We start from the raw sequence: 72089 nt of genomic DNA, 5'->3' as shown, positions 1-72089 counted from the left end.
TTTTAATAAGCAAATGGATAGGGTAGCTCATTCTGTAGATACCAGTCAGCCTCGTTCCGCAGTCCCACTGTCATTGCCCAATGGGCTCATGAACACAATGGCCATGGTGGCAGGAAGGGAGATTATGCATGGGTTCAGCAACATAGATTTCTATTTACCAAGGGTGATCTGGCTATGGCCACTGCTGAGTACCCAATCCATCAACAGCAGAGACCAACACTGAGCCTCCAGTGTGGCACCATTCCCCGGGGTGATCATCCAGCTCCCTGGTGGCAGGTTGATTACAACAGATGGCATCTGTCATGAAAGTGGCAGCAATTTGTTCTTACTGAAATAAACACTCACTCTGGATATGGATTTTCCTTTCCTGCATGCAGTGCTTCTGCCAAAGCTAGCGTCCATAGTAATAGCATGATAGTGGATAACTTCCAAGGGGAAGTTGGACTACTGATCCATGTGGAGGAAAGGAAGAGTATATCTGGAATACAGGAGATCCTTAGGATGTCTCTTAGTATTACCAAACCCTGGAATTAAGGTCAGTGGAAACTATAACAACTCAATCCAGGTAGGATTACTAATGGCCACAGCTCTTTAGGAGTGAGTGTTTGAGTACTCCACCAAGTAAAGAACTACAGTCAGCTGAGGTACTTGCTGAAGGCATAGGGAATACAGAATGGGTAATGGAGTAAATACCAAGTACAACCACATGACCAGTTATAGAAGCCTGTAATTGTTATGAGTATTTTTCCTTATTTTGTTATGGATGTGTTTGTGTGTGTGTGTGTGTGTGTGTGTGTGTGTAGCATCTTTGTTTTCTTTGCTCTCTTATCCCCTTATCAAGTAATATAAGATGCATTGACTTCATATCATAGTATTTAAGTATCATTATCTTTACATCTTAGTATTTAAGTTACAGGATATCAAGGAGGAGGGTAAACATCACTCAAAGACTTTTATCTCCTCTTCTGGGGAAATGGCTAATGCATTTTAAGTTGTATGCAAGGCATTTTTATCACATTAAGCAGAATTATAACCTTGTTATTATCTTTATTAGGAGATTAAGTATGGTTTAAGTGGATGCATAAGGATGCCAAGTTGACAAAGGGTGGACTTGTGATGGTCAGTTTTATGTGCCAATTTGACTGAGCCATAGGGTGCCTAGATATTTGGCTAAACATTATTCTGGATGTTTCTGTGAGAGTTTTTGGATGAGATTAATATTGAGATCTTTAGACTGAGTAAAGCAGATTGCGCTCCCTAATGTGAGTGGGCTTCCAGTCAGCTGAAGGCTTGAATAGAATAAAAAGGCTAACCATCCCCTGAGAAAGAGAGAATTCCTCCTGGCTGACTGCCATCACACTGGGACAGTAGCTTTTTTCCTGCCTTTGGACTTTAACTGAAATCCCAGCTATTCCTGAGTCTTGAGGCTGTTTCCCTTCAGAAAGGAACCACAACATCAGCTCTCCTGGTTCTCAGGACTTTGACTTGGACTGGAACTAAACCATTAGCTCTATTGTTTTCAGCTTGACCGCTCACCCTGCAGATCTTGGGATTTGCCAGCTTCCATAATAGCATGAGCCAATTCCTTATTATAAATATATGTACATCCTTTTGGTTCCATTTCTCTGGAGAACCCTGAATAATACAGCCACAATGTGTTATCACTTTTAGACGTTATTGTATTTGATTTGTTAATGTTTTGTTAAGGATTTTTGCACTGTGTTTATGAGGGCTGTTGCTCTATAATTTTCTTGTAATGTTTTTGTAAGGTTTACCTGTCGGGATTGTGTTGGCCTCATCAAATGAGTTTGAAAATATTTTCTTCTCTTCCATTACCTGAAATGATTTGTTTCAGATTGTTATTATTTTTCACCAAATATTTGATAGAATTCACTAGTGAAATTATTTAAGCCTGGAGTTTTCTTTGGAAGATTTTTTTTTTTTTTTTGCGGTACGTGGGCCTCTCACTGTTGTGGCCTCTCCCGTTGCGGAGAACAGGTTCCGGACGCGCAGGCTCAGCGGCCATGGCTCACGGGCCCAGCCGCTCCGCGGCATGTGGGATATTCCCGGGCCGGGGCACGAACCCGTGTCCCCTGCATCGGCAGGCGGACTCTCAACCACTGCCCCACCAGGGAAGCCCTGGAGGATTTTTTTTTAATAGCAAAATTATTTTCTTTCACAGGTATAAGTATACTCAGATTTATATTCTTGTTTCCTTTTTCTAGAGAGTTGTGCTTTGCAAAGAATTTCTCCATCATATAAGTTGTCAAATTTATTGGCATAAAATTGTTCATAATATTCCCTCATTACTTTTGTAATATCTTAATATATGCCCTGATAATTCCTCTTTTATTCTTGCTCAGATAATTCAGGTTTTATTCTTGGTTTATGCAATCAGTTTTGCCAGGTGTTTATCAATTTCAATTAATAAATTCAAAGAATCAGTTTTGTTTTTTGTTAATTTTCTGTTTCTATATTATCTATCTTTATTGATATCTGTTCTCTATTTTTTCCTGCTACTTATTTTAAATTCAATTTACTTGCTTTCTTAAAGTGGAAACTGATAGTTTATCTTAAACCTTTAAATATCTCCAGTGTAAGTATTTGAAGCAAAACAGCAACAACAAAAAAATCATTTTAAATATTTTTCTTAGCTGAATCAAACATATTTTGTTATATTTAGTTTATTGAAATTTAGCTCAGAATATTTTATATCTTCTCCTACAATTCCTTCTTTACCTCATGGGTTAAAGTGTACTGTTTAACTTTCAAATATTTAGTGATTCATAATTCAACTCTATTATACTAAAAGAATAATTGTTCTATGATTTCAGTCTTTGAAATTTAATTATACATGTTTTATAGCCAACATATGCCTTTCTTGACGAACAGTCCATGTGCATTTGAAAAGAGTGCATATTCTAAAGTTGTAGGATGTAGTTTTTTACTATTATCACTTAGGTCAAGATGGTTGATAATGCCACTTAGATTTTCCGTATCTTTTATATGTTCTTAATAATTTTTGACTTAACTGCTATATCAGTTATTGAGAGAAAACTACTAAAATATCCAATAATGATTTTACTTTAATTGATTTCTTTCCTTTGCTGTTTCTCAGTTCTCTCAGGTCCCTTCTTCTACTTTGAAGTTGTTGTCATCAGGTGCAGTGTAATTCATAAATGCCATATCTTCCTGATGTATTGACCCTTTTATCATTATGAACTGCTCAGATTTATCTTTATTAATGTGCTTAGTCTAAATAGAGCCATTTTTTCATGGGCTATCTTCTTCCATCCTTTTACATTCAATGTATTTGTTTCTTTGTATTTAAAGAGTGTCTCTTGTAGATAACATGTGGTTGGGTCTTACTATTGTATCCAGTCTGATAGTCTCTGCCTTTTAATTGTAGTGTTTATTAGATTTACATTTAATGTAATTAATAATATGATTGGATTTAAGTCAACAGTTAGGGAGTTTTTTTTTCCATTTATATCATCAATTTTTGTTCTTCTATTTATCCTTTTTTTGCTTTTGGGGGGGTTTATCCAAAAATTTAATATTCCATTGGCTTTTTAGCCATAGCTCTTTGCATTATTTCTATAATTGCTCTGAGTATTATAATATATTTACTTATCATAATTTACTTAGAGCTACCCCTGTACTAACTCAAATAAAATATTAGAATCTTGCAACAGTCTTGTTGCATTTATTGCCCCACCTCAATATTTTGTGCTGTTACTGCTATTATGTGAAATTATGCTTTGCATATATATGTACAAACATTATAAACTACATGAAAGAGTGTGGTAATTTTCACATTAAACCATCCTAAGTCTTTTAAGGAAAGACTATCTATAGTCTATATTTATAAGACTATAGATAGATAGATAGAACTATATAGATAGCTCTAGATTTTATATTTATATATATATATATTTATGTATATTTATACACATATTTATACTTTAAAGAGGTATTCAGTCTTTCTCACAGATCCTACTTACTACTTGGTGTCATTTTCCTTCAGCCTCAACATCTTCATTTAGCATTTCTAGTAGTATGGGTCTTTTGGCAATAAATTCTCTTTTACTTTTTAAATTCTTTTTTTTTTTTTTTTTTTTTTTTTTTGCTGTATGTGGGCGTCTCACTGTTGTGGCCTCTCCCGTTGCCGAGCACAGGCTCCGGACGCGCAGGCTCAGCGGCCATGGCTCACGGGCCCAGCCGCTCCACAGCATGTGGGATCTTCCCAGACTGGGGCACGAACCCATGTCCCCTGCATCGGCAGGCGGACTCTCAACCACTGCGCCACCAGGGAAGCCCTTTAATTCTAAAATACGTTTATTTCACTTTCATTTGTAAAGTGTACTTTTCTTATATATAATTCTGATTTAGCAGGGTTTTTTTTTACTTTTCCTTTAGTACTTTGAAGATATCATCAGTCTGTCTTCCCTACATTTTGAAAAGTTACCTTCATTTCTATTGCTTTACCTTATAGGTATTGTGTGTTTTTGTCTCTGGCTACTTTCAAGATTTTCTCTTTAGTTTTGGATTACAACAGTTTGACAAAGATGTACCTATGTGGGATTTTCTTTGTATTTATACTGCTTTCTGTCCATGAGCTTCTTCGACCTATAAATTGATGTTTTTCAGCAAATTTGAGAAGTTTTCAGCCATTATTTTTTCAATTTGTTTTGTTTTTGTTGTTCTATCCTATTCTCTCTTATCTTGCCTCCTGGGACTCAAATTACATGTATGTTAGACTTATTGCTATCATCTCACAGACAGCTGTGGCTTTGTTCAAGTTTCTTCTATCTCACTTCTCTTTGTTTCTTAGATTTAATAACTTCTATTAATCTTTCTTCAATTCCACTGACTCTTATACTATCTCAAACCTGTTTTGAAGCTCCTCCAATGACAATTTTATTTCCATTATTGTACTTTTCATGTCTATAATTCCCATTTTTCTCTTTTTTTTTTCTACTAGTTTCTATTTCTGTGCTGAGATTCTCCATCTGTTCCTCCATTGTGCACATATTTATCTTTAAGAAGTTAAACATATTTATATGTTATTTTAAAGTCTTTATCTGCTCATTGCAACATCTGCCTCACCTTAGGGTTTTGTTTTCCATTGATTTTTCATGAGCTAGGGTCACATTTCCTTTTATTTTTACATATCTACTGATTTTTATTTGGATACTGGACATTATGAGTGATACATTGTAAAGACCCTAAATTCTGTTATGTTTATCTGTGGAGTGTTTTTTAAACAGATTTATTAAGGTATATTTGATATACAAAGAACTGTACATATTTATTGTGTGTAACTCCACAAATGCAAACACCTGTGATACTGTCACCACAGTCAGTTAATAGACATATCCAGCAGCGTGATTTTTTTTTTTAAATTCTAGCAGGCACTTAATTTGATAGTCAAACTCTCTTCTCTACATTGGCAGTTGCTGAACTCTCAACTGAGTAATTTCAGCTTCCACCATTTTTTTTGTTTCATTTTGTTTTTGTTTTTCTGGACCTCTCTGTTTCCCCTCCAGTTAGTGGTCAGCCAAATTACAGATTTAATTTGGGGCTTATCCTCTCTGTAGTTCCTTCCCTTTCAAGATTTCCTCCCAAATGTCCCAACTCTGACAATACCAAACTGTAGTATCTCATACCTCAAGTGTGTAAAGTTGTGTCTTTCTGCTATACTTGACATTTTTTAGTCAACCACAAAATGGCAAGTTTCACCTCTTCAGGTCATCTTTCAAAAGTATTCTCTGCTCCAGTTTCTCCCATTTTTAGTCACTCTTCAGTGCCTTCAAAGAGTTGGTTATTTGTTTTTTAAATTTTAGGTTTGATAACTGTTACCAATGGGAGGGTTGGTCTAACTAATCTATCGCATAGAAACCAACCCCCAAAGCTTTTATTGTCACTCTAAAGCCTAACGATTCAAGAATCACAAGGGTCAACAGCATTTAACAAAAAGCGTATACCACATTTTTAACAAAACGTGAACAACACAGGAGGAGTCTGAGGGACTTGGTTGTCTCTTTTTCACTAGTTTTCTTCAATCACAAACAGAAGAAATTTTACTGATTATTTTGTGTGTTTTTCCCTAGACATTTTGCTAAATGATTACGACAAATCTGATGAGGACAAATTTTTGTTGAAAGAAAAGTTTATGGGCAATGTATGAAATCCTGCCAAACACCAGTTATTCCCTACCCTCTATTTCCCAGGTGCAGGGAGTTAAAAGAATCAAAGTTATATAAAATTCAAGTCTGCTATTGTAATCGACAGGCATGACCTATTTCACCACATTAAGTCCCCCAGTGTGTGGAAAAAGAATTGGGGCCAGCTGTCCCCTCTTTGTACCGAGGACCTAAAAGGAAGAAATAAACTGCTGCATTAGAGATTAAGATCGACTATATAAGAAAATATTTCTCAGTGTTGAAAGTGATTAAACTCTTCAATCGGTAACCAATAACAGTGTCTGAAGGAATGTTTATGTGAGTGTATATGTGTGTGTGTGTGTGTGGACATGTGATTGACTGTATCTCTTCTGTATCTAAAAATGATAGTATATGCTTTATCTTATATGAGTTTGTAATCAAAGCTCTGTCATAAAAGGGTTGTTTTAAATACCTAAAAGATACCATTTAAAAATTGGCCTTATTTCCAGGATGTGTAAGACCACCCAGTATAATAATGTGGCAAGGTCAGACATCTCAGTTAATTGGAACTTTGGATTCCTTCAGAAAAAGGATAAGTTCAACTAAGTGCCAATATTATTTCAGATCCTTCTCGTACTACCTCAAGCACTGTACTTACCAGTCACATAATTAGTACTTAATACATACTCAAATGCCAGAATATTTAAGCCAGTGCAGTGAAAAAGTAAACAGTGGTATCAGGAGAGCTTGTTTCAAGACCCAGCTCTGCCAAAGAAAGGCAGGGCTATTGAAAGTTTATTCTCTGTGTTGTTACTGATCTGAGAGTCTCACTGTGAATGGGTCTAAGGGTGTCCATGGCCATGGGTACCACAATGTCCAGTAGTTCCTAGGATTGAAGAACACTGAATGCTGCTCAGGCAGCTCTGTGAAAGTCACCCTTCTTCTGCTAGATACTCCCCATAGGCTTTCAGTCTTGTTACTAAATAACTAGGGCTGAATTACTTATGGAAATAGAGCTTGGGTCTATGGCTTTGACTGCTTTCCAGACATATGCTCTAAGAGCTTATTAAGACCTGTTTTTCCTCAATGCAAATTTGTCTGAGACAATTAAAGGGGAAATAGCTAAATTAAAGATAGCTAACACCTGTACTTGTGCTCTGTGGCACTGTATTAGTCTGCTTGGGCTGCCATAGTATAATACCACAGATGGGGTGGTTTAAACAACTGAAACTTATTTTCTCACAGTAGTAGAGGCTAGATATCTAAGATCAAAATGCCAGCAGGGTTGGTTTCTTCCGAGGTCACTCTTTCTGGTTTGAAGATGGCCACTTACTTGCTGCCTCTTCACATGGTTGTCCCTCTGTGCAGGTGCGTGTACCTCTGGGATCTGTCTCCATGTTCAAATATCGTCTTCTTATAAGGATGTCAGTCAGATTAGATTATGACCCACCCTCAGGTACTTTAACTTAATCACATCTTTGAAGGTCCTATTTCCAAATACAGACACATGGGTTAGGGCCCATCCCAATGACCTCATTTAACCTTAATTACCTCTTTTAAGTCTGTATCTTCAAATAGAGTCACATCTGAAGTTCTGAGGGCTAGGACTCCAACATATGAATGGGGGTGAAGGGGGGAGGACACACAGTAGGGCTCATAATAGGTGCCAAATCTATCACCAGCCATTTTGGCACATTCACAAACATAACAAAAGACCCATCAAAGAAAGACACTTACACAATTGAAACTATTGAGAAACTACACAATACAATATACTTTTCGCTTATCTGTCCTCTGCTATATCTTTTGAATCTTCTCTGCTCTTTCTTGCCACAGGGGAAATTTCCAAGCCAAGTTTGCAATATTGAAATGAATGAAGTTATATATTACCCAAATAATGGAATGTCAATAGCTTTTAAAAATCAAATTTTAAAAAATGATGTAGAAAAATGCAAACAAAATATTAAGTAAAATAAATACCAGACAAAACTATCTACATATTATAGTCCTACTAACAACCTTCTAAGGTTCAGATGAGGATTAAATTAGTTATATGTAAAACACTTAGAAGATTTTATAGCATTAGGTAAGTATTCAATATATAACTTTTGTTATAGCTTTTTATTATTACTTGTATTATCATGTAGAAGAAGAATTTAAGATTTTTACTGTTCATCTGTTTGTCTTCCTCTGTACTACAGTACACGGCCTTTAGTTGTCATTCATGCTCCACATTTCCTTGTATAGACTCTGCTTTCATAAGCAACATCTCTATTGAGGCAAGAGTGTCACAGGTGAGTATGATGTTTTAAGTCTAGCCTACTTAACAGACTTGAGAATTTCCTTAGAGGTTGCTTTGTGATTGAAATTGAGAGGAATACTTTTCTTTAGCAGACATTATTAACCAGTCTGTCAAAAACACACTAGATACAAAGGACTTGAATTACAGGGTTGTTTGGGGAAGGCTCCTGCAGCCTGTAATATCATTAGTCAGGAAGAAGTGGTTCTTATATTAGTCAGGCCCCCTAAGGATGTTGACAAGGATAATAATTCTTTCCCAATGCTCTGATATTGTTTCATATTAAAACAAGAGAGGAAAAAGGCTTTGGGAAAGAATACACATTTTTAATAGAAGCTATAATTCTGTGTGAAGGATTATCTGAATAGTTCGCTCAAGAAATGAAATTATAGAACTTACCCCACTGATATAGCCATCGAGGAAACGAAGCCAAAGTCCTATCATTCTTTGTAGTAGAGGTTTGTAAGGACAGTTAGCCTTGTGAAACTTCTGTCCATAAGTCCACAGGCTTTTGCTTTGCTCTGAAAAGAACTGGTATTATTAACCTGTGCTTAATCTGACTACATAGCTTTATAGCCTCTGAATCCTTCAGGTATTAACATATATAGCTTTTAAAAATGACAGGTCACAAACATAAAAAGATATATAGCCTCGTGGATAACTTTCGCCACGTTGGGTATGGCTGGTTAATAATAAACCTTAGTTTAATACAGTTTACTTGCCATCATCTTGACTCTATGAGATACATAAAATTCTGCCTCAATTTATTTAAACATATCAGAAATGTATAACTTTCCTGGGTAATTTTTGGTCCCTGCATTCTCCAGAAAATTACCAGAGGCTTGAGCGGGGTTGAGGTTTGTTGTAGGTGGAGCCCTCCAGGGGGCAGAACTATGTCTCCTTGTTTAACTCTAATTTTTTTGAGTACCTAGCTGTCACTGGATCTCATAGGGAAAAATATAAAATCCCCAATCAATTTAGAAATAGATTTAGACCCAGAAGATAGCCAATTAATGCATCTCAACTTTTCAGAAAGCCTGAGTACAAGCAAGTAGCCCCCAAGGCCCCAGGTAATGATTGCTATTTCCATCTTCATCCAGGAGAAAAAAAGCTGGAAACAGCTTTGATTCCAAGAGTGTTTCAGACCACTGATTTTTATCACCGAGGTAAGAGTTATTTGCAACTGATGTATAGAATCATAGCCTCTTAGAGCTACAAGGATCCATAGGGAAAATCCCATCTAGTGCTTTCATTTTACAGATGAACAGACTGAGGCCTATAGAGGGTTAGGGACTTGTCTGAGGTCGCATACTTGTTAATAGCACAGCTGGGCTATTGATCAAATGTACCATTTCTAAAAGGCTTAATGGTGCTTGAAAAGCAATTGATTATCCTAAGTAACATAAATGCTTCCCCTTCAATGTTACTTGCACTATTGTTTGTAGAAAGTACAAAATTGTATTTCAGCCCAGCTCCCTCTTGAGATAAATGAAAATTAATACTAAAGCCAAAAGATTTTTGATTAGAATTTGATGCTGCTTCAAGTAAAGCAGGGCTTACAACAACTCTACTGATGAGTGTCTCACGCTCACTTCTAGGAGCAAGAAGGATAGGAATGGGGAGAAAGATGCCTGCCAAGTTCATGGATAAAAGGGATTTCTGGGCCTTGAATGTTTTTCTCTCAGAAGCAGAGAGTCCCTTTCTCATTTTGAATAGCATGACTGCGACCGGGCTTGTTGGACTCAGGGGTACCTTCTCCCTAGTCTTCTGACTATGGCAGATCTGGGAGACTGTGGGTGGCACTCAGTGTCCAATCACTTCTTGTTTGTACCCCTGTTTAGGTTGCAGAATAAGATAGCATCTGGATAGGAAAAAAATGGTAACTTGGTTGTTACCATTTAATAAATAACTATGGTATCTGGAGTCATAGCAATGACATATCTGGGCATAATTAAATATATATATATATATATATATGTAGATTGTATAAACCAGCATCTTTTACGCAGCCTGGTTATAAATTGGTTGAGCCAGTTTGATTACTGGAGTCATGTTAGTAATGAGACTAGCAATATAGCCTACAGATTTAGAGGCTGTTGATGAAGTGGGTATCTTGTAGGAAAGCAATGTATTGTAGAGTAATAGAGGTTTCGGCTTCTCTGTCCCATCTTTAATTGAATTAGAAATTTCGTTTGAGAAAGGAAGGTTAGAGTCTCAGTCTCACATTTGGTCTGAAGTAAGCATGGAAGCTGGAATGTTAGGTAGAATTTCACCATCATTGTTGCCATTGTCCACTGTCCCCTGAGCACACATTGCCATAGGCCAAAGGGAGGGCAGCTTATCCATGGTGAGAGGTCAGCAGTTTGCAGAGGAGGTGAGAAATTATTACAGCTGCTACATTGCGTTGCTTTCTCAGCTGTAAATGAGGCTTCTCATTAATGAATCATGCACACAGGCTGCCAGGGTCTCAGCATTAATTGGCACTAATGGGAACATCTTATGGTTGAAGGGAGAGCTATGGGAACCACTTTAAGTCTGATTGTATTTGGAAGGGAGCTTGGACAATTTACATTTTCCATGAAATTCTAGGGCAGCCTTACACAACACATTTTCATTCCAAACCACAAGTAGATCTGCAGAGAAGTGTATCGAATTCTTCATGAGAGACAAAGAATATCAACAAGTGTTTCAATGAGATTTTCCATTCTCTGTCAAGCATGGCACCTACAGAGAGTGTCTGAATCTGCTTTTTACTGCACCATGCATTCTAAGGCCTAATGCAGTGTATGTAATTTGCTTTATTCCTTTGAGATCATTCAGCAGGGATTCAGTGCAAGTTAGCCCTGAGGAAATTTTGACCAATAAATTTTGTTTAAAAAATGTGTCCTCCCATGATAATGTACTGTTATTCAACAAAATAGGCTGATACAGAAGTTTAATCTGAGCTGCCTAGAATGTTTTACCCCTTAAGTGGAACTGCTTTGTATTATTTATTTTTCAGCCCCCCAAAAAGAGCCCCTTGTAATTAGTTTTGTGATGTTTGGCATTGAGGAATGGATATTCACAATGTTGGTATAGGTCAGACCTTTTCAGATCATGCAGCAAATGGGTAAATCCTGCTTCCCAGAACACCTCACGCCCATACTACACCCTAGAGTGAATTGGAAAAAAGGCATGCCTGCCTTAAGGTGGATGCACCCACACAAAGGCACACTGCAGCCCCTACTTGCTCCTTCAGTTGGGTGCTCCGGTGCAGTGCACAACCTGTACAAGGTACAGCTACATAATAGCTTTGATATCATCCTTGTGAATGTTAGCACCTCTGTAACCCAGCAACGAGTCTGTGGGAGGGACCCAGAACAAGCAAGCTGATCTTATAAAGAAAAATATAGAGCCCAGAGAAGAAGATGTGGAACAGGTCTATGGGGAAGCCACAATAACGACATAATTTTTAGTGGAGGAGAATGTAATAGAAAGCTTGAGCTCCACATCCCTGAAAGCTATTTTTTTCACATTTTCAATTCAATTTTTATATGTGTATATGTAAATAAACAATATAACAGCACCAAGGACCTCTGTAAAATTTCATCATACAGTTTCTATGCAGGATGCTTCATCAATAAATGGCACTTAATGTGGTTTAAAAACATTTGATTTCAGAAAACTCTTTAAACTGTCCATCAGAAACTGGGTGGGATTTTCCAAAGACACTCAGGTATTCAAATCAATACGATCTGTCTTCTGAATATCAGCTTGAGTTACACAGGCTAAGCTGAGGACCCTTCACATAGTGTTGAAGATATGATGCAATTTGCACTTGAATTGGCATTGCACTGCCTCAGACTTAGGCTGCCATCATCACAAGTATCTTCTATCCCTGAGATCAGCTACATCAAGATGGCTTATCATCTCAATCACATTGGTGAAAATACCTGCTAACCAAGCAGATTAATAAATTCAAATTCATCTTTGCTGTCCACTAAGAGCCTCACTTCAGAGCACCTTCTTGCAAGCTGCCAAATTAGTGAATGATCCTCAGGTAATAAAGGTTTTCCAAGACAAGCCAATAAAGCATAAAGTCATCATCCCAATTCTGTAATAATTCTCTTTCTCTAAGCCAGTTACTCATAAATTCCAAGACACTAGTTACTGTTGACTCATTTATTCTGCTAACAATAAGAAGCAAGGGAGGAAAACCAATCTGGGTATAATCCATCCCAGGACTTTAATTTGTAGCTGATCCAACAGCCCCTTCTGCATATAACATTTCACCCAGACAAAAGTTTTTACAGCTTTCTTCATCTTCAGATTTTGGAAGAATGAAGGATATTTATCCCGGGAAAGGAGAAATAATTACATATTTTACATAGTTGAAAGGCATGATCCTGTTACTACCCAACTGCTGAGATTTCCAGTGACTTCAGTGTCTGTTCACGCTCTGTTGAACAGTTGAAAACGGTGCTACTTGTTGCTCTTGCCTCTGAAGTTTGGAGGAATATCCTTTAGGAACAGGTTTTTATTCTGAAAGAGAAACATTCACACTTTGCTTCCTTTTCAAATTCTTTGGGTCGATGTGAGCTACCACATCTGGACATTGAGCTACTTCAATCTAGACTGGCCTCAGGGATTCCTGAGGCATCCTTGGGGATAGAGAGGGAGCTAACTTTTCTGCCAAGTTGCAGGGCTCCACTGGCAACATCTGAGGCATCAAGTCTTCCACTGCAGACTCCACTGGCACCTATGCCATGGTTTTCAACTCAGCCAGTTCCACCCAGCACATGTACCAAGTCTAGGTTGGTCACTGCACAGGCACACAAATAAGCACTTTTGACAGAGAGATGAGCAAGAGATAGGCCTTAGGGGGCTAAATTATGTATGAGTGAGCCTGTTGATTGTATCAAAGTTAAGGTTCCAATGGTGTAATGAAGATTTTGAATTTAGTTCTTTGCAGAAGTAGTGATCAACATCCCCCAAAGGTATTTTTATTTTTAACCAATACAACCTTAGAGTAATTTGTTCTACAGTTCATCCATTGTCAGAAGTAAATATTTTCTTTAGGATTGAGTAATTTATTGCTGGAAAATAATATAGGAATCTTTTAATCCTACCCTTTCATTTCACAGATAAGAAATCATGTGTACAGTTCAGTGATACATAGCTAGTTAATAATGATGGAGAGTGGCCTAGAATCTAGGTCTCAGGACAAGAAGTCTATTTCACATTCCATCTGTGCCATGCTAAATGCCCCAAATACATGCCCATGTCCCAGGTTCAAGAGGTGCTTTTAAGTCTGATATTCTGCTGTTGGGTGACTGCATCTGATATAGCCTACCCATACCCTTCCTGCATTAATACTTTTGACTTCTCTCCTCTCTGTCTTCATCTTTGCAAAATGAGGAATGATAATCTTCTGAACTATCCTTTTGAGGATAGTTGATACTCACAGATGACAATGGAAATGGCATTCCCCTTGGTTTAGGGAGTTATATTAGCTGACCTCTGTTTCCTTTCATCTTAGGATCTAGTTTTGCCAGCATGGCAACCTCTTTCTCCTTTGCTTATTTAGTTACCTTTCCTTCTCTACTCTTATGTCCTTCTTGAGGGGCAATACCAAGACCTGTTATGGTACAATAAACAAGGTTAAAATAATGTTTTCAGTCCACCACCCTGCTCTCACATCCCCATCCCTTCTCCCATTTTACACATTATACACACACACCCTTGCTTACATATAATATTGTGCTGATATATTGGATGTAACAGTATATTAGAATTAGTCCACTGTGGCTCCTTAAATTAAGTCTAGTAGATCCAATTAGAATTTGGTGCTGCTTTAGTAAAGCTGTGCTTAAAATTACTCTACTGATGAAGGTCTCATACTTACCTTTGGGAGCATCTTCTATTTGTGACTGGACCACTCATGAAACTCTGAGCAACTGGCAGACCTACAGGCCTCTTCTGGGAAAAGCTGCCAGCGCAGGTCCTTATTGCAAAGGTAGCTAAGCTTTTTGGAATGTGACTTTAAGAATCTGGTCACAACTGACTGAACCAAGGATTGTTCATCACAGGAATATATTTATTGACTTAACATTGGACTAGCAGCCTTTAAGATGACCAATAAGGTTTCTCTATATTTTATAGTGAATAATAAGGTCTTCTGTCTAGAAGAGAGTTAATGCAAGATACACAAGGAGAAGTGGTAGATACCAGCATTAGAGTAAAAATAAAGAAAGCAGAAAAGTCACATAAATAACCTATTTGTCCCAAACATTTTGTCTCCAAGTCATGATGGTCAAGTAGGAAATATTTGGGGTTTAGAGTTAGGTAGATTTGGATTCAAACACTTCATGTCTTCTTTGAGGCTCAACTTCCTTATTTTAAAAATGAGAACAGTAATACCTGCTTCAAAGGATCATTAAAAATATTAAATGATAAAGTGTTTTAAAAGACAGGACATAGTATATATATCAAATAGGTAAATAACTAACAAATGGCAGCAAATAAGGGAATAGCTCATGAATTTCTTGAAAAGATTAAATGAGGTAACATGTGCTGTGCTACAGACACAGCATAGGCATCTATTTATAATAAATGTTCCCTTTGTCCCATGTAATTCCAGGAAGTATAAAGACTTCCTTTAAATATCAAAGTAGACTTGAATTTCTGGTCTTCATTTGTTCATGTACTCGAGAAATGTTTAGAGAGAATCTGCCATATGCCAGACTAGAATAGAAAGATAAATCAGAAAGAGTTCCTGATAACTGGGAGTGTGTAGTATGGGTTTCAGAGAGACAGGAAAATAGGTAAATGACATTTTAATATGGTGAGTGCTATTACAGGGTGTTATGGTAGTATGCATGGTTATCCGAATCCTTGAAGATTAAAATCAATACATCAAGAAGCATAAATTCCTCTCCCAGAAACCAATCAGAAGGATATTCAATGCCTGGAAACGCAAACCAACTACTGCATGCAAGAGGTACGTAAAAGAAGACCACAGTGTCTGTGAATGCCGAGAAGAGAGGAAACATGTCTGGTTAGCAAAATTCAAAGGAGATGCCCATCATCAAGAAAACAAAAGCTTTCCTCCAACACCATCTGGCATAAGAAAGGTCTGAGTTAATAGTAAAATAGCATTTTGTGCATTTTAGCTTCCATTATGATGTTTCCTGTGTTTCTCCTCTTTTTAGATGAGACTGAAGTGAGAATATTAGCTGCATTAATCTATCCATTCATCCAAATCCTCACTCCCTGTAAAGCATGCCATATGTGAAAGAAAAGCTTTAAAAATACATAATGCTTCTATTTTGATCTCCTTCCAGAAATAAGCACTATAAATCATGCCCAGCCACCAAGTAATATTGAGCATCTGTTCATGGCATTTAAATGTCTAAAGGAGCTAAGGTTGTTTAGCCGAGAAAGGAGAAAACCAGAAGTAACATTTGTGACAGTCTATTATTCAAAGGGCAGTAAACAACTATTTATCATACCCTCTAAGGAATGAATAAGAGAAAAGAAGCTTGCACGTATAAGTATAATTCAACTTCTTGAATATAAAGTTTAAAATGAAACAGTGGAATAGTTACTTCTACTTATCTATAATTATATTTATACATGTATACCTATATACATACAGAATTATAGAACCAGGATGTCCCAAATTTTATATCAAAGGCAAAAATTGGGGGAGGACAACCAGAAGGCTGTTTGAGAACCATGTTACTTCATAAATATATATTTTTAAAAGTTATCTACAAACCTGTTTTCCTCAATCAGCAAGTACTCATTGAGTAAATAAAATGTTATCAGACCAAATATTTTGAAGGATTACAAAAAATCTAAATTGTAATCCCTACACTGAAGGAGTTTATAGTCTGGTTGGGAGACAAAGTGAGTAGATAAAGCAGTAGAAAATATAATGTTATTCATGATTATATCCTGTATTGGTTGTGTAATGTAGATGGCAATATTGCACGTGTTCTGAAGATGACAGGCTTAGATTTGGAAGTCTTATATTAGCGTGGAGGCAGGGAAACTTGAATTGATATAGTTTTTAAAAGTTTTAAATTTTTTATACAAATTTTAAGGTTACACTTCATTTACAGTTATTATAAAATATTAGTTATATTCCTCATGTTGTACAATATGTCCTTGTAGCCTATCTTACAACCAATAGTTTATACCTCCCACTCCCTCACCCCTATATCACCCCTCCCCATCTCCCTACTGGTAACCACTAGTTTGTTCTCTGTATCAGTGGGTCTGCTTCATTTTTGTTATATTTACTACTTTGTTTCTTTCTTTTCTTTTTTTTAACATTATATTGCGGCAGTCTTGGCACATCTTTGTTTTTATAAATTTATTTATTTATATTTATTTTTGGCTGCATTGGGTCTTCATTGGGGTGCGTGGACTTCTCATTGCAGTGGCTTCTTTTGTTGCAGAGCACGGGCTTTAGGCATGCGGGTTTCAGTAGATGTGGCTCGTGGGCTCTAGAGTGCAGGCTCAGTAGTCGTGGTGCACAGGCTTAGTTGCTCTGTGGCATGTGGGATCTTCCCAGACCAGAGATCGAACCTGTGTCCCCTGCATTGGCAGGCGGATTCTAAACCACCTGCACCACCAGGGAAGTCCCACTAATTTGTTTTTGTTCTTTTTAGATTCCACATGTAAATGATATCATACAGTACTTGTCTTTCTCTGATTTATTTCACTTAGCATAATGCACTCCAAGTCCATTCATGTTGCTACAGATGGGAAAATTTCATTACTTTCTCTGGCTGTCTAGTATCGCATTGTGTGTGTGTGTGTGTGTGTTTGTGTGTGTGTGTGTGTATACATATATATATACCATCTCTTCTTTATTGATCTGTTGATGGACACTTAGGTTGCTTTCCTATCTTGGCAATTGTAAATAATGCTGCTATTAACATTGGGGCGTGTGTATCTTTTCAAGTTGGTGGTGTTATTTTTTTCAGATATATACCCAGGAGCGGAATTGCTGTGTCATATGGTAGTTATATTTGTAGTGTTTTGAGAAACCTTCTTACTGCTTCCCCAGTGGCTGCACCAATTTATATTCCCACCAACAGTGTATAAAGGTTCCCTTTTCTCCACATCCTTGCCAGCATGTTATTTGTGTTCTTTTTTTTTTACATCTTTATTGGAGTATAATTGCTTTACATTGGTGTGCTAGTTTCTGCTTTATAACAAAGTGAATCAGTTATACATATACATATGTTCCCATATATCCTCCCTCCAGCATCTCCCTCCCTCCCACCCTCCCTATCCCACCTCTCCAGGTAGTCACAAAGCACCGAGCTGATCTCCCTGTGCTATATGGCTGCCTCCCACTAGCTATCTATCTTACGCTTGGTAGTGTATGTATGTCCATGCCACTCTCTCGCCTCGTCACAGCTTACCCTTCCCCCTCTCCATATGCTCAAGTCCATTCTCTACTAGGTCTGTGTCTTTATTCCTGTCTTAACCCTAGGTTCTTCACGACATTTTTTTTCTTAAATTCCATATATATGTGTTAGCATATGGTACCTGTCTCTCTCTTTCTGACTTACTTCACTCTATATGACAGACTCCAGGTCCATCCACCTCATTACAAATAGCTCAATTTCGTTTCTTTTTATGGCTGAGTTATATTCCATTGTATATATGTGCCACATGTTCTTTATCCATTCATCCGATGATGGACACTTAGGTTGTTTCCATCTCCGGGCTATTGTAAATAGAGCTGCAATGAACATTTTGGTACATGACTCTTTTTGAATTATGGTTTTCTCAGGGTATATGCCCAGTAGTGGGGTTGCTGGGTCATATGGTAGTTCTATTTGTAGTTTTTTAAGGAACCTCCATACTGTTCTCCATAGTGGCTGTACCAATTCACATTCCCACCAGCAGTGCAAGAGTGTTCCCTTTTCTCCACACCCTCTCCAGCATTTATTGTTTCGAGATTTTTTGATGATGGCCATTCTGACTGGTGTGAGTTGATATCTCATTTTGGTTTTGATTTGCATTTCTCTAATGAGTAATGATGTTGAGCATTCTTTCATGTGTTTGTTGGCAGTCTGTATATCTTCTTTGGAGAAACGTCTATTTAGGGCTTCTGCCATTTTTGGATTGGATTGTTTGTTTTTTTGTTATTGAGCTGCATGAGCTGCTTGTAAATTTTGGAGATTAATCCTTTGTCAGTTGCTTCATTTGCAAATATTTTCTCCCATTCTGAGGGCTGTCTTTTCATCTTGTTTATGGTTTCCTTTGCTGTGCAAAAGCTTTTAAGTTTCATTAGGTCCCACTTGTTTATTTTTGTTTTTATTTCCATTTCTCTAGGAGGTGTCTCAAAAAGGAGCTTGCTGTGATGTATGTCATAGAGTGTTCTGCCTATGTTTTCCTCTAAGAGTTTGATGGTTTCTGGCCTTAAATTTAGGTCTGTAATCCATTTTGAGCTTATTTTTGTGTATGGTGTTAGGGAGTTAGCTAATCTCATACTTTTACATGTAACTGTCCAGTTTTCCCAGCACCACTTATTGAAGAGGCTGTCCTTTCTCCACTGTACATTCCTGCCTCCATATCAAAGATAAGGTGACCATATGTGCGTGAGTTTATCTCTGGACTTTCTATCCTATTCCATTGATCTATATTTCTGTTTCTGTGCCAGTACCATACTGTCTTGATTACTGAAGCTTTGTAGTATAGTCTGAAGTCAGGGAGCCTGATTCCTCCAGCTCCGTTTTTCGATCTCAAGATTGCTTTGCCTATTCGGGGTCTTTAATGTTTCCATACAAATTGTGAAATTTTTTGTTCTAGTTCTGTGAAAAATGCCAGTGGTAGTTTGATAGGGATTGCATTGAATCTGTAGATTGCTTTGGGTAGTAATTTTCACAATGTTGATTCTTCCAATACAAGAGCATGGTATATCTCTCCATCTGTTTGTATCATCTTTAATTTCTTTCATCAGTGTCTTATAATTTTCTGCATACAGGTCTTTTGTTTCCTTAGGGAGATTTATTGCTAGATATTTTATTCTTTTTGTTGCAATGGTAAAAGGGACTCTTTTCTTGATTTTCTTGATTTTTCATCATTAGTGTGTAGGAATGCCAGAGATTTCTGTGCATTAATTTTTTATTCTGCTACTTTACCAAATTCATTGATTAGCTCTAATAGTTTTCTGGTAGCTTCTTTAGGATTCTCTATGTATAGTATCATGTCATCTGTAAACAGTGACAGCTTTACTTCTTCTTTTCCGATTTGGATTTCTTTTATTTCCTTTTCTTCTCTGATTGCTATGGCTAAAGCTTCCAAAACTGTGTTGAATAAGAGTGGTGAGAGTGGGCAACCTTGTCTTGTTCCTGATGTCAGTGGAAATGCTTTCAGTTTTTCACCATTGAGGACGATGTTGGCTGTGGGTTTGTAATATATGGCCTTTATTATGTTGAGGAAAATTCCCTCTATGCCTACTTTCTGGAGGGTTTTTATCGTAAATGGGTGTTGAATTTTGTCAAAAGCTTTCTCTGCATCTATTGAGATGCTCATATGGTTTTTCTCCTTCAATTTGTTAATATGGTGTATCACATTGATTGATTTGCGTATATTGAAGAATCCTTGCATTCCTGGAATAAACCCCACTTGATCATGGTGGATGATCCTTTTAATGTGCTGTTGGATTCTGTTTGCTAGTATTTTGTTGAGGATTTTTGCATCTATGTTCATCAGTGATCTTGGCCTGTAGTTTTCTTTCTTTGTGACATCCTTGTCAAGTTTTGGTATCAGGGTGATGGTGGCCTCGTAGAATGAGTTTGGGAGTGTTCCTCCCTCTGCTATATTTTGGAAGAGTTTGAGAAGGATACGTGTTAGCTCTTCTCTAAATGTTTGATAGAATTCGCCTATGAAGCCATCTGCTCCTGGGCTTTTGTTTGTTGGAAGATTTTTAATCACAGTTTCAATTTCAGTGCTTGTGATTGGTCTGTTCATATTTTCTATTTCTTCCTAATTCAGTCTTGGCAGGTTGTGCATTTCTAAGAATTTGTTCATTTCTTCCAGGTTGTCCATTTTATTGGCATAGAGTTGCTTGTAGTAATCTCTCATGATCTTTTGTATTTCTGCAGTGTCACTTGTTACTTCACCTTTTTCATTTCTAATTCTATTGATTTGTGTCTTCTCCTTTTTTTTCTTGATGAGTCTGGCTAATGGTTTATCAATTTTGTTTATCTTCTGAAAGAACCAGGTTTTAGTTTTATTGAACTTCGCTATCATTTCCTTCATTTCTTTTTCATTTATTTCTGATCTGATTTTTATATTTCTTTCCTTCTGCTAACTTTGGGGTTTTTTTGTTCTTCTTTCTCTAATTGCTTTAGGTGCAAGGTTAGGTTGTTTATTCGAGACGTTTCCTGTTTCTTAAGGTAGGACTGTATTGCTATAAACTTCCCTCTTAGAACTGCTTTTGCTGCATCCCATTGGTTTTGGGTCGTTGTGTCTCCATTGTCATTTGTTTCTAGGTATTTTTTGATTTCCTCTTTGATTTCTTCAGTGATCACTTCATTATTAAGTAGTGTATTGTTTAGTCTCCATGTGTTGGTATTTTTTACAGATCCTTTCCTGTAATTGCTATCTAGTCTCATAGCGTTGTTGTCAGAAAAGATATTTGATACAATTTCAATTTTCTTAAATTTACCAAGGTTTGATTTGTGACCCAAGATACGATCTATCCTGGAGAATGTTCCATGAGCACTTGTGAAAAATGTGTATTCTGTTGTTTTTGGATGGAATGTCCTATAAATATCAATTAAGTCCATCTTGTTTAATGTATCATTTAAAGCTTGTGTTTCCTTATTTATTTTCATTTTGGATGATCTGTCCATGGGTGAAAGTGGGGTGTTAAAGTCCCCTATTGTGAATGTGTTACTCTCAATTTCCCCTTTTATGGCTGTTAGTATTTGCCTTATATATTGAGGTGCTTCTATGTTGGGTGCATAAATATTTACAATTGTTATGTCTTCTTCTTGGATCGATCTCTTTATCATTATGTAGTGTCCTTCTTTGTCTCTTCTAATAGTCTTTATTTTAAAGTCTATTTTGTCTGGTATGAGAATTGCTACTCCAGCTTTCTTTTGGTTTCCATTTGCATGAAATATATTTTTCCATCCCCTTACTTTCAGTCTGTATGTGTCTCTAGGTCTGAACTGGGTACCTTGTAGACAGCATATATATGGGTCTTGTTTTTGTATCCATTCAGCCAATCTGTGTCTTTTGGTGGGAGCATCTAGTCCATTTACATTTAAGGTAATTATCGATATGTATGTTCCTATTCCCATTTTCTTCATTATTTTGGGTTCGTTATTGTAGGTCTTTTCCTTCTCTTGTGTTTCTTGCCTAGAAAAGTTCCTTTAGCAGTTGTTGTAGAGTTGGTTTGGTGGTGCTGAACTCTCACATTTTGCTTGTCTGTAAAGGTTTTAATTTCTCCATCAAATCTGAATGAGATGCTTGCTGGGTAGAGTAATCTTGGTTGTAGGTTTTTCTCCTTCATCACTTTAAATATGTCCTGCCAGTCCCTTCTGCCTTGCAGAGTTTCTGCTGAAAGATCAGCTGTTAATCTTATGGGGATTCCCTTGTGTGTTATTTGTTGATTTTCCCTTGCTGCTTTTAATATGTTTTCTTTGTATTTAATTTTTGACAATTTGATAATATCTTGGCGTATTTCTCCTTGGATTTATCCTGTATGGGACTCTCTGTGCTTCCTGGACTTGATTAACTATTTCCTTTCCCATATTAGGGAAGTTTTCAACTATAATCTCTTCAAATATTTTCTCAGTCCCTTTCTTTTTCTCTTCTTCTTCTGGAACCCCTATAATTCGAATGTTGGTGCATTTAATGTTGTCCCAGAGGTCTCTGAGACTGTCCTCAGTTCTTTTCATTCTTTTTTCTTTATTCTGCTCTGCAGTAGTTATTTCCACTATTTTATCTTCCAGGTCACTTATCCGTTCTGCCTCAGTTATTCTGCTATTGATCCCATCTAGAGTATTTTTAATTTCATTTATTGTGTTGTTCATCATTGCTTGTTTCATCTTTAGTTCTTCTAGGTCCTTGTTAAATGTTTCTTGCATTTTGTCTATTCTATTTCCGAGATTTTGGATCATCTTTACTATCATTATTCTGAATTCTTTTTCAGGTAGACTGCCTATTTCCTCTTCGTTTGTTAGGTCTGGTGGGTTTTTATCTTGCTCCTTCATCTGCTGTGTGTTTTTCTGTCTTCTCATTTTGCTTATCTTACTGTGTTTGGGGTCTCCTTTTTGCAGGCTGCAGGTTCGTAGTTCCTGTTGTTTTTGGTGTCTGTCCCCAGTGGCTAAAGTTGGTTCAGTGGGTTGTGTAGGCTTCCTGGTAGAGAGAAGTAGTGCCTGTGTTCTGGTGGATGAGACTGGATCTTGTCTTTCTGGTGGGCAGGTCCACATCTGGTGGTGTGTTTTCGGGTGTCTGTGGACTTATTATGATTTTAAGCAGCCTCTCTGCTAATGGATGGGGTTGTGTTCCTGTCTTGCTAGTTGTTTGTCATAGGGTGTCCAGCACTGTAGCTTGCTGGTCGTTGAGTGCAGCTGGGTGCTGGTGTTGAGATGGAGATCTTTCGGAGATTTTCGCCGTTTGATATTATGTGGAGCCGGGAGGTCTCTTGTGGACCAGTGTCCTGAAGTTGGCTCTCCCACCTCAGAGGCCCAGCACTGACTCCTGGCTGCAGCACCAAGAGACTTTCATCCACACGGCTCAGAATGAAAGGGAGAGGAAAGAAAGAGAGAAAGAGAGAGAGAGAGAGAGGGAGAGAGGGAGAGAGAGGGAGAGAGGGAGGGGGTGGAGAGAGAGAGAGAGAGAGAGAGAGAAAAGAAAGAAAGAAAGAAAGAAAGGAAGGAAAGAGGGAGGGAGGGAGGGGGGAGGAAAGGAAAGGAAGGAAGAAAAAGAAAGGAGGGAGTAAGGAAGGAAGGAGGGAAAGAAAGAAAGAAAGAAAAAAAAGAAAGAAAGAAAGAAAGAAGGAAAGAAAGAAAGAAGATAAAATACAGTAAGATAAAATAGTTATTAAAATAAAAAATAATTATTAAGAAAAAAAAAATTTTTTTAAGGAAAAAAAACCCGGATGGATAGAACCCTAGGACAAATGGTGAAAGTAAAGCTATACAGACAAAATCTCACACAGAAGCATACACATACACACTCACAAAAAAACGAAAAGGGGAAAAAAATCATAAATCTTCCTCTCAAAGTCCACCTCCTTAATTTGGGATGATTCATTGTCTATTCATGTATTCCACAGATGCAGCGTACATCAAGTTGATTGTGGAGCTTTAATCCACTGCTTCTGAGGCTGCTGGGAGAGATTTCCCTTTCTCTTCTTTGTTCGCACAGCTCTCGGGGCTCAGCTTTGGATTTGGACCCGCCTCTACGTGTAGGTCGCTGGAGGGCGTCTGTTCTTTGCTCAGACAGGATGGGGTTAAAGGAGCAGCTGCTTCGGGGGCTCTGGCTCACTGAGGCCAGGGGCGGTGGGAGGGGTACGGAGTGTGGGGCAATCCTGCAGCGGCAGAGGCCGGCATGACGTTGCACCAGCCTGAGGCACGCCGTGCATTCTCTCTGGGAAGTTGTCCCTGGATCCCGGGACGCTGGCAGTGGCGGGCTGCACAGGCTCCCCAGAAGGGAGATGTGGATAGTGACCTGTGGCAGCAGCAGCAGCCTTAGTGTCTCATGTCTGTCTCTGGGGTCCGCGCTTTTAGCCACGGCTCACTCCCGTCTCAGGAACTCCTTTAAGCAGCGCTCTTAATCCCCTCTCCTCGCGCACCAGGAAACAAAGAGGGAAGAAAAAGTCTCTTGCCTCTTCGGCAGGTCCAGACTTTTCCCCGGACTCCCTCCCGGCTAGCCGTGGTGCACTAACCCCCTGCAGGCTGTGTTCACGCCGCCAACCCCAGTCCTCTCCCTGTGCTCCTACCAAAGCCTGAGCCTCAGCTCCCAGCCCTGCCTGTCCTGGCGGGTGAGCAGACAAGCCTCTCGGGCTGTTGAGTGCCGGTCGGCCCCGATCCTCTGTGCGGGAATCTCTCTGCTTTGCCTTCCGCACCCCTGTTGCTGTGCTCTTCTCCACGGCTCCGAAGCTTCCCCTTCCACCACCCGAATCTTCCCCCTCTGCCCGCAAAGGGGCTTCCTAGTGTGTGGAAACCTTTCCTCCTTCACAGCTCCCTCCCACTGGTGCAGGTCCCGTTCCTATCCTTTTGTCTCTGTTTATTCTTTTTTTATTTTGCCCTACCCAGGTCCCTGGGGACTTACTTGCCTTTTGGGAGGTCTGAGGTCTTCTGCCAGCGTTCAGTAGGTGTTCTGTAGGAGTTGTTCCACGTGTAGATGTATTTCTGGTGTATCTGTGGAGAGGAAGGTGATCTCCGCGTCTTACTCTTCCGCCATCTTCCCCTCGTCCTGTCTTCTTTTTGATGATATCCATTCTGACAGGTGTGAGTTGATATCTCATTGTGGTTTTGATTTGCGTTTCCCTGATGATTAGGGATGTTGAGTATCATTTCATGTGCCTCTTGGTCATCTGCATGTCCTCTTTAGAAAAATGTCTATTCAGTTCCTCTGCCCATTTTTAACGGGGTCTTTTGTTTTTTTGATATTGAGTTGTATGAGCTGTTTATATATGTTAGATATTAACCCCTTATCAGTCACAGCATTTGCAAATATTTTCTCCCATTCTGAGGGCTATCTTTTCGTCTTGTTTATGGTTTCCTTTGCTGTGCAAAAGCTTTTAAATTTAATTAGGTCCTATTTGCGTATTTTTGCTTTTATTTCCTTTACTCAAGGAGATGGATCCAAAAACATAATGCTGCAGTTTATGTCAGAGTGTTCTGCCTATGTTTTCCTCTATGAGTTTATAGTGTCCGGTCTTACATTTAGGTCTTTAATCTATTTTGAGTTTATTTTTGTGTATTGTGTTAGAGAGTGTTCTAATTTCATTCTTTTACATGTAGCTGTCCAGTTTTCCCAGCATCATTTATTGAAGAGACTATCTTTTCTCCATAGTGTATTGCCTCTTTTGTCATAGATTAACTGACCTTAAGTGCATGGGTTTATTTCTGGACTCTCTATCCTGTTCCATTGATCTATATGTCTATTTTTGTGCCTGTACCATACTCTTTTGATTACTGTGGCTTTGTATTATAGCCTGAAGCCAGGAAGCATGATTCCTCCAGCTCTGTTCTTTCTCAAGATTGTTTTGGCTACTTGGGGTCTTTTGTGTTTCCATACAAATTAAAAATTTTTTGTTCTGGTTCTGTGAAAAATGCCATCGGTAGTTTGATAGGGATTGCATTGATTCTGTAGATTGCCTTGGGTAGTATGGTCATTTTAGCAATACTGATTCTTCCAATCCAAGAACACAGTATATCTTTCCATCTGTTTGTATCATCTTCATTTTCTTTCATCAGTATATTACAGTCTTCAGAGTACAGGTCTTTTGCCTCCTTAGGTAGGTTTATTCGTAGGTATTTTATTCTTTTTGATGCAATGGTAAATGGGATTGTTTCCTTGATTTCTCTTTCTGATATTTCATTTGTAGTGTATAGAAATGCAACAGATTTCTGTATATTAATTTTGTATCCTGCAACTTTACCGAATTCCTCTATGAGCTCTAGTAGTTTTCTGGTGGCATCTTTAGGATTTTCTATGTATGGTATCCTGTCATCTGCAAACACTGACAGTTTTACTTCTCCCTTTCCAATTTGGATTTCTTTTATTTCTTTTTCTTCTCTGATTGCTATGGCTAGGACTTCCAAAACTATGTTGGTAAAAGTGGTGAGAGTGGGCATCCTTGTCTTCTTCCTGATCTCAGAGGATATGTTTTCAGCTTTTCACCATTGAGAATGGTATTAGCTGTGGGTTTGTCATATGTGGCCTTTATTATGTTGAATTATGTTCCCTCTATGCCCACAGATTGGCCAAGATGGTGGAGTAGAAAAACCCTGAGCTCACCTCCTCTCACGAGCACATCAAAATCACAGCTGTCTGCAGAACAACCATTGATGAAAAAGACTAGAACCTATCAGGAAAGATCTTCTACAACTAAAGACATAAAGAAGGAACAACAACGAGACAGGTAGGAGGGGCAGACTCACGATATAATTATGTCCCATTCCCCTGAGTGGGTGAACCACAAACTGGAGAATAATATTGAAGAGGCTCTCCCACAGGAGTAAGAGTTCTGAGCCCCACATCAGGCTCTCAGGCAGGGGTCCTGCCCTGGGAAGATGACCTCCCAGAGCATTTGGCTTTGAAGTCCAGCGTGCCTTTATTTTGGGAAACCCACAAAACTGGAGGAAATAGAGACTTCACTCATAATGGGCACACACAAAATCTCATGTGCACCAGGATGCAAGGCAAAAGGACTAATTTGATAGGAGCCGGGGCAAGCCTACCTAGTAGTCTTAGAGAGTCTCAGGAGAGGCAGGGTGTGGCTGCAGCTCACTCTGGGGACACTGGTGGCAGCTATATTTGGGAACATTCTACTGCATGAACACTGCTGGTGGCAGTTGCCATCTTGGGATCCACTCTAGCTCATTAGTGCCAAGACCTGGCCCCACCCAACAGCCTGTAGGTGCCAGTGCTGGACACCTCAGGTCAAACAACTAACTGGACAGTGACAGCCTCACCCATCAGCAGCCAGGCTGCCTAAAGACTTTCTGAGCCCACAGCCACCTCTAGACACAGCCCTGCCCACCAGAAGACCAAGACCCAGCTCCACCCATCGGTAGGCAGGCTCCAGCCCTGCTCTCCAGAAAGCTAGCCCTAGCCTCTGAACCAGCTTCACCCACCAGGGGGCAGATACCAGATGCAAGAAAACCATGATCCTGCAGCCTGCAATTCCAGCCTCCCAGACCCTATCCAGGGACAAGCTGGGCCCTTGCTCCATCCACTAGCAGGCCAACACAAGTTTGGAAAAACCCAGACCCCATACCCAACTGAGCTGATTTCTGAAGAATCATATTTTATAGGTGAACAAGAAAAGGGAAAAGAAAAAACAAACAAAAAAGGGTATTGTGAGAAAAGACAGTGAAGTAGAAATTAATAAGGTATTTTCATGGAGTGAATAAAAATATAAACCTAATAAGAGGAAAAGGAATGTGTTAGAAGGTAGTGGGGAGAAAGTTCCAGCATGTAGAGTGGGACAACCCAACAAACTGTCTTCCATTCATGGCCAGGTAATGCCCACACACCCTATTTGTCATGTGCCTTCTAGTCATTTGTAGTCCAACTGAACATTCTATTCTCATCAACCTCATTACTAACCTGTATTCTCCCAGAACAGCACACATATCCAATCACATGGTCCACGTAGGATGACACTAGCATCAAAATCAATGTAGTTTTCTGATAAGATTGTGCTTTATCTTACCTTGTATTCTCAAGGTAAGCGCAGACGAGCTCTTTGCAATAGTACATCCCTTCTCATCATTATTTACTTCTCCTTTCCATTTCATTTTCTTGTTCTTGGTGCTCATTTGTTCATTATTAATTCAACAAGCATGTTACTGAGCTTCTACTCACCCTCACGCTCTGGGCCAGACCCTGGAAATACAGACATATGTAAGACTCTTTTTACACTTAAGAAACTTTTAGTCTAGAGAGAGGTACAGATAAGTCAAACATGCGACTCCAGTAGAGTTTGATGCATGCTCTTGGTTGCAACACCTCACCCAGCTCTCTGAGGAAGTTCATCTAAACTGAACACTAAACAGAACAAGTAGGTAAAGGTGGGTGGAGACTGGGGTCTGCTTCAGTCAGAAAGAACAGTATGTGAAACTTGAAGTGAGAAAACACAGCACACTTGGAGGACCACAAGAAATATGACATGAGCTACAGCTTGATAGAGAACATACGAGTGACAGAACAGCCCTGCAGTAGTAGCCCCATTATCATAAGTCTTTGATAATTTCATTTAATCATTGACTCACTGGGCACACACTTAATGAGTACTCATTGTGCGTCAGGAGTTGTGCTAGAGACTAGACACAGAATTCCGCACAAGACCCAGACCTGCCTCAAAGGAGCTTTCAATCTAGCTGAGATGTTATAGCACTGGACTGGCAGTTTATGAGGGTTGTGATGGCTGTGGAGGAGCACGTGACTCATTCCAGATTCATTCTGTAACATTCTTTCTGCCTCTGATCTCCATTTCTTCTCTTCCAGACTCATTTTTAAAAATTTTTGTTTTTTTGTGAGATTTGTTAAGTTCTCCTGCTGTACTTTTTATTTTGTTCTTACTCCTTTTGTTGTTTAAATAACCAAAATGGACATCTCCATTAATATTCAGAAATATATCCTTCCAAATAAATCACATAGTTGCATGTACTCAGGTTCATTTTATTGTTAAATTTGCTGAGAAATCTATAACGGATTTTAAGCCTAATTTTTATCTAAACCTTTTATATTTTTAAATAAACTAGAAAGCAAGAATTAGAAATAAATATAAGAAAGATAGTGTAAGTATTGTTCTCCTTCTGTCTATACCAAGCCAAATTAAAATGTAGAAATTAAAAAAATATTGAATTAAGGAAATAAACTTAATAGAAAAAATTACAAGAGCACAAAGAGTTTATCTCTATAATTTAATTCAGCATTTCTTCAAGGAGGCAGGAATTTGTCAATAAGCAAGTTGTCACTAACAGTAAGTTCCTGGGGAAGGTTGAAGAGCTGGCTGAAACAAATAAAACAGTAATAACACTACTGAGAAAAGGTAAATAGGATGCTGGAGCAAACAGTAGTAAAAAAGAATGAGATAGGGAAGAATAAATAATAGAAACACTGAGAAAGCAATGTTTTGGGATTGAACATAACAACAAGGAAATTAAATTCAGAGAGATAGGACATGAAAAAAGAGAATAAGCTTAGTTTTCGCTCTCCTGCTTCTCTATCCAAGAGAAATAACTGTCGGCTACAGATCATAAAGCTTTATGGACTCATGACCTCTGACCTCTGACCCTGTGATTTATTTTCTCTGAGCAGAGGTGCAACCCCTCCTCCTTCCGAGAAAAATGAGGCAACATGGCTGGGTGGCTTCTCCCCATCCATCAGGCAATGAAATGTGTCTGGGTCTCAATTTTCCATCAGCACTCTTGCTTCAGGCCAACTCAGGACCGGTTTACAGACCAATACAAAGAATCAGCAGACACATTTTATTTAAAATATATATTCCACTTATAAATCCTTTCTACTGAACCACAGAAGGCAAGCAGTTCCCAGTTTAATTAACACACTTAAATTGCTGAGAGTCAGCAGAACCAGTTCATAATTGGCCAGAGCTGATCTGCCCCCTTTGCAAAAAAAGTTAACTCAGTGTAAAGGAAGAAGAGTTCCTTCATTTGCATTGGCCTCTTCTATTTGATAAGGAGAGGTGTCCATTTGTAAATGGGTACATTTGCACATACAGGCCATCAAAAAGGTATTTCCAGAACAGCAGTAATAATTAAAGTACACATGCCCTCTTTGATGCCATTTGAAGCAGCAAGGAGACTGATTGGAGTCGGGGTGGGGTGGGGGAGGAGACCTGGGGTAAAATGTTCTATTGTGAAGCGAAGACTGCTGGTAGCCAGAGTTGGCTCTGGCTTTTGGGGGCAAAGGAGACTGAGTCATCTTCCTTCATAGAGCTGATTTGTTGAAAGGGCACAAGAAATTCCCAGGGATTTCATGCTGCTTTGAAACAACCTGCATTTCAAATGGATGGGAAAGGGGGTAGGAGAAATGGGTTTTGTTGCTAGGTCTCCCTAAGACTTGCCAAAATTTTGCCTCTTTCTTTGTAAACCCAGTAACTGCCCCAGCTGGGCTCCCCATTACTCTAAACAGGAAAGGGATGAATATGCCCTGTCCTTTTCAGCTTGCAAATGTGCTTTGGTGAGGGCAAACATGGCCATGTTTGTTCTCCCTGGGGAACAAGTCAGGCATGAAGTCCCTTTTGTTCACGCTAAGAACAACCTTCTCTTATTTCCAAGTCTCAGAGGGGCTGGTGACTTAATCTGGAAATATGAACATGAATACTACCTGGAAAGGGAAAGGGCTGCACTCTCTGAAATTGTCTAGGAATTGGTGTCTGTCTGAAGCCCCAGGAGATACAGAAATGTGCGTGATTCCAGGGAGAGTCCCCCTTTAGTTGGTGTACAGGTCCATAAAGGGAGTTTCCCTGATATGCAGGAGAACACAGAGCTGATCCTACAGTGTCTCTAGTCTTAGTTTGCAAAAGGGTTATGAGCTGAAGGAGTGAGACATCTTAGATACCATAGGAATATAAAAATATAGCCATGATTAGTGTATGTTTCCTAATGAATATATGCAAAGAAGAGAGCAGGGGGATGGATGTTTCAGCAGTGAGTTCATGAGACCTTGCACATTATGTTGTGTGTGTGGTGTGTGTGTGTGTGTATATATATATATATATATATATATGTCCATGTATAAGGTGCTTGGGTAGGTTGATAATAAAAATAAGCCATCATCCTTATCTTCACTGAATTTACAGGAAGAAAAAAAAGGGTATTAGAGTCTTATGATTAAAATAAAGGGCAGGTACAATATGGTACTGATGCGTACCATATGAGAGAAACAAAGAACTCTGGGGGTTTAAAAATGAGAGATATCATATTTCATCGAGTGAAATCAGGGAAGGCTTTATGTAGGACGCAGCCTCCAACATGAAACTTGATGCACGAGGAGGCCTCCAACATGTGGTGGGTAGAAAGGAGGGTATTTCACTAATGGGTAAGAAAGTGTAGGATTTCCTGGTAGAATGGTGTGGTTTTACTGCAGCATCACATTCTTATTGTGAGCAGGAAATAGTAAGAAATAAAAATAAACAGCCAGATCAGTGTCATATTATTGAAGGCCTTAAAATGTTAGGCTATTTGTTTGTTTAACTAGATAAAGAATAGGGACTATTTGAAGATTTTGAACAAGGAAGTGATATAATTGGAACTATTCAGAAATTAATCTAATAATGGGATATATTAGAAAAAGATTGGAGTTTGAAACCCACAAGACTGTCTATTTTAGTAATCTAGTCAAAATGTACCAAATCTTTTATATTAGAACTGTGGAAGCAGGAATAGTGAAAGAGAGAGATTGGAGAGACTTTGAAAAAGTAGATTCTACAGGCTTGTCAACTCATTGATGTGGCTGGCAAGGGAGAGAGAAGAGCCAGAGATGATGCCAGGGTTTGGAGTCCAAGGGATTGGAATAACAGTGTTGCCATGGAGAGAAAAGATAATCTGGAGTTTTGGAGGAAGTGGATTTCAGTTTGGGGTATATCGAAGCAAAGGTACTAGCTAGAAACAGTTAGAAATGCTTAGCAGGCAGCTATATTATAGCAAACAGGCCAGGGCTAAGACATAGAATTAGGAGTCATTGATTTAGCAAATTGTTGGGGAGAACCTACTCTGTGCCAGGCACTGTGTTAGGGTACTGGGGTTACTGAGATAAATAAGGCCAATGACTTCTGGTGTCACAGAGTTTATAGTCCAGTCAGGAATAAAGACAGGTAAATCCACAGTCCCCTGAAAAGTGATAACTTCTGTGAGGGAAAGGAGGGAAGCACAGGGTGTGATGCAACAGGAAAAGTTCCAAAATACCTCACCTAGACTTCGAGAGTCAGGAAAGGATCCTAGAAGAATGTGACTTATAACAGGCACAAGACTGGGGGCAGGGAATTAGGATGAACATTTCCATGAAGTATGAAAGTCCTGCTTAGAAACTGTTGCCAAAGAGGCGGAGGAAAAGCAAAAGAGATCTGTGTATTCGAATAAAAGAGAGGAGGGTTCAAGATAGCGGCATAGGAAGACCCTGAACTCCCAAGGACACAACAAATCTACTCTATATATAGAATAATTTTCTCTTCAAGGGACCTGAGAACTGGATGAACACAGTGTCTACAGCAAAGGGTACAAGGACAGTGTTAGAGGGTAGGAGAAACAGATACACGATTACACCAAGGAGAAACACCACACCCTAGCTGCGGTCATCCACAGTCAGGAAGATTCACAAAGATACAGTTATTTTCCCTGAGGAGCGAGGGATTTGAGCTTCACATCAGGCACCCAAACCCTTAGATCTGCACAGGAGAAACCAAATCCCAAAACATCTATCTTTGAAAACCAATGGGGAATATGTCCAGGAAAATTATAGAACTACAAGGAATGGAAAACCTGCTATTAAAGGACTTGTGCACAGACTCATTCAACCCAAAAAACAGTGCCAAAACACCAGATTGAAAAGTGCGCAGATATGGTCCATGGGTCCATGGTCCTTTGCGGTGAAGGAGACCTACTTACTAATCTTGAAGCATCTGCCCAAGACGCAGGAACCAGCTGGAATTCTCCCTGGAGTTTGAGACACTGGGGAGAGCCATTTGTGCAATTTCAGGCCACCTTGCTAATATCAGCTTTGGCAGGCGCCATTTTGGAAATCTCCATCTAACCCGTTAGTGCAAGTGGGCAGCTTAGACCCCCACCCACCCAGACATCTCCGCTAGATTTCACAGCCACCTGGGCAATAACCCCTTCCACCAGCAGATGGCAGCCACCGCAGATGAGCCCTGCAGTCGTTCCAGGGGCCAGTCCTGCCAACCAGCACCCACCAGCCTCCTCAAGCTCCTACCACCTTCTGGTGTTGATTTTCATTGTCATTTACTGATAAGCACCTCGGTCATTAGAAATAATAACTGTTCACAAAATGTTTTAAATAGCCTAGTAGCAGAAGTAGCTTGGCATCCAGGACCATAAATAGACTCTGGGTTCTGAGATTTAGATAACCTCCCTGAAAGTAGACAGGACATAAAGTAGACATGCTTTATGCGCGTCATGGCAGAGCAACCATAAAGGTGCATAGTTCCAAGTTAGGCTCACAGGCTCACAGGATACAGAACTTCCCTGTGGATAGTATGGTGGTTGGTAAGGAGGTTAAATACGTAGATTTTTTTGCTGAAAAAAAAAATGCATACAGTTGTCCTTCATTTAAATATAAAGAAATATCTTATTAGTTCTAATGGTTTCTTTCTTCTCATTATTAGCTTCAGGGACAAGAAGCAAGGCATCTTAGTTTTCAGAAGCTCTCACATTTTGAATTCTCAGTAAATACTAAGAAAGCAATCCAATATGTGAAAATAAAAAGCCAGAATAAATCTGCCTCCTTTCTTGAATGCTTAACCTTTAAGCACTCAGCAGGGAAGAAGAATATTTCCTAATATAGAAATAGAGAGTTGTTTGTTACAAAAAGGGAAAAAATCCAATTAAAAAGTGGGATTTGTGAGGCCCCTGCTTTGGCATGAACCACAAAGCAGAGTCGATACATCAGCTCTAATGCCAAAGACACGAATGCCTGATACTGGAGATTACAAACCAGTTTCCAGTTTATTGGCTTTCTCATCGTAGAAGGTGGTTGAATGTTCTGATATCAGTACTAAATATTACGGAATAAACTTAAGAAATAAAGCTTAAACTTCTTTTGCCTTAAATGCCTACATAAAATGACTAAAACTTGCCAAAGTGTTCAACTAAAACATGAAAAATTGTCATACTGGTTGTTTTATATCACGCAGAACAAAAATGATCATTTTACTCAATGATCTATCATTTAAGCCCATTGGGTCCAGTAATTATTGGGTCCAGTAAGACCATTTCCAATGACATCTATGTCACTCTTTAAGAAAAATAAAATAATGCAATGAGTGCTTTTGGAGCAGGCACCTTCAGTGTTCTGCCCACATCCCCTCCGATCCCTCTGCTCTTCTCATATACGCCTGCTACCAGAGTGCTCATGCTCCCAACAGCCAGCACCTGCCTCTCTGTTGGAGAGCTTCCTTGATGCTCCTGGATACTGCTTTGCCTGCAGGCGTTGAGACCCATAGGTGCCCTACTAATAATACAGAATGTTTACTGATTGTTTACTATATGTGGGACCTTACATTAAGCAGTGTATCTGAATTATTCCATTAAATTCTCACAGTAACTCTGCATGATATAAATGAAGAAATTATTGACTCAATAATTTCCTTTCCATAAAATTGCTATTCTAGTATTATTATACATGTGTACTATGATGTATGTACAAAGTTGTTCACTGTAATAATTTTTTTTAAAAAAAACACTGACAACCTAAATTTTCATCAACAAGGGACCAGTCAAATAAATGTTGGCACATCCCTAGAACAGAGTCCTATGCAACCAGGCAAAAGAATGAGGCAGCTGTATGTGCACTTAATGGGATGTATTGTTAGGTAAAAAAACAAGATGCTGAACAGTCATACATACATAGATTATGAGTGTGTGCTGATTATTTCTATAAAGAGAATAAGAAATTGGAAGAATTTAATGGGAAGATATACCTTTGGAGGTCTGGGGTAGGAGGTAGACTTATTTTTTTTTACACTCTTGTTTAACTGGGTGCTTATAATTTTTTCAATTTGAAAATAAATAAATACAAAATTAAGTGCAGAATTCAGACAGAGAAGGAGTGAGAGAAGCTGATCAGCCCTCTCAAAACTTGTTTAGAGATCAGATATTTCAAATACATATATTTATTAATCATATTTACACAGAAGTAAATAAGATTTACTTAGAAGTGGGGGTGTTATTATTTCCATTTTAAGGATAAGGAACTGAGACTGAGAATTAACTAAATTGCTCAAGTGCACACAGCTAGTGAATAGCAGAGCCAGGATTTCAATCTAAGACAGTTTGATTTCTAAACCCTGATTTTTTACTCTATATCATTTTGCTTTCAAAATCCAAAATAGACTAATGAAACTATTCAGTAACCTTACAAAAATGAGCTAAGTTTTAACAGAGAAATGCAATTGTAACTTTTAAATTTAATTATGATAAAATCTACTTGCTTCAAACAAAATTTAGTATAAATACAAATTCAGTCACAGGAAAACGTTTCTCTTTAAGTACTAGTAAAATTATAATTAATTAATTTCTAATGAAAATATAACATAAATTGACTAGAAAATATGGGAAACAAATGGAATGATAGCTCTCTCTCTCCCTCTCTCTCTCTCTCTCTCTCTCTCTCTCTCTCTCTATATATATATATATATATATATATATATATATATTTCTTTATCATTTTTCCCCAAAAGAAATAGGAAATTTATTTACTGGGTAAAAGAATAATTTCCCTGAAAACCTCAACTCTTATGTCTCACTTAGAAACTTTTTATAAAGACAAGTCATAAAACCAAAGCGGCACAGAGAGACCCAACCAGTGATATGCTGTAGACACTGATACAGTCTTACAAGAGCTAAATTTTTAGGAACTTTGATAATCAATTATTAAAGACAGCTGTTAATTTAAAATTAATTATATGAACTATAAAGAAAATAAAGGTAATATACATTCAAAACTCATTAATTCCTACTTAATTTAATATTTCCTATAAAAATATTGAGGTTACTCATCTATATGGTGGAAATATATATTATGGTGTGCCGCTACGACTCTCATCCCAACTCCATGTTTCATGACATCACATTGGTAGTTTGAAATCAACCTTGGTGGGAGTATTTACACTATAGCTTAGCAAAGGCTAACAACTGGGGCTTTTTCTTTTACATAAAATCAATTTTTAAACAATTATGAACACATCAATAAATTCCACTCCCATTATTGGCATAAATGTATAAAGTTTGCTATTTATAGCCTTTTAGGAGGAAAAAATAACCTCATGACTTTTGCAGTAAAAGATGACTATTAAAACATCTAGTGATGAGATTTGGCCAGTCATTCTCATGGTTGATCCTAGAAACTATTACCAACTATCATTTATCAAATGTACCCTTCTAAGTTCCTTTAAAAGAAAAGAAATCAAAAAGAAAAAAGTAAAAGTCAAAATATTTCCTTCTTTCAGTAGGAATTGTGGTTCTAGATTCATAATCTCTTCTTTAGAAATTGTGTATGGGTCCATAGAATTGAGGGCCTATAAATGGACCTATTCTCTATCTTATTCATGTTTATAGGTCTTAAAAAAAGAAAATGTTTTTCTACTCATAAAGGCAGTTTCTTTTCATATTTTCTGAAACACAATGATAGACAAAGACACCAATAATTGAAATGATTTTGAAACCCAGGAAACAATAATAATGGAAGCCAATTTAAATTGAATGATGAATCTTCAAAGACAGTGATCTATAAGATGCTGTAATGCATGGCTATCATATCTGCAGGGTATGTGGGGATGATTTCTAATCATCTATTTGTTAAAGATTTTGGATATTAAAATTTTTTTAATAATTTGTATTGGAGTATAGTTGATTTACAATGTTGTGTTAGTTTCAGGTGTACAGCAAAGTGAATCAGCTATTGATATATATATATCCACTCTTTTTTATTTTTTTATTTTTCCCATATAGGTCGTTACAGAGTATTGAGTACAGTTCCCTGTGCTATACAGTAAGTACTTATTAGTTATCTATTTTATATATAGTAGTATGTATATGTCAATCCCAATCTCCCAATTTATCTCTCCCCTCCCCGTTTCCCCCGGTAACCATAAATTTGTTTTCTATAAACTTGCTAGAAAAATCAGTAAGTCATAAATACATAAAGTAAATGGTTTTATTGATACACCTCAGGTTTCCACATTATTTTTAGAGAAAAAACTAAGTTTGACCAATGGAGGGACCTGGTTTCTCCTCCATAGAATCAGCTTGCAACTCCCTGCCCGTAAGTCATTTGTTTTAAGAGGGCACTGTTACATATACTTATATATATTTTAAACCATCTTGGCCTTTTGCACACACAAAAAGGAAGTTTCCAGTTGAAGTATTTGATTGCTCTCCGAGAACAATAATATGTATTGAGAGGCATAGTTAGAAGACACTGGATTAAGCTGATAGTATCTAAGGATAACTCCCTAGTCAATCAGTTACGTTTCTAGAAGTTGTTCTGCTGACTAGGGTTCACTGATCTTATTAAACAGAATTCTAACTTCTTTCTTTGTAAGACGACCTAAAGGGAGCAGAGCTGAAGCTTCTCAGTCGGAAAAAGCACTTGTTCATGATTACCGGGCATGCCAGCTTAAGCACAATTAAATTTGTATTATGTATGCAAAACCAGCCCCAACCAGCTAGGCAGCTTGGTAGTCACCTGCATTATGTGATAGCAAGGAACACAAAAGAATTCCTTTAAACAATTGTTACATACTTCAGCCTGTTGTTCTTAAAATTCCCACTGTTGGGGGCTTCCCTGGTGGCGCAGTGGTTGAGAGTCCGCCTGCCGATGCAGGGGACACAGGTTCGTGCCCCGGTCTGGGAGGAGGATCCCACATGCCGCAGAGTGGCTGGGCCTGTGAGCCATGGCCGCTGAGCCTGCGCGTCCAGACCCTGTGCTCCGCAACGGGAGAGGCCACAACAGTGAGAGGCCCGCGTACCGCAAAAAAAAAAAAATTCCCACTGTTTAAATTACTGCATTGGATGAACCATTGTCTCCAGAGGAAAGTCTTAAGAATAAAAGGAAAGCTTTAAATGCATATCTAAATAAAGAAAAAAATGAAGACTGGAGAAAATAAGTTAAGAATTCACCTTAAGAATCTGGAGAAAAAAGGACAAAAGATAAACACAAAGAAAACAGTAAAAAGAAAATACAAATAGAAAAAGAAAAATTAATGGAAAGAAAGTTGGAAAGATACCATCACTAAACTATAAAAGCAAATGAAAACTGGAAAAATATTTGGAACTCATGTCATGATGGGCTTATTTGCAATTAGCAAAGTGCAAATTGAAACAAAATGTTGAGTTACCATTTTATATCTTTCACGTTGACAAAATTTTAAAGTCCTGATAATAACACGTTTGGGTAAGGATGTGGGATAATACAAAAGTTCATACACCACTATATAAATTGTACAAACACAATGGAAGCAAGTTTTTGATCTAATAAAGTCAAAGATGCCCTTCTCAGCAACTCAACAATTCTTCCTCTAGTCAAGTTCCATAGCATATTTTTTGCATATGTGCACAAGGGGACATGTACAAGAATAATCCTTGCTTGATAGATTAAAAGAACAACAGATGTGGAAATAAGTGTCTATCAGTTTGAGAATGGACAAAGATAAAGTGTTATACTTTTACAGTAAATCTTATATAGCAATTAATTAATTCACTAGAGCTATCAATATAAATATGTATCAATGTAAGTAAATCTCAAAGACATAATTTTAAGCAAAGAAAGATAAGTATGGAATGACATTTACAATAGGATTGTTATTTCCATAAAGTATAAAAACATGCAGATAAAGCATTATATGTTTAACATGATTAAAAAGTGCAAAATCATAGAAAGGATACAAGGCTTCGGGACTGACTACTTGTGGAGAGATAAGGACAGAAATGAGTTTCTGAAAGAGCATACAGGACCTCCTACTAAAAATATAATTTTTTTAAGTTAATATGGTTAAATGGTACATTTAACTAAATCTAATAATAGCTGCAGGACATTTGTTTTATTTTTTCTGTGGACATTTTGTGAGTTTTAAATAGCTCATAATAAAAAAATTTAACAGAATAATAAAATGCACTCTTTAGAGCGTCTCCTAAAATCATTTTAATCAGCAGTTACTCCTCACTGCTTTGAAAAAAACTGGGATAATTTTAGTTGATTTTGTCATGAATTTCTACATATTGTTAAATTCCTGTTTTTAAAACAAAATGTTTGATGTTATAACAGATCCTACTTTTGTCCTTAAAAGGACTTTAAGCAAGTTGCTTTTTCCTCCAAAGAAATATATTTATCAATTTTATTTGTACAGATCAAGAGCACACTTGAAAACACATATACATAACAGTCTTACATCTATGTAAACAAAACAGACATACATACACACATATGTACATACACATGCTCATACACATGTTCATTCACAGATACACACATACTTCTAATTTCCCATAGTATGTGGTATTACTGTATTTGATTGTAATAAGATTGAATAATTGTCATGCTTTTATTTTTTAATTGATATATACATATTTGAGTTTCTTCATATTTATGCTATAGAATCATGTTGTAAGACAAAAGTACCATAAGGTATGTCTCTGGCATTACTGGAACATCTGCTTACAGTTAAAACACCATTGGCATCTTTCACAATTTTACATTTGTTCGTGTAATTCATATTTAACCTGAAATCTCTTGGATTTGAATGAGTTTTGGAGGTCATCTGGGCTGCCACTTTTCTGATAAGTGTTTTGTCTTCTAATATTACAGTTCAATTTATTTCTTTTTAAGCATTTCTATAATCTATACTTACTACTCATTTTTAGCATTAACATACAGTTCCTTTTTAGAGAGGAAGTAAATAAACTACCCACAATGATTAATGACCTTAGAAATTTGCATATGCTGCATTAAGAATCAGTTTTAATAACAATATTCTCATGATAACATTCCATTTATGTTTCATACAAAATATGGCAGTAGTTCAATTTCTGTATGTAAACACAGTTTGAAATTTAGCAGAAAATTAAAGTATTAGGAAATGAGCTTTACTCCTTTTGTAAAATGGCCATCTAATAAGACCGATTTGTGGAACTGATATTGTGTTTAGTGATTAAGTTTTAGTGTTGCCTGAAGTGTTTCTCTTATGGCGAATGACAGAGAAAATAATTATAATGGGCTATGTCTTTGACAGAGTCTATAATCACTGAAATGGCAGCACATGATTAAATTTATGTTTAGATTGTAGAAATCATTGCTTCTTCAGAAGAGGACAAGTGTATTGATCTTCAAGAGTGAAATAAGGCAAGATGAAAGGAATAATTAAATCTGGCGGTATTGGTGTTCCCATCAATAGAACTTCAGTTATACAAATTACATCTTTCCTCACCTTGCCCCTCCTTCCTCTCTTCCTTAGGTTTTAAATTCAAGTCCCCCTGAGCAAAGTTGTGAAAAGGATTTTGTTTTCTTTTGCCTCGCCAAATCAGCCTCTTTCAACAGAGAAACACTCTAGTCTGGTCCCTGAATAAGGTAATCTTGTAATCCCTGTTTGGATGGAAATGTATACAGTGCTTAAACCTATTACAGTCTTTTAGCATACATCCTCTTTGGCCCTAAAAAGCCTGTGAGTAATCTAGGTGTTTGGGAAGGTAAACAATGAACTCATTTAGGCCAGAAAATACAATTTAATGTCAAGGCAGTCACTGAGGTACTGTAGGGTAGGGGGAAACAACTGGGGCTATGATCCTTCAAGATGAAAGAAAGAAATCCTTATGGCTTCAAGCCAAACCTTGTTTGGGATGAAAAACTCAGCATCTCTTTCCAGCAACTCTCATCTATTGGATTTCACCTAAAATGTCTGGGAGTGACTTAGAATATATAAGGAATTCTAAGAGGTGAGTACTTTTTTTCCTAGGATTCCTTTTGATTGGAAAAAAATGACTAAATTTAAAGGGAATCAGGAGTTACAGAGCCAGAAGAGAGGTCAGCAGGCAGCAGCTTGACCTCTACATTTGAAATTAACCCCTTGATTGGAACCAAGATGGCAGAGTAGAAGGACGTGCTCTCACTCCCTCATGTGAGAACACCAGAATCACAACTAGCTGCTGGACAATCATTGACAGGAAGACACTGGAACTCACCAAAAAAGATACCCCACATCCAAAGACAAAGGAGAAGCCACAATGAGACAGTAGGAGGGGTGCAATCACAGCAAAATCAAATCCCATAACCGCTGGGTGGGTGACTCACAGACTGGAGAACACTTATACCACAGAAGTCCACCCACTGGAGTGAAGGTTCTGAGCCCAACATCAGGCTTCCTAACCTGGGTTTCTGGCAACGGGAGGAGGAATTCCTAGAGAATCAGACTTTGAAGGCTAGTGGGATTTGATTGCAGGACTTTGACAGGAGTGGGGGAAACAGAGACTCTACTCTTGGAGGGCACACACAAAGTAGTGTGTGCATCAGGACCCAGGGGAAGGAGCAGTGACCCCAGGGGAGACTGAACCAGACCTACCTGCTAGTGTTGGAGGGTCTCCTGCAGAGGCGGGGTGTGGCTGTGGCTCACCATGGGGACAAGGACACAGGCAGCAGAAGTTCTGGGAAGTACTCCTTGGCGTGAGCCCTCCCAGAGTCTGTCATTAGCCCCACCGAAGAGCCCAGTAGTCTCCAGTGTTGGCTTGCCTCAGGCCAAACAACAAAGAGGGAGGGAACCCAGCACCATGCATCAGCAGTCAAGCAGGATTAAAGTTTTACTTTAACCTGATACGTTTTGCTCTATTACAAAGCTTATCATACTTTTCTGAAATGTAATAGTAAGAAGGTCTAGTAGTGGTCATTTGTCACCTGCATCTAAGCTCTCTTTCAATGTTTAGGAAATGCTTCATCATATAAGACTTGGTGGAATAAGAGCTCATTTCTCTGTCATGCAGTAGACCAGCTGTGCCCGCAGTGTCTTTGGAAGATTTGGATATGCCTGGATCAATTCTCCCTCAAAAGAGAATCTCAGGGAAGTTCTGCAGGTTAGGGGAATGAAGCCACACATATTTGGGAAAGTGGTTAGACTCTTGTATAGTCAGCGTTTATTTTTGTAACTAAAAATCTGACCATGGATTAATTGGTGACCATATGATCTGAGCAATTCATTGTAAACTGGGTTTTATCTAATACACTAGCCCATAAAATTAGGCAGACCCTTAATCACTCTATCATCAGGTGGAAGTGTACATAAAAGTTCTAGCTTTAAGCAAGTCCTGAAAGCACAGCTATTTTACATGAACATGAAACTTTCACTCCAGTGCAGCTAATCCTACAACATAGCCAAACTTCCTTCAACCGCTACCTATGAGTCAGTTCCTAGACTAGTTGATTGAGAAGGAAAACACTTGAGCTTCATTTATAGATGGTCTCACAGCTTAGGTTCTCCAGAAATAACTAGATGGAGTTTGTAATGCAGACCATTTATTAAGAATCAACACCTAAGAAAGGGAGGAAAAGCAGGATTGAGCAGAGGAAGAAGTCAAATGGTGATGGAGGAATAACAAAACTTGGTCAGCCCCATGGGGATCTCTACATCATAGTGAACAGCATTGCACTGCATTAGGCTAATGGCCAGGACTCTATACTTCCATCTCAATCAATCACTGGGTATGTGCTGCCCTGGGAAAGTTGTGCCCTCAGGGAGGGTGGCTTTTGCAACTGAGGCAAACCCTCAAGGAGCCAACATCTGGGGCCTATCTGGTGATGGATGAGGCAACTAGTCTTTCCTTACAAGGTTAAAATAATCCTCCTTGTAAGGCTGAACTTTAAGTGGTATATCTGATTGTTCACCTTTCCTTGAAGGAAATATGACCTTGTAAAGAAGACTCTTCATACTGGGATAACAAAATTGGAAGATTGTTGTCAAGGAGCTTGGATGAAGCATGGGTGGACATTTTGGGATTGGCTCAAAATGGAAGAACTTTGGTTCCAATGCAAATGTTAATAAAAAGGCCTCCTTGATGGGGAAGGCTTTCAATAATCAGGTGGACAAAATGACTCTCTTTGTGAATGTTGGTCAGCCTCTTTCCACAGTCACTCCAGCCTCTGCTCAATAGGCTGAAAAACAAAGTGTCCTTGGTGTCAAGAATAAAGTCATTCAGGAGCTCATTATGGACCACACCTCCCCAAGGCTGGCCTATTTACTTCCAGTGAGGAGTGAGCAATATGTTAGCAGCAGGAACCAATGTTGGGTGACCAACTCTTCCCCATCCTAATATGGGATAATATCTCAGGGGAGCCAGCCAACCAGTTGAAGTCCAATTATGCTGGATCCTTACCATCATGGAAGGAATGTCAGTTGGATATTGGTGATAGGTTTGCTTTCCCTGCTCATATCAGAATTACAATCTGAGGAATCAAAGAATACTTTATTAAACATTACAGCGCTCCCAACTAATGAATAGTCACTTTATAGAAAAGAGGCAAAGGCAATGGACTTAGGACTGCATTCACTAAAAGCAGTTGGACATGTAAAATTATGGTATGGCCTATTAAAGACTCAGGCACTGCTGCGGAAGCAAATTCTCTGAATTGTATCTCAATGTATAACACTAGTTCTTCCATCACCAGAATATATGGGTCTTGGAAACAAAGGTTAAAAGTGGGAGAGTCTTCTGTTAGTGTTAGACCTAGTCATCTAATGATCCACTTGAAAATTTTTGCTTTCCTTGCCCTGAAGCTTTGGTTTATCTCAATCCCTAATGAAGGAATGTTTCCGTCAGCACATGGAGCGCTTATCTTGGCTATCACTAAGTTTGCTGCTGCAAAATGGGAAAGGGGGGAGAATGGACAGGAACTGTAGAATTCCACATAATTATTTTTCCAGTGGCAAAATTTAATGCAGATCTGTACAAGAGTACGACAAAGCACTCAGATCCTTCAGTGATGACAGCTTAGTCAGAGAACCCTACCCGAGAGAGGTGGTGGCTGATAGCAAATGCCACGCAGAAATATTAATAAAGAGGGAAATCACACAAATTATTGCCTCCAAACCAACTTCAGAGGTAACAACTATGGCTCTTACCCATATTTATTTATTTGTTCTGTGTTGTATGTAATTATAATTTTTTTTTGCGGTACGCGGGCCTCTCACTGTTGTGGCCTCTCCCGTTGTGGAGCACAGGCTCCGCGTCCATGGCTCACAGGCCCAGCCGCTCCATGGCATGTGGGATCTTCCCGGACCAGGGCACGAACCCGTGTCCCCTGCATCAGCAGGCGGACTCTCAACCACTGCGCCACCAGGGAAGCCCTGTAATTATAAATTTGAACTTATTTTCTTCTTTCCTCTTCCTCTCCCCACTATCTTGTATAGATGTGCTAGTCAGCGGTGAACCTTCCAGTCTAGTCCATACATTGTAGATAGACTCGTGACAGAACTAAGGGAGAATGGGACATCACACAGTCACACATGACTTGTTGCTGGCACCAAAAATTGTGAATTTTACTCCTCTTGGGGAGAGGGTAAGAGTGTGTATGGCTGTATGAGATTTTTTGCATCATGTTAATGAAAGCACTTTCTAAAGTTTGTGTTTCTACTGTAGCATATCTACATGTTCCTAGAAACCTCATGTCCTGAAAAGTCTTTTACAAATAGTTACAGGGCTTATCAGAAAAAATAGATTGGAGCAAGCATGTAAAATCTGTGCAGTTTTGTAACCAGAGCAATAACAAGTACAACAGCTATTCTAGCCCAGTTTTTTTAAGATGTTGTAATTCCTAGTAAATACCACAGAATATCTTGGACTTTATTTTTTTTAATGGATTGTATGTAAGAAGAGGGTTGAGGCTGCTGATATCTGGAGACAAGGGCAAATGTACAAAGATTGGGCAGAAATCACACAATGAGCACTTGTTGAACAGAGTGCATGCCCAGAATACACAGGAGGGAGCATGTGAATGGGCACCATGTACAGTTCGGTGCTCCTCCACAGCCTACTGTGTTCAGCTGTGTAAACAGTCGCTAGTTATCAGCTGATGACACAAAACATTTGTACTCTGAGAAAAATCATAAGCAACTTCTGTGTTATGTTGACATCATTCTCTTATCAGTAAATCCTGTAAGCTCATTTCTTTATAAACATTCCAGAGCAGGCTGTGTAAATAAGGAAAGAAAAGTACAAATTGATTTTGGGTAACCAAAATCGGGGACTGGAATGGACATCACTGTGGTTGTCCTGCGTGCCAGTATCATTCTTAAATTTGGAAAATTCCACTACAGAAGCTGAACATGTCAGATACTCACTTTGCTGACTTCTCTTTTTCATAGGCCCAGGCACACAGACCCACAGGACCTTTTAAACCAAGATTAATAATGCAAAGAAAGAAGCAGAGACTGGGAGGAACTCTTTCAGGTGATTATGACAGCAGTTGAAGCAATGTCAGGTCACCTAGGGCAGGCAGCAGGAGTAGAGGTGAAAGTGCCAGCCTATAGTGCCTGGTACCAGATGTGTTTCCAGGGCAAGCTGCAGGGTCTAGTATTTGTGCCTGCAGCACAGACGCCCTTGCTGCTTCTATAGTGGTGTCATTTTGGACATTGTTTATGGCGTCTATTGACTTGAATTGGATTCTCTTTCTTTCTGGATGATTCTTTGAACTACTTTGTGTCCTTTAATGAAATTATTTCCCTGCTTAACTCAGAGAGCAAAGCTTTTGTAGCTTGCAACTGAGAGGAGCCTTGACTGTCACAGCCGACTAGACTGTGAACAACTTGAGAGGAAGGACTGTGCCTCTTAACCACTGAATCCAGAGTGTGTAACTTTGGGCCTGGAAGGCAGGAAGTGCTCAATAAGTGCTTGTTGTATGAATAAATGAAGAGATGATGTGAGTGTGAGAAATAGATTTGCCCTAAAAGCAATGAGATCCAAGTAATTAAAATAACTAATATATTAAAACTGGAATAACATTAAGATACTAATATGATCTTAATTATTACAATAAACGCATTTTCTAATATTTCTACATAATAGTAATCCCTTGCACAAATGACAGGGATTACTGCCATTTTACCTTAGATAACATTTCATATTAGCTCTGTAGTAAGAAAAGAAAACTTGGTATCTTTTTGTTTTTCCTGCATGATGCTAAGATGTTTATCATAGTTACCTTCACTATGCTCTCAGCTTCCCAGCATTCCCTTGGGAATTTTTCTAACTATTCAGACTATAAACCCCATCAAATAAAGAACAGTGATTCACTCTGAATTGTACAGTGTTCTGTGCAAACTAAAATCTAAATATCCTTAATACTTCAACCTTACATCTGATATTTTCAGAAAGGTAAAACAACTTAAAAAAGTAAGGGAATTCATAATAATTACAGAAGAAGAAGGAAGTAAAGAAATTATAGGTTATTGAGAGTTGATATTTACATGCAAGATTTCCTTGTCTTTTAAGTTTAATGCCTGATTAAGCAAATTATTATTATTTTTTTTTTTTGGTACGCAGGCCTCTCACTGTTGTGGCCTCTCCCGTTGTGGAGCACAGGCTCCGGACACGCAGGCTCAGCGGCCATGGCTCACGGGCCCAGCCGCTCCGCGGCACGTGGGATCTTCCCAGACCGGGACACGAACCCGTGACCCCTGCATCGGCAGGCGGACTCTCAACCACTGCACCACCAGGGAAGCCCTGATTAAGCAAATTTAATTCAAGATATCTAATGGCTCCAGCAGCCCTTCCTCAGTATTCCAACCAGAAGAGTTTGGACAAGCTTTAAAAAGCCAGCCTTTCAGATCTCTAGACCAGAAAAGGTCAAGGTAAGAAGACAGAGTTAGAAAGAACTATGAATGGAGTCTGGCTATAAAGATATATGCTGACCTGCTCTTTTGCATTAGCCAACAGCAGATGCCCAGATGCCCCTTGATTAGCTCTTTGTTTCACAAAAAGGAAGTTGTTGTTACTGTTGTAATCTTGACAGCAGACAAAAGGGCAGATCATATATATTAGCAACATACTTTTCTCCAAGATTTCTTCTTTTCCCTCAGAAATGGTACAGTGATATAAAGGAGGAGATACATGTATAAATACAATGCATTCATTTTGAATTTGGATTCAGAAAAATCAACGGACGTCACTTTGTTCCTCCCAGCCTAGACTGAAAGGTGCTTTAGTTAAGCAATTTCCCAGGGCTCCTTCTACATGTAAATGTCTTAGATTGCTATCCATCTATGAAAAAATAGAAAAATGAAAGAAGTAAAAGGAGTCTCCTCACATGGCCGACAGTCAATTTTCTACTACACTTTTCATTTTAAAAAGGTTTTATTGAGCCAGTTTCTAGTGCATTAACTTGGGAGACCTATTACATTTGAACAGGTTCCATGCTGGCAAACTGCATTTTGGAGTCACCAAGGATCCCTTGATGCTTTACCATCGGCTGACTAAATTAGTCTCCATTTCTATGGTTTTACACTTGGATTGACAGATGCACTACCTCATACTCTTGAACTACAGGAGTTGTTGTAGACTCTAAGAAATAGCATAGGGTTCATATTGGGAGTGCATTGGGCCCCAGGCTGCACTTAAGCAGATACTCATATGGTAAGGATCTTCCCTGGACTTTGGTAGGTTCCTCAGATATAAAGGAATCTCAAGGAGGTAAACTGGTTTGAAATTCTTCCTAGAGATACAACATTACTTGGGGGAAAAAGTGTTTCCTTTCTGTGTGCCAGAAAGTAGGCTAAGCACCAAGGAACACTTAAAAGAAGCACAGGTTCACTGTGAATGGCAGACAAAATAACTCACAGAGAATTCTAGAAAACACACCAGTCCGGCTGGAGCAGGTTCTACTAGAACCTGTCATTGTTCCATCCAGATCCCCTAGAATACCCATCATTCTGTGCATCCAAACCTCAGGTTCTGTGTGCTTTGCATTTAATGGTTTCTACCTGAAACTGTCTTCAGAGGATTGGCCATGGGCCACTGGAGTGGCTTTGCCTGCTGGTGCAGAAAATCAGAAGTGCCTAGTAGTTTTGCACCATCCACACCTCCCTCCTGGGAAGAGCCAACAGCCAATGATTGATTGGTGTGGGAGAATGAAAGTCCACCTCCCTTGCATGGAGGCAGCACAAACCTGAGGTAAAATTAGCACTCCAGAACTCCCCATAGGATTGAGCTAGGGCTTGAACCCTTGTTTGGCTTTTCCTCTCCCCTGTCCTTCTTCTCCCAGCTCTCTTGCTAGTTTTTCCTGAGTATACTTCTTGATAAATTACTTGCTCAGGAATCCTTGTCACAGGGCTTGCTTCTGAAGAATCTGACCTAATACACCTTATTGAGGAGTCAGGACTTGCTTTTGCCTGAAGGGGAGATAGTATTGGATTTGGAAGTGAAGAGGGAGAAGCATTCTATCCCTAAGAATGCAGAATGAACACAAGAAAAAGACCAGGCTGGAGTTTGGAATTGGCATGATATATTGGAGTGCAATGAAGAGAAAATTATGGCTGAATTAAAAAGTTATATAAGGGAAGATGGAGAAATGTTCCTTCGCCTCAATTCATTTTTCACTACCTGCAAGAATACACTTTTTAAAAACAAAATTTCCCTTCCTAATACTCATGATTTGATTTGTTTTTTTCTTCCCAGAAAACCTGGGAGATAAAATCACAAGTACTCATCTCAGGTTTAAATATGTGCAAAATTAATTATATTAGGAGACTGAGAGGAAAGAATTTCTCCCTGGCCCTTACTGTAGTGTGGACAAGAGATTGTTCTACGGACAAGAGATTGTTCTTCAGACAAGGGGACATAAGCAAATTAAAACTCTCTAGATTTTGTTATGCACATACCTGATATTGAATGCTAAAAAAAAATCAATGTTAATTTTTTTTAATTAAAACCCATAATTGTTGTTTAATCCTTAGCATGGCATGCAAGGGCTTTCACAGTCTGGCCCCATGCTGCATTTCAAGCCTTCTCTTCTGCTGTTTTCCTTCATTCATGTAATTGCTTGGTCCTTCACTGAGCTCCTTGCCATTATTTGAGCACACTATACTATTTCACATTCTCATGCTTTGCTCTGCTGCTCCTTGAGATGCCCTTCTACCTCTTCTCTGCCTGATAAACTATTGTTCATATTTCAATACCTAGCTCAAATTTCACATTCTCTGTTACCTTATCCTGCCTTTTTAGGCAGTTTATCATTTTTGTGTCTGTGTTGACCATACTTGGAATATACCTTCACTATAGCACTTAGAATATTACCTTTAAATGCAAACAAGTCTATAGGATCCTGGAGAAATGTGTGTATTCCATTTTTGTTTCTTCTTCCCATTTTAGTGACTGGCACACTCCTAGATCTCCATAATTGTCTGCAGACTTGGAAATGAATTGAATAAATTTGAGTGGATAAGGTAGAACCAAATTGTAAGACCTCTTGGATGGTAACCTAACTTGAACTGTAGCCTAAATATAGAGTGGAACATTTAGAATTCTTTGATTAAGAAATTATTTGATTAGATTTTTTTGGTTTAATGAAAAAATGTGTGAGATAATAAAACCATCACTATTTGCTCCATGCCTGCAGCCTCTAGATCCTGCTGTGTGTTTCCAGCAGCCAGGAAGAGAGGATACCCAAACTGGTCAACACAATTGTGACTAGTTTAAGCATTTCTTATTTCATATATTCAACAACAGAATTGAGAATATAAGAGGATTCCTAAAAGTATGGTGGTTAAGAACAAGGAGTTTAAATCTGAGAGATTTAGATGGAAATACTGACATCGGCAGTTACAACTGTATAACACTTTGGGCAAGTTATTTTTCATTAGTGAAATAAGGATAAAGCACTGACCTCATACAGTTGTAAAGAATAGTACTCTGCCTCAAATATTAGGTGTTATAAATGTCAGTATTATTGAGGCTTTCTCTAACAATTATTTCTCCTTTTTTTCAGGAAGGATTTTCCCAGGATGCCCCATTGAAAACGTACTAGCATTGTTATTCCTCTAGGAGATGGGAATTCCAGATTGAGGGACCAGCCATATGGAGGCATAAAAGCACGTGGTATGTTCACACAGTGAGTCTCATGACTCACTTTTCTGCTCCTACCCTTACATCCCTTCGCATAGACTGAAGCAGTAGCTAACCTAGGTCTGAATGGCTCAGGCCTCAATGTCTCCTGGAAATATTATGGGCTTTCTGGGCCTGACTTAGCTATCAGAATAGCCTCAAATCACTGACTGGTTTTCAACTCCTCCTCTACTCGGCTGCAGAGACCTGGCGGTAAGATCTGATTGCCCTAGGCAGCAACAACATGCCGGGTCCTTTTGTGACCTATGTAACATCTAGGCATTTGTAATCACCATAGGATCATATGTATTTCTTTTCAAAAGACTGTACTCTTAGGACATGGAATCTCATCTCTTCTATTTTTAATTTTTATTATCTACAGAGATGAATATTACACAGCATAGCCAGGAATTTTTAAATGTGAGGAAATCTCTTGATTCAACCATTCTGATCAAGTGACTAACAGGGGCCCCAGGTTTTCCCAGAAGGCTTATCTATTTCTCAGAGTCTTCCACATTAGGAAAGAAGCTTTAGCATAGCCTAAACTTTTATGTTCCTCTCTTCTTCTTTTCATGTACTTTCCATCAATTTAAGGCCAAGGCTCTTGGCTGTTGAGAAAACAAAAGTATTATTCTGGTTCCCAAGGCTCTCCTTTATTTTATGTAAAAATTGTTTTCTGTTAAGGCCCAGCCACACACTAGAGTGCTTTCACCTACTTCTGGTCATAGAATTCCCCTGTGACCATGGAGCTCCATGTCCTCAATTGCTTCACCTCTTCCTCAGCAAGCCCATCCTGCACCTCAGGGCCTGCAGTCATCATTGCTGCAAAGGCCAGCTCCACCTCCTAGACTCCCCATCTGGGATTTCCAACTTCTCCTTGAGCAACATGGACAGTGACCCGCCCTCCTCAGTAAATCACTCCTCTGGATACTCATTTCCTAATATTCTCTCTCTCTCCCTCCCCCCCCTTCCTCCCCCCTCCCTCCCCCCACCTCTCTCCCTCCCCCCCACCTCTCTCCCTCCCCCCCACCTCTCTGTCTCCCCCCCACCTCTCTGTCTCCCCACTGCCTCGCCACACACACTCATATAAACACAAATATCAAACACGTGTGAATGACCCCTCCACGGAGAGCGTATTTTTCCCATTCTGTCACGACCATAGAGCAAGATTCACAATGTTTTTTTATTTACACACACAAAAACTCTATACTTGGATTGATGAGAAATACAAATTTAAAATCCATAGGGGTTATGGGATATATATGGAATAGTTGTCTTATAACACATTTGCAACATTTCACCCACAAATTAATCATTAGGTATTTCTATATTTATCCACAAGTTCCCTCACCTGCCACTCACTACCACTACTTAATCTGTCTCCTTATGAGAGCTTCCAAAGCTCCCCTGACCACAGTCCTTTGCACCTTTCTTCCTTCCTGACCTCGCTACAGCACTTACCATTTCTTCCTCATGTATTTCCCTCCTCCAAACATGCATTCCCAAGCCCTCTTTTAATAAAATTTTTAAGTTTGCAAAAGATCCTCCAGTCACTAGGATGCACCTGCCTTAGAAAACAGATAAGAAACTATAAATGGTACATTTTTTGTATTGAAATTATTTTTTTCCTGCCACACAAAGGCAGCTGACTGAGATTTTAGTACACATGCAGATAAACTAATGAGTAAGGTATCCAGAGGTTCAGGGAGTTGTCAGCAAGTGACTGAGGTGGGTTTTTTCCCCCAATTTCTCCAGCTTTCTCCAAATTTCCCCAATTGATTTGGTCATTTCCATCTAGAATTAGCTTTATAACATTGAATGTCAAATTGCCTAAAACTGAATTTACCCTCTTCACCCAATTTGCTCTGCTAATCAGTTCCCATTTATAACATTTCCGTTTTCCTTGGTCATTCAAGCTTGGAAGCGGAAAACAATCTTTGGCTCATCTCTATTTTTTATTTTCTATACCCAATCTATCACAGGTTAATTCTTCCTAAATGTCTCTCAATATGAAATCCTTTCCATTTTCAGTATGCTGGGCTATTTAAAACCCTCAACACCTTCTACCTGAGAAGTATAAACCCTACTAACATGTCTACCACCCTCCAGTTCCAATTCTTCCTGCCCATTGCTGACAGATGAATCTTCTGAAAAGATCACTTTCTTAATGACATTTCTCTGTTCAAAAATCTCCAGTGGCTCCCCAGTGCCTACTTGTTACATTAGTAAGAACAGTTAGCATCATTAATTACTCTCCAGTGACTCTGATTCAAACAAAGGAATGGGAGTTAGAAGTGGGTTTGGCCCATTACAGGAACCTGGAGGTATCACATGTTGCTCACATACTAACTGTCTTCTAGAAGTACTTGGTCAAACAAGAAGAAAAAGGAGAAAGGTATATGGAAGGGAGAAAGAAGAGAAGGAGGGAAGAGAAGAAAAGGGACAGAAGGGGGATGGGAATAAGAAAGGAGGGACAGAATTTGGATGAGAGGGAGAAACTCACCTACAGATAATACATAATTGCTTTTTTTCCAGACTGCTTTCTTCCTTTCAACATCTGGATTTCTCTTTCTGTGTATGGCCAATTTTTAATGAAAAACAAGTTTGTTCTAAGCCAAAAAAAAAAAAAACAACAGTAAAACTCATGAGACTAAAGAAAAAACACATGATTTGCCTTGATTTTTATGCTTTTCTGGGAGATATTAATCTGAGATAGCTCTCTCTATTCCAATTTTCCAATTTAGATGGGGGAAGTGGAAAAGTATTTTTGTGGCTTTCTCTCATAAAAGCCAGAACATCCTGTATATTTGAACCCTACATGGCTCAGATGTGGTGCTTAATATTTTTTTTCTCTTCTTTTAAGATTTTTTTCTACCACCTTTGCTTATGTGTTGATTAGTATGTCAAAGAGAATATTGAGATTGAGAAATGGTAGTCTGTGTTTAAGATGCTCTATTGGCACAAGATATAGAAAGTAAACAATTTTAAAACCAGTAAGTAAGCTTTCTCAATTAATCTATGCTTTTAAGAGTGAATGCAGAGGCATAACTGAGAGAAGCATATTAACGATCAAAGTATCCTTTGACCAAAAACAATTTTGTTATAAAGAGGAAGAAACAGGCCTTCCCTGGTGGTGCAGTGGTTGAAAGTCCGCCTGCCGATGCAGGGGACACGGGTTCATGCCCCGGTCCGGGAAGATCCCACGTACCGCGGAGCGGCTGCGCCCGTGAGCCATAGCCGCTGAGCCTGCGCGTCCGGAGCCTGTGCTCTGCAATGGGAGAGGCCACAACAGTGAGAGGCCCGCGTACCGCAAAAAAAATAACTAAATAAAAAAAAAAAATAAAGAGGAAGAAATAACAAGTAATTGCTGCTAATTTGAATACTGAGTTTGGTTCTTTAAGTCACCCTGTAGAAAATCCATTGGGAAGTAGACCCTTATGTGAAGGAATTGAGTTAAGGTCTTTTAATTGAATTTAACCCATGGGAAAGAGCATAATTAGCTGTTTCTAACGCATTTGACCTGAAGATGCTTGAATCAGCAGATAATTGAATGTATTAAAAGAAGTAGCAAATTCTGAGACTTAGTTGTTGGAGTAGGGGGAAAAAAGAAGTTATTTATCGTTTATTCAAGAGAGTTCATACAAATGTAGAAGAGGGGAGAGGAGCAGGCAATTACCAACCATCTCAGGTGCAAAACTGTTCATCTTCACATGGTGGCTCTCAGGAAGAGAACTGGGCAGCTCAGGACTTGAGTCTATTTTGTTACTCCCACACAAGATCTCCATCTGAATGCCAAATAAATTACCACTGAAAATAGAGTGAAGTACTCACAGCAGTAGAACGTACCAGCTGGACTGATGCCTGCATCACAGATTAACTCTGATATATTGGGCTTTGGTATGTTTCTGTGTTGTTTCTGAGGGCACATATATCCAAATCTAAAGGCTAACAAGCTGTGCTCAGATGAAGTGCTACTGAATAAGTACTTGAGTCATATGGTGCTTACACAAATCTGAGTAAGGCATGGTCTCCTTTCAAAGGAAAATGTCTCATGAACTCCAAGTCCAAAATTACTTTATTATTATGTTACTTCAATGTTAATACATGTGAAATCTATGAACTTAAATATATATTCTTATGCTTATCAATTCTTATATAATTTAAAAACCAAAGTAGTTTATAAAATAAATATAAACAATGAATCAATAAAATTCAAATTAACAAAATTTAATGTGATGGATGATACTGTTTTGCTGAAAATGAATCTGCACTCCAAACCCAGATATGCTGTTACTACTATGACACAGATTCTATTGAGTTTGCCATGCCTAAACTACTGAGTGCCTTGTGTTCGTTCAATTCTCTGTCACTCCTCTTTATTTGAATTAAAGCAACACTGACCTTCCTATTATACGCCATGAAGAGATTTGGCTTGCATTTCCATTACTACATCATTTAAGTATTAAGTCAACCTTTTCTTCTCTCTTATTGGTTCTGGATAATTAATGTAGTAATATAGATCTGAAAAAAACTAAAACAAACATAAACATAGATGCTGAATATGCTGTGTAGTATGTTTTATTATTTTGTGCTCTCAGCAGATATAGGAAATAGTTTCACTCCTCATTCGTTTATGCATTCATTCATTCAACAAATACTGTTTGCTATGTATTTACTGCAAATGATGATGATGATGAATGATGAGAATGATGAAAACGATGATGATAATGAGGATGAGGATGACGATTAAAACCACACAATTCCTAGTCAAGAAAATTAAAAATCTAAAACTAAATATTCAGCAATGAATATATCCAAAGAATTACAATTTTAGGCTATGTTAAAGTCATTAGAGCAGTGCATGTATAGGGTTAAGAAAGTTTGAAAGTAGCAGAGCACATGGATTGGAAAAGGAAATAGGGCTCAGAATTAAAAATAATTTAAACAACAATGATGATGACAATGTTTTACGCAAACTATTGAGTGTCTATCAGGTTCCAGTCACTGGTTCATCGTTATCTTATTTAACCTTCACAGCAACCTACTGACATAATTATTATTTTCATTATTTTATACACAAGGCAATAGATACCCAAACACAGCTAGTAGTGATAGGGCTAGGATTTTAACACAGGCAGAAGAGTTCCAAAATGTGAGTGCTTAACTATATTTCTACATAAAATAGTTGGTATTTCAATTAGACATTTTTAATAATTAACAAATATGAATTGAGCACATATATTGGGTGGCCTTGGATGCCAGTTTAAACAGTTCTCATAATAATATATGATACAATGTTTAATAAATTATGTCACATACACATTTATATATTATAAAAAATCATTAATCATAATCTATAGTGTTATAAATTTAATAATAGTATAATGGTTAATTGTATGTGTCAGCTTGACTAGGCCACAAGGTGACCAGATATTTGGTCAAGCATTATTCCAAATGTTTCTGTGAGTTGAAGAACAAACTAGAATCTTGAAAGGCATCTGGTTTGATGACAAAGATATTTGCTGAGTTCCAGTGCTGGGTGAGACTCTGGTTAGCTGGGCCAAATTTTCTACAAAAAGGGAGAGTAAAATCTGCTGCAATTGCTTTGTGCTTTGCCTTCCTGAAAAACCTGTGTTTAAGTCCATCTTTAAAAACATTTGCCGTATTTGAAGGCTCGCTGGGCAGGAAGCTAAAAAGCTTGGCTGAGAATCTCTGAAGAGCAGACCTACATTCTTGACAGCCTTCAGGACTGAGAAGAAATATGTGAAATCTCTTAATACATATTCCACGAGAGACATAACTAAAGATGAGGGTGAACAAGGGTTAGACTGAGTCTTTCTAAATCTTCAACCTTGCATTGACTCAGCTCACTTTCTTGTTGAGTTCAGATGATCTGCCCCTCATCCTATCTTCTTAACATAGAAAGGGGAAACTCTCACTGGTAATATAACATCACTGGGATTCCCTAAGGCTCTCTAGTATACAATGTCCAGTGTACAATTTTTAAAAATTAGAAATAAGAAGAGACAAGAAAATATCATAGAAAAAGAGGAAAAACAACAACAATATAAACAGACTCACAAATGATCAAGATAATGGTGTTAACACACAAGAACTCTAAAATAGCTATGATTTATATATTCAAAAAAAGAGACAAGATGCACAAAATAAATAAAAAGGTTGAGAGTTTCAACATAAAATTGACACCTACAAAATAATCAGATGGATATTCTGGAACTTAAAAATTAAAAATATATACATACAAAAGTAAGTAAGAACTATATTAGATGGGTTTATCAGAGATTGAAGACAGCAGGATTAGTAAAATGGAAAACAATGTGCAAGTGAAATAAAAACATGGGACAAATGGGAACATCTCAAAGGCATTTACAGTTGGAGTTCCAGAAGGAGAGAAGGGAAAGAATGAAGCAGGAACAATATTTGAAGAGACAGTGACTGAATATTTTCGAAAACTGATAAAAGACATCAACCCAAAAAATTCCAGTGAAGAAAAACTCAATTCACAGGAGGAAAAACACAAAGACAACAACATCTAGGCATATCATAGTAACACTGCAGAATATCAAGGACAAAAAGGAAATCTAAAAAGTGACAGGAATTTTAAAAATATATATTACTTTTAAAATAGTAACTGTAAGGCTGGCAGCTGAATTCTCAACAGAACTGTCACAAGCCAGAAACAATAGAGTAACATCTCTAATCACTGAAAGAAAATAACTCCAACTTAAAAATTCTACATGCAATAAAAATTTCTTTCAAAAATGAAGGTAAAATAAAGCCATTTTCAGATGAAAGTCTAAGAGAATTTTTTTTGCTAGATCTATACTAAAAGAACATCTAAAGGGAGTTCTTCAAGCAAATGGAAATTCATCCCAGTTGAAACCTTGACAAGGAAAAAGAGAAAGAAAAATATTTTGCGTCATTTGTAAGGAATATTTACTATACAAAATTATAATTATAATGTCTTTTGCAGTTAAAATACATGTAGTACTAAAATACTAAACAAAAATTACTCAAAAGGCAAGAGGGGATAAATAGAGCTTCAAGGTCCTGAGGTTCAAGCAGAATCATGTTTGGGATAAAAGTAATAATTTGTATTAGATTTTAGTAAGTCAAGAATGAATTATTACATCTTGGCATCTTGGCTATCTGCTAAAATGACATAAAATTAGTCAACAGAAGTGAAAATGCTGTTACCAGCCATTTCCTAATTTTAATACAATTGAGAAAATATGAAAGGCAATAGGCATAAATGCCCAATCAGATGCTTATTGGGCCTCAGCTTATCAACTGGTCAATTGGACCCAAAAAGAATAAAATTTTAAAAGACAAGAAAGTCTCGGTATATATTATTGGAAATTATCTCTAAAACATAAGGTTTGTAATGAGACTTTATAATGTATTTAGCACCCTGGGGAAAAAGAACACATGTCATCTTTTCAGCATAAAAGTCACTCAACTTCTATGTGCATATTCAAAGATTCATAAAGAAAACAGAGTACTGCTAGTAGTCAGAATACAGAGTGCATAATGAAAACAATAAAAAATTATAAAACTTCAGAAAAGGGAAGTTTTATGTTAGAATTATCAGGGAAATCTTTAAGAGATAGGTGGAATCTCAACTAGGTACTGAAATATGACTGGAAAACATGTTTCAATTTTTGATGAAAATATACTATGAAGAAGAGAAGGAAATACACCTTCATATAATCTTTGGCTAGAAGTGGAAAATGACATGTAACACTAATAATCAAGATCTGAATTTGGACACTTATCTCACAACAATATTAGTTTCTATGAATGAGGACCTGGGATAAGATGAATGACATGGAACTGAAGATATCCCATTTGGAAAACAGACCTTCTTAAAGTTTCCTCTCACTTTATACTTTGCCACAAGTAGAGGATGCAAGTTGGGAAATCTGAGAGCAAGAAGATAAGAGGACTGAGTACCAATCCGCATAGTGAAATGATTAAAAGAGTAAAAATATCCATGCAGAAGCCCTGAAGTATCAGAGCTATGTCTCCATAAAATGGCTTTTTACTCTAATAAAGTTTTGAGGGTTAATTATCTTACCCAACCTCAGAGGTCAAACTATAATTATTTTAAGCAGTGATTATTAATGTTAACAATTAATAAAAAAGTATACAATTGTACTTAGGTGTCTTTATTTTTTCTAGCCTTGCACTTAAAATACTATCACTCTTCATTATAGATTGGTTCACAGTAATATTTTGTTGTTTTAAAGTGCAATTTTTTGTTGTATTTATAAAAATTTTAAATGAAAGTGTGAGTTCTAACACCAGTGTCAGTTAACCACGGCTATACCTGTTTCCATACTTTGGCCCGTGAAGTTACTATACAGATATCACTATGTACATAGTGATAATTTACCTATGTTGCAGATAGTTCATGGAAAGAGAGAAAAGTAATTATATTTATTTACTTGGAAAACCCCAAACTCTGAGGAAATATCAGTTGTCCTTAATAAAACACAAATGCTACGGCTGGATGTCCAGCATAATAATATAAGTAAATAGGTGATCACCCAAGGCCCCTGTGACTCATAGGACTATGAGAGATAAATCTAGAGGTGAGATATATGTTGCTGAATTGGATCCTCTAGGGAACATTTAACAACTCTAGCTTAATTATGCAGTGAGACTTGGAGTGGCAGCTATGGAATAACAATCACTTCCATTTTCAACATTTGGCTGTCTTAAAACCAACTTCTTCTGATCTCAAATGTCTGAGAGTCTCTATGAAAATGTTTAACATATTTTGAACATAGTAACTTTACAAATACTTGATAATTTAAACTAAATTATGAGCTTCAGATACACTTTGTAACTCCATGGAAACAGTTTTGCTCCTGAAACAAATCCTTAGTGGCTCTGAATCCCAAATTATGTCTGGTTTTGTTTTAGATCTCATCTGAATTTTTAAAAAACACTTTCATCATTTTGAAGTAAAATAATTAATGAAATTTACACAAACAATATTCTCTCAGGCATCGCTAACCAGTCACCAAGGACAGCACACAAAATGTTTCTTAGAAGTGACATGACAGCACATTATTCTAAATTTGGTTACTCCCAGTGAGTTTAAAGGAACATTATCAAAAGATATGGCTGGATGATTATGTAGCCTCAAGTAACTGAATAATTAAGCTATGGTTTAACCCAATAATATCACTGTCCTAATTTACTATAGATTGTGCAGTTTTCCTGTCTATATGGAAGATCTAAGGTACATGAGACGAATCTGAAGAAGCAGTTTTCTCTAAAGCATATTGTCCCAGTAGAGCCAAATTCCCCCAAAATTCAGTACTTATTTTAATAAAGTGAATCCAATATGCTAACATCCTCCATTTAAAAAATTGTGTAACAAAACATCAATAAGCACATGATAAATTACAAGATAGCAAAGTATTAATGCCAAGGCCAAATTATTATAATAAATTATGAGTACTTCTAATATCAATACTCACTCTTGTGTTTTGCTAGCCTTGTACATTATTGAATGATTGTTACACGGCTATTATGTTAACCCTAAATGTCCTGAAGATTCTTAAATAATTGGTACTTAGAACTCAATCAGGGTTGATACTAGGGTATCAGACAAACATAGTGTTACCACAGAAATGGAGCTTAAGTGTCAGGGGAACCAGCGGTAAAACTAAGTTCATGTTGAACCGATGAGCAGCTTCCGCAGATGTTTGTTGCTCCTGCCCAAGCCTAGGATTGTCCTTAAGGTCTGCTTGGGATAGTAACGGAGACCCAATTGCCAAGGTTACAGAGATGTGCTCAAGTGGAGTTTGGCATTTGCAAGGACCAACTCTGTCAGTTCTCCCCAAAATTTCAGCTGATCCCATCCTCACTCCTTATCCTGATTTGTCTCATTGTGCCCAATCCTTAGGTGAGCGTAGCAAAAGGCAACAACTGCATGACAGGAACAAAATTATTTATGTCTGAATAAACATTAACAGCCTCTGCTTCCTTCTTAATGCCTAATTGGCATTTCATTCTTTTCTGATTTTAATCAGAGGTGAAAAAATACTGAGAAGAATATTAAAATGTGAGAGATAGAAAGAGAGGCTTTGGAGAAGCTGAGCAAGTTGAGAGATGTAGAGGGAGGGAAGGAATGGGGCGCAGAGATGTGCTGCATTGGAGATTAAACGTTCTTTCATGTTCTACAAGAGAAGCAGCAAAAAGTGATTATTGGAGTTGTATTAAATACTTTTGGTCACTTGACTGTGCTTCTTTTTGAATGTGACACCTCACCAAGACTGGAGTTTTCAGGCATAGCCCACAGCGTTAGCAGAACAATGGGCAACAAAGGCAGGAGCAAGGCCTGAACTTCAGGTTTGGGAGGAGCTTATGAGGACAACTGAAGAGACATAGGTTGGCTGGAGAATAGAACAAATATAAGCAAGAAAAATTCAAGATGATGATGACCAGTATTCAGAAATGAATCCATTTTAAATTTGAGTGGGACAATAATTATACAATATTTTTTATTATAAGGTATGCATTTTTCACACAACATATTTCTGAAATCATGATGTACCTTAAAATTAATATATAGTTTAATGTGTATCATTTCTTATTTTCCCTGAAAAGCTATTATTAAACCAATGGTGAATCATAACCTATTGTAAGCTCCATGAATGTAAGAGAAACATATCTATATTTTATCATTATTATGATTTTTAGTAACTATTTATCCAGCACAATCTATTGTGCACTGTTGTGCACAAAGCTGTGACATTATAAGTGCGCAGTATTGATTGAATGATCAGTAGTATCTTAGAATTGAAGTAAGTGATCATATTTTTAAAAACAGCTATTTTTTTTCCTAGAAATGTTTACTTTTAATATGTTCCAGTTGGGGTAGATCTGTTACAAATATTACTGCATTTAATCCTCCCTATACACTACATTATAGATCGTATTATGTTAATTTCACAGGTGAGGAAACTGAGTCTCAAAAAACTTGATGAAAATTCTGAACAAGGAAAGAGATGGAGCTGCTTTCAAACCCATACTCAGGTAACTCAAAAGCACAAAGTCTAAGCAGAAGGCCTTTGCACTACACTATGTTGTTTCAAAAGACGAATTTAGTAGACAGTGAAAATTTGAAGGAGGAAAGGAAAAGAAACAGAGTCCAAGAACAGGGTCTGAGTAGAGGGGTTATGGTTATGGAGTCAAAGAGCAACAAGAAAACAAAGAGATCACGCAAGGGACTGCACCTAACCTGAGTTAAATATCTGACAAAGTGGTCCCCTGTCTATTAAAATCAGCATTTTCATCACCATTCTTTTATCCATGTAACACTCTATTCTTGATTCTTCAGGAAGAATGTATAATACTGCTACCTCAAGTTTCAGATTTGTGTAACCCACCAACTTGAACTTATTACATAATATAACTTAAGGCATTAATTTTGCAAATAATGAGTTATTCATTCAATGACCAAAAGAAGTTCCCCAAAGTGCTTAATATACTCCAAAAGAGTAACTTGTTATACTGGAGGAAAGTAGAAGAACTTTTTTCTAAATCAGTGTGACTCACAGACATACATATTTTGCATGTATATTACATGAGCTGAAAGATCATGCTGCAGTTCACAGGTGCTGTCTACATAAACAAAGGGAATCGATACCAGTCCATTCCTGCTAATGTACCATAAGCACAGAATAACAGAGAAGACAATGGCCCATATTCATCAGCCCCCAAACCAATTATAAAAGACTGAACAGGAGGAGTGGGGCTTGGTGTTGGGAGGTTTGCTCTTCATGGACAGAAGTTTTCCTCATCATTATTTGTAATACCATCTAAAACTTGTGTGATTGGGGAGCAGATATCACTTCCTGTCTGCATGCTGTTCTGTACTGCAATTCCGTTCATTTCATGGGGCCTCTCCTGGTAAGCTATGAGCCTTCTTTCTCCTGGCTACAATGCATCCTAGGGTTGATGACAAATTGTAGCTGTCTCCTAGCCTATTCTATCTTCTCAAAGACCAAGGCAAATCCATGCTCGTGTAAATGTGCCTTTTCCTTGGTGGAAAATGAAATCAGTTACACACAGTTAATCATACCATAGTCTCACCTATATAGTCAGAAACTGATATTAATTCTCTCATTAGCCTGCTCCAAACTCAATAACCCCAATGAGTTCAATGTTTCCTAGTCAACACATTAATCGGTTTTGGTTTTTTATTAATTCTCATTTCCTCTGGACCCTATCCAGACTCTCTGTTTCTTAGATCAATAATAGGATTAAAATGAATCTCACTACAGTAGCAATTAAGACTAGAACCGCATGAACTATACTGGGAGAATCACTTCATAGTTACAATGCCTGCATTTGAGAGCTTGATTTGAAGTGGTGAGCACGTGTTATTGACTTGTTACCTTGTAACCTAGGCTGTTTTCAACTATGTTTATAGAATCTGACTGAAAGAATCACATCAGCTAATATTCAAGTTCTACCTTCTTTCCCCAAAACAGTGTTCAGGTTTTTTCTTATTCCTTCCTGAGTGAATTATATGGAACATGTAATTTGAAATATCTAACTCAATAATTTATGCAGTTTCTGGGGAAATCTGTATTTTAATTTCTGTAGGATCATGGTCTAAATTGTAATATCCACATTAAAGCACATATACACTTTATATATATTCCTTATTTTATAGGTACATACACATATATGTATAAAATATTAAATCCATTAAAAAAACTTGAAAAAATAGCCAATGATCATAGTACCATGGAATCTTAGAGGTGAAAGTGCATTATGTCAGATTCTATTCCTTCAGAGGCACCAGCTTAGTTACCTTGATTTTCAAAAAAAGTGTGAAGAAATGAATAAAATGGAGTCATTAATGCCAACAGAACAGTAAAATGAAGCCAGGAGGCCACTGGGAAAGCAGGGCCTATGCACATCTCCACCCAGATGGAACATGAATTTGAACTGGGCCACAACATCTTTAAAGAATGCTTGCACATCGAACTCTCTCAGAGTGACAGCCTTAGCAACCAACCATGTACAGATAAGAATGTCTCCAGTCTGCCAACATCAATGATAATTCTTGCAAAACAATTTATGTAAGCTTCCTCCTTTTTCCTGTTAAAACTCTTTGGTTTTTAACTCTTCTTGAAGCACATTTGGGTTTCTACCCAAATCTGTGTCTTCTGAATTGCTATTCCTAACACCCCCAAATAAGTGAGGTGTTTTTCCTTGTCTTACAGCAATGGTCCTATTTCTAGGTCAACAAAAGGAAGATGGTAATCTTTGAATTTACAATCCAGCCCACCTCCAGGAATGTGAATTCTAGTGACATAGATACTATAATAAGGAAATAATAAAAAATGCATTCAAAGATTATTCAAAAGATACATCAAATATATTCATCACAGAATTGATGAGAGAGGAAATAATTATAAATTCCCTAACTAAAATTCCAAACACTAAACATATGATTAAATGCTTATACTGGAGTTGGCCATTTTTTTTTAACTTAATTGAGGGAAATCCTCCATATTTAATTTTAGTGCAGCTTTTTGGCAACATGTTTGCTTCCAGAACACAGGTGCCATGGAAACCACCACTAAATCTAAGCCAAGATGGGGAAAGAAAAGACTCATATTAACATCAGCATCATTGCACACATAGATTCAGGCAAGTCCAACACTACTATCCATGTGATCTACAAATGTGGTAGGATTGACAAAAGAACCAATGAAAAGTTTGAGGAGGAGGCTGCTGAGATGGGAGAGACCTCCTTCAAGTATGCCTGGGTCTTGGGTAAACGGAATGCTTAATGAGCTTGCTATCACCCTTGATAATTCCATGTGAAAATATGAGACCAGTAGTACATGACAGTCACTGATGCCCTAGGACTCAGAGACTTTAACAAAAACATGATTATAGGCACATCTCATACTAACTCTCCTATACTGATCGTTGCTGCTAGTATTGGTGAATTGGAAGCAGGTATCTCCAAGAATGGGCAGACCCATGAACATGCCCTTCTGGCTTACATACTGGTTGTGAAACAACTAATTATTGGCGTTAATAAAATGGATTCCACTGAGCTACTCCTCAGCCAGAGGGATAATGAGGAAATCGTTAAGGAAGTCAACACCTACATTAAGAAAATTGGCTATAATCCAGACACAGTAGCTTTTGTGCTGGTTTCTGGTTGGAATGGAGAAAACATGCTGGAGCCAGGTACAAATATGCCTTGGTTCAAGGGAACAAAAGTCACCCATAAAGATGGCAGTGCCAGTGGAACCACAGTGCTCAAATCTCCAGATGGTGGCCTGCGCACCAATTCTTCTAATTGGCAGGCCTTTAGGTTTGTTCTTCCAGGACATCTACAAAATTGGTGGTACTGGTACTGTCCCTGTGGGTTGAGTGGAGACTGGTGGTCTTTTTTTCTTTTTAAAGATATGTTTAAGTTCTAAACCCCAGTACTTGTGAATTGTTACCATATTGGAAAGAGACTCTTTTTTAAATTAATCAATTAGGTTGTGGCAGATCTTAGTTGCGGCAGGCGGAAACTGGTATTCTTAAACCTGGCATGGTGGCCACCTTTGCTCTAGTCAACATTACAACTGAAGTAAAGTCTGTTGAAATGCACCATGAAGCTTTGAGTGAAGCTCTTCTGGGGGACATTGTAGGCTTCAGTGTCAAGAATTTGCCTGTCAGAAATATTCATCCTGGCATTGTGGCTGGTGATAGAGAAAATGACCCACTATTGGAAGCAGCTGGCTTCAGTGCTCAGGTGATTACCCTAAACCACCCAGGCCAAATCAGTGCTGGCTATGAACCTGTGCTGAATTGTCAGGCAGCTCACATTGCTTGCAGGTTTGCTGAGGTGAAGGGGAAGATTGATCACTACTCTGGCAAGAAGCTAAAAGATGGCCTCGAATTCTTGAAATCTGGTTGCTGACACGTTGATGTGCTTCTTGGAAGCCCACGTGTTGAACTCTGGCTATCCTCCTCTGGGTCATTTGGCTGTTTGTGACGTGAGATACACCATTGCCGTGCGTGTCATCAAATCAGTGGACAAGAAAGCTGCTGGAGCGGGTAAGTTCACTAAGTCTGCTCATAAAACTTAGTAGGCTACAATAATATTATCCCTAATACCTGCCATCCTAGTCTTAATCAGACTCGTGGTAGAAGGTCTCAGAACTGTTTCTCTCAACTGGCCACTGAATAGCAAAATTTGGTTAATGATAACAATGCAATTCAAAACCTTCAGAGGGAAAAGAGGATGTTTTGTGGATCATTTGGCTTTTTTCTGTGGCAATTTTAAGTTGTTAGTTTTTAAAATCCGTACTTTTTAATGGAAAAAACTTGACCAAAACTCTTGAATTTTGAGACCCTTTAAAACAAAGTTTAATGAGAAAATTCAGGGTAAAAAACAAAATACAAAACTATACCTATAAGATCATCTCCCAAAATCAAAAGAAAATGAAGATATGTAGATACATGGATAAATATATATACATTTAGAAATGTAGAAAAATGACTGAAGGGCTTCTCTGGTGGCACAGTGGTTGAGAGTCCGCCTGCCGATGCAGGGGACATGGGTTCGTGCCCCGGTCTGGGAGGATCCCACATGCCGCAGAGCGGCTGGGCCCGTGAGCCATGGCCGCTGGGCCTGCGTGTCCGGAGCCTGTGCTCCGCAACGGGAGAGGCCACAACAGTGAGAGGCCCGCGTACAGCAAAACAAAAGAAAAAAGAAAAATGACTGAATTCTCTGTTTTCCAACTTTTTGAACAATGCATGTGCATTACATCTCTAACTTGAAATTAAGCTACTTTTTAGAATTTTGTGAATCTGTAAAATTAATCATTAGTCTTATTTTTTGATTCCTTAGCCTGATTGCTTTCAAAATAAAGTATTTGATTTCATAGATAACCCGAGTCACTAGTTAAAAGCAATAAACAGGGCTTCCCTGGTGGCACAGTGGTTGAGAGTAAGCCTGCCGGTGCAGGGGCGCGGGTTTATGTCCCGGTCCGGGAGGATCCCACGTGCCGCGGAGCGGCTGGGCCCATGAGCCGTGGCCCCTGAGCCTGCGCGTCCGGCTCCGCAACGGGAGAGGCCACAGCGGTGAGAGGCCCACGTACCGGAAAGAAAAAAAAAAAAAAGCAATAAACAAAACACCCTCTACTCTTAAAATTGCAGTTTCTTCGTGGATGACATCAGACAAATATCTGGCATGCAAAAAGACAAAAAGATACGTAGGAAATCTTGGAAATGTGAGGAAAGTGAGCTGATTCAGGGTTTGGAGAGGCTAAACTTAGAAAGTCCAAGGAAGCGTCTACATAATCCTGATTTGGTCAAGGTAAAGGGTACATAAAAATCACAGGGATTACAGTGAAGAAACCTGAAAAACACGGCCTCAGTCAGGTGATCAAGATAAACATCAACAGGGGTAAGTCATGTCGATGGCATCCACTCTTAATATAATGTGATGAAAGTGGCACTTCAGTCGTCTTCTTCCCAAAACCAATAGCCTCAGGCTAATCATGAGGAAAACATCATACAAATCCCAGTTGAGGGACATTCTTCAAACTACCTGACTAGTACTCCTCAAAACTGTTAAAATCATTGAAAACAAGTAAAGCCTGAGAAACTGTCATAACAAGACAAGAGGAGCCTGAGGACACATGATGGCTAAATGCAACATGGTATCCTGGATGGGATCCTGGAACAGAGAAAGGATATTAAGTTAAAAAAAAAAGGAAATTTGAATATAGTATAGATTTTAGTTAAAAATATAATTAATGTATCAATATTGTTTCATTAGCTATAATATTTACCATAATAAACTAAGATGCTAAGAATAGGGAGAACTAGGTGTGGAATATACCAGAAGTCCCTATACCATCTTTCATAACTTTTATGTAAATCTAAATCTACCCTAAAATGAAAAGTTGATTTAAAAATTATACACACACCTTGCAAAAACAGTGTTTTTCACCACTGCTGACACCATTGACACCCCTCCTTGAGTACAAGCTCTTGAAACAAGGATACTGTTTTATTGATCCTTGTATTTTCTGTAACTACTTAAACCATGCCTTTTACACAATCATTACGGGATAAATTTCCTTGGAACTGAAAGAGAAGAGAATGCAAAGCCTGGGGCCCAGCTGACTCCACGAAGTTAAGATGTACTTTTCCCATTCCCAGCAATTATTGCAGAATTTATTCTTACTTTGAGAGAAGGACCTATAATGGTGGACTGAAGTTGAAAAAAAGAAAAAAAAAAATGAACACAGGTAGCAGCCGTCACACTCAACGTCCACACATATGAATCTCATAGAACCTGTAGGCATGTTAATTTAGAAAATTACCTAAAACTTCATTGCTTAAAGCTTGAAAGTCAAAACAGGGAGAACACATTAAAGAAGATAACACATAAGACCTGCATTTTGAAGGTTGTTCTGAGGATTAGATAAGAAAAATATATGTGAACGCCTTTTAAAATCACCATACAATCAAATAGCAGTGCTTAAATTTCCTCAGGTGTGCAGCATCTGAAAGTCAGTGTTCCTTGGAGATCACAGTGAACACTGATGTGTTGAATTTCATCAGGGGAACCGTTTTTTTTATTTCTTTTTTCTTTTTTCTTTTTTTTTTTTTTTTTTTGCAGTATGCGGGCCTCTCACTGCTGTGGCCTCTCCTGCTGTGGAGCACAGGCTCCGGACGCGCAGGCTCAGCGGCCATGGCTTACGGGCCTAGCTGCTCCGCGCATGTAGGATCTTCCCAGACTGGGGCACGAACCCGTGTCCCCTGCATCGGCAGGCGGACTCTCAACCACTGTGCCACCAGGGAAGCCCAGAGGAACCGTTTTAATAGTAGAAAAGTACAATGTAGTATAGAATAAGATTACAACTGTAAGTACATGCAACACACACAAAACTATTAAGCTCAGCTCAGTGTTTCTTGATGATTTCTTCCATTATTATTCATATGTTACTTTGCACTGTTCTATTTCCTGCATCTACTTGTAAATTATATGTTTTCACTGAACTGTAAGTAAGCATGTATAACTTGTTAATGCTTGTATCCTCAGAATATTAGAGTTTAGCACATAATAGAAGTTATTTATTCAACAAATATTTCTGGAGCATTTACTAGAAGATGTGAAGTACAGAAAAAGTCCAAGATTTCTGTTCTCATGGTATTGACATTCTAATTCTAATGGGTTAAAATGCTGGAAGGCAATAGGTGTAATGGAAGAAAGGTAGAACAGGTTAAGAGGGAATGGGAGTTGGAAGGGTAAACAAGTTGCACTATTAAGCAGGGTAGTTGCATTGAGAAGGTGGCATTTGAGCAAAAGCTTGAAAGAAATAATGATTTCAGGCAAGCAGGTATCTTAGGGGCAAAGCATTTCAGGCAGAAAAATAGGGTACTGGCTCTAAGGTGTGAGTTTACGTGGCATGTTCAGAGAGCAGCTGGGAGGCCAAAGTGCCTGGAGCAGGTTGAAGGAAAGGGAGAGGGGCAGGCAAAGTCAGGATGGCCAGGCCATGTAAGGCCTTGTAGCATATTATAAAGACTTGTGCTTTCCTCTGCAATGAGATGGGGAATGATTGCCGAGTTTTGAGCAAGTGTCATCATTGGACCTACATTTTCAAAGGCTCACTCTGGCTGCTGTGTGGAGAATAGACTATGTAGTAGCAAAGGCAGAAGCAAAAAGATCTGTTAGGAGGTGATTGCCATAATCTTTGGTGGTTCAGACCAAAGTAGTGTGTCCATGATGAAAATTAGTTGAATGCTCAATATCTTAAAGTAGAATCAACAGTTTATCATAGAGTCAACAAATAATTTAAATAAAGATTGGCCAACATTCCTTAGTAAACGTCATCAAGTGCCAAAGGCTTTATAAACATTTATGGGCAAAGAAACTTAAAATAAAACAAAGACCATATCTGCTACATTAATGTTATGTCTATTACATTTCTATTTTGTCAAGAATGACTAATTATTGGACTTCAGCCTTAGAACATTGGCACGCAGCTTGCAGGCTCCCAGGGTTTTTTAGGGACAGAGTTTGAGAACCACTAAGCTGTCCAAATTTGAGGAATGATGTTGCTGACATTGAAACTGCTTTTTCCCAGGCATTAGGAGGGGCACCTCACCTGTTAAAAGGAACATCATTTTCTGATTTCAGCCTGACATTGGGGAGTGCATCTGAAGCCAGGCAGGTAGAAAGGCTCACAGTACTGAGTCCTAGTTCTGGCTCTGCTTACCAATCGATACCACTTTCTGGTGCTCATTGTTTTGATAAAGATATTAGCAAAGCAACAGTAAAAATTAAAGTGCTCCATAATCCTCAGCACCCACCATTAACTTCTGAAATATTATTGCACCTTAGCTTTTACTGTTACTTTACAAAAGCACTTACTGAAAGGCAGAGAAGCCAAAAAGAGAAAAAAAAAAAAATCTGCTGCTGGCAGTAAAGGGGAGGATGATTGTCTCTTTGCAGATTGCACCTTCCCCTTTCCCAAAGCAGCAAGGGGCACAGAGATCTGAGTCTCCTTTTTGCTGAACTAGGCAAGAAACTGGTAGATACCTTCTAGAGTGTGTGTGGGGGTGGGGGGGCAGAACGTGTCCCTCCAAAGATCAATACGTGGGTGGGATGTGTCTCCTGTTTTCCTTCCTCACTGTTCCTTTCTTAGGTCTTTCTTCTCTCTGCTTTCATTGGCCCCCCAGGGATCCAAGCCTGCTCATAGGAAATTAACTGAAATTTGTTATGTACGTTTCATTTGCCCTCTGTCCAGGGGATACACATTAAGTTGTAGAATATGAGAGTTTGCCCACCTCCTATCCATCAGGTGGGGACATTGTTCTATTTATGCAGGTGGTATAGGGAGCATGGCATATTTCCTCAGGGTAGAGAGGAAAGATATTGGTATTTGAGGCATGTTCAGCTCCCTAAACCAGCTACCCAGCAGCAGCCCGTTTAATTCCATGCTTAATTCCAGGTCATGCTGAGAATGTGAGGCCCCAATCTTTCTCTTTACAAAATTCTATCACTCTGTATACACTTTGCCTCACAGGGCTTTTCTGAAGACGAATGAAATAATGTCATCTGTTCAATACAAGCCTGTCCCCTCACAACTCAATGAAAGATGCTATGTATTATGACCAAGCTTTCTCTTCAGCTGAATTTAGAAACTGCAGCTTACAGTGCTTCCTATGTTTATTCACAGTGGTATCTCATTTTGCACAGGAAAGTGGAGGCCCGGGCATTTGCATTTCTCCCAGTGGTTCCACTCTCCTGGCCAAGAAACACATGAAGAAGGGTCTTCACTGGCCCAGAGCCCCTGATAGGATTCCGTTCATGCCCGCCACTCACTGACAGAGAAAGCCCCCCACAAGAAGGCTGGGCTCTCATAAAGAGCTCTGCCAGATTCAGGAAGACGTGGCTTTTTGTTCAGCACCATAGGACCCTGTGTGACACTCCACGGCCTGGGCTAGGGGCTGTCACAGCAGCCTTTCACAATTCAAAGAGAAAGGGAAAATAGCTTGCCTTTGAGCATCAGAGATGTGGGAGAGGCAGGAATCAAATCATGAATAAATAAATAAAAACACCAGCAGCTGTGATATTTAAAACAGACAATCACTATAACAGCAAATGACAACCCCGCAGCCTGCAGAATCTGCTAATAAACTGTCTGCTGTGACTGTTATTAAAGATAAACTTATGAGCCATGATTATTCAACCATTAAACCTAAGTGGAAATCAAAGGAAAATCTGTCTCAGATGATATGTTTGGTGCCGTGTGGCCTAGGAAAATTACTCAACAAATTTGAATCCTGATGTCTCTGTCCTCTAAGGATTGGCCCCTTGAAATTTGGGTACTATTTATGCAGAAGCTTTCCTTCTTTTTTCTTTTAATTATAATTTTAGTTTGCTAAAATGTGGCTTTTTTATTTTTAATACATTGCTATAATAGGCACATCTCGCCTCATTATCTATGGAATAACAGAAATGTCATTCAATTCAGCAAGGGCACAGCTAGTAGCGCAAGAATCTAAGACCTTCCTCAGATCCACCTGCTGACCAGACCACCTTCAGCTCTCAGGCTGATGTTGAAAAAGCTACCAAGAAGTCTGGATTGTGGGTAGCTTTGTCAATGTATTAGCTAATTTCACCTAACAAGGATCCAGTTCCAATTCAGACGTCACCCGATTCACGTTTCACTTGGATCTCAATCACTGCCATTGATATTATAGTCTGTGACATGGTTAATAGGAAGAGTGGCCTATTATGGCAGAAACAACATTATAGAATAAGATTATTATATGAGCATGCCATTTTGAAGACATAACAGGATGTTCCAGATTGAAAATAATCTTCAGTTAATGTCCTATATTATTATTATACACAGGCTGCAGCAGAGCAAAACAGAGTCAGAGCTATTCAATCTGGTAGGGTTTGCAAGGATTGCCTTTCAAATTTCTGCTTGATATTAGTATTTCCTATGAGCTTTGAATTAGGAATTTGAATTAATCTCCAATAATCAGGGTAATAGTCTTTAATTAAAAAAAAAAGAAACAATACTAACTACTAAATTTGCACTACCTAAAGTGCAAAAGTATGTGACAGGTTAAGGGGATAGTCAATAAAACTTCACCTTTTTTATATCCTGCATTTTTTGTTTTCTTTTTGCCCTTTCCACCTCACCTGCTTTTATGTCTCCATTTAATGCTTTCTTCTTCAGAGAGATTTATTGTAGTTGGGGGTCCCGATCCTTTGTGCTCGAATGTCTGTAATAAAATGTACCTGTTTGGTACATATTATATATTCAAAATGTTTATATACATTTCGAAAGAATAAATTAATAAATGGCCTAAGAACTTGGATACAGGCCTAATTCTCAAATTATTCCAGGTTAAGACACACATAAGGGAAATAAACATGGTGTTTATAGTACATATGAAAGTCAAGAGGCCAAGCACCAGCTTCATTCAAATACAATGAGTAGGAAAGGGGCCAAAAAAAGTCTGGACTGGAGATTCAAAATGTTGGTGCTG

The 72089-nt window shown here is 38.3% G+C and overlaps 2 pseudogenes across 2 annotated transcripts; one reads left to right on the top strand and one right to left on the bottom strand.

Moving 5' to 3' along the window:
* Positions 1–12376: 12376 nt before the first annotated feature.
* Positions 12377–50820, bottom strand: LOC309819278 (gem-associated protein 2-like; annotated as a pseudogene). The gene is made up of 3 exons: positions 50720–50820; positions 12833–13290; positions 12377–12784 (listed from the first exon to the last, which is right to left on the bottom strand). The product of its transcript is annotated as a gem-associated protein 2-like (transcript).
* Positions 50821–63652: 12832 nt separating this feature from the next.
* On the top strand, positions 63653–65152 carry LOC309819277 (elongation factor 1-alpha 1-like; annotated as a pseudogene). The gene is made up of 2 exons: positions 63653–64436; positions 64576–65152. The product of its transcript is annotated as an elongation factor 1-alpha 1-like (transcript).
* Positions 65153–72089: the final 6937 nt, after the last annotated feature.

The sequence above is a fragment of the Grampus griseus genome (assembly GCF_964374135.1).
Source record: "Grampus griseus genome assembly, chromosome: 2".
NCBI lineage: Eukaryota > Metazoa > Chordata > Mammalia > Artiodactyla > Delphinidae > Grampus > Grampus griseus.
Note: the sequence above shows the minus strand (reverse complement) of the source record. Positions and strands in the feature narration are given on the sequence as shown.